This window comes from Arvicola amphibius, chromosome 6 (genome assembly GCF_903992535.2).
Source record: "Arvicola amphibius chromosome 6, mArvAmp1.2, whole genome shotgun sequence".
NCBI classification, from domain to species: Eukaryota; Metazoa; Chordata; class Mammalia; order Rodentia; family Cricetidae; genus Arvicola; species Arvicola amphibius.
This window is the reverse complement of record NC_052052.2, coordinates 8,435,445-8,502,779: the sequence shown is the minus strand read 5'-3', so window position 1 is coordinate 8,502,779 and position 67,335 is coordinate 8,435,445. Positions and strand designations below refer to the sequence as shown.

General features: G+C 49.5%; 2 protein-coding genes across 6 annotated transcripts; both read right to left on the bottom strand.

Annotated features, from left to right (window-relative positions):
- Window positions 1–21,709: 21,709 nt before the first annotated feature.
- Window positions 21,710–30,699, bottom strand: LOC119816823 (migration and invasion inhibitory protein). Of its 4 annotated transcripts, none has more exons than XM_038333798.1 (10): window positions 30,583–30,699; window positions 28,630–28,829; window positions 28,033–28,371; window positions 27,578–27,662; window positions 25,375–25,483; window positions 25,231–25,283; window positions 24,827–24,956; window positions 24,620–24,716; window positions 23,778–23,956; window positions 21,710–23,582 (listed from the first exon to the last, which is right to left on the bottom strand). In XM_038333798.1, the coding sequence occupies exons 2-9, from the start codon at window positions 28,750–28,752 to the stop codon at window positions 23,789–23,791; spliced, it is 1,104 nt and encodes a 367-aa protein (XP_038189726.1). In that variant the 5' UTR covers window positions 28,753–28,829; window positions 30,583–30,699; the 3' UTR covers window positions 21,710–23,582; window positions 23,778–23,788. The 4 variants fall into 4 exon arrangements, with proteins under 4 accessions (XP_038189726.1, XP_038189725.1, XP_038189727.1 ...); XM_038333797.1 differs by having other exon boundaries at window positions 23,822–23,956; XM_038333799.1 differs by having other exon boundaries at window positions 23,822–23,956; window positions 24,827–24,911.
- Window positions 30,700–36,797: 6,098 nt separating this feature from the next.
- Window positions 36,798–66,004, bottom strand: Mfn2 (mitofusin 2). Of its 2 annotated transcripts, none has more exons than XM_038333631.1 (19): window positions 65,854–66,004; window positions 64,416–64,553; window positions 59,612–59,790; window positions 54,935–55,070; window positions 51,218–51,380; window positions 50,139–50,263; window positions 48,821–48,929; window positions 48,612–48,719; window positions 47,658–47,811; window positions 46,884–46,951; window positions 46,501–46,622; window positions 45,574–45,700; window positions 45,159–45,263; window positions 44,911–45,013; window positions 44,111–44,331; window positions 42,842–42,997; window positions 41,563–41,759; window positions 40,026–40,160; window positions 36,798–38,655 (listed from the first exon to the last, which is right to left on the bottom strand). In XM_038333631.1, exons 3-19 carry the CDS (start codon window positions 59,784–59,786, stop codon window positions 38,586–38,588), a joined length of 2,274 nt encoding a protein of 757 aa, XP_038189559.1. In that variant the 5' UTR covers window positions 59,787–59,790; window positions 64,416–64,553; window positions 65,854–66,004; the 3' UTR covers window positions 36,798–38,585. The 2 variants fall into 2 exon arrangements, with proteins under 2 accessions (XP_038189559.1, XP_038189558.1); XM_038333630.1 differs by having other exon boundaries at window positions 65,752–65,905.
- Between the last annotated feature and the right edge of the window lie 1,331 nt (window positions 66,005–67,335).

Below are 67,335 nucleotides of genomic sequence, written 5' to 3'. Positions count from 1 at the left end.
CAAACTTCCTATTCCACACTCAGGCCTCTCTGAGGTCCACATCCTACCTGGAAGATTCATCCATTCTCCCTGTGAGTCTTCCACAGGGCCACTCCAAACCCTCCCCTCGCCTGATGATAGAAATGCCCCACCTGGGTCTAATAATCACAGGGTCAGGGAGAAGCAGTTTCCCAGAATGCAGCTGGTGCTTGTTAGACACTCGCAGAAAAGAAAAGTAGCATCCAAATAGCTTGCATCAAGTGAGAACCAAATAAAAGTCACACCTTGTGAAAGTCCAACCTTCCTAATAACCAAAGGCAGGCAAATGAGACCAGTCTTCATTAGTCTCCTGGGCCCATGACGTCATGGTAACAGCTAGGGGAAAAGAGAACTTTATTCCTCTGTGCTGATCCGTGGTACAGCTTCTCTCCACACCACGACGGTTCTTAGCAAAAGCAAAAAACAGTTTTTCAGAAGTTTACAACTTATGGCTCTATGACTTCACCAGCAAAACATTGAAAATCAATAGTGCAACTCGGAAGTGCAAAAAGAAAACCCTAAACTCGCCAGTGTCTACTTAAGTGGTACTTATAAACGTGGGGACCCCGCTGAGTCACAGCGGGTAATGAGTATGGCCCCAGTTTAAGGGACCCTACACAACCAAGTAAGATGATGATTCTAAGGATGAGGTTTGTCTCTCTCCTGTCCTCCACACACAGACAACTTCTGCTACACACAAGTCCCTAGGCTTTGTTCAGCATGGACCCTAACAGAGATGCACTGTGACTGGGGAAGGGCCTTACCCCTGGAGATGCTTATTCTTTAAAAAAAAAAAAAAAAACTGAGTATTTTAGTGTGAGCACATGTGCATGTGACACACGTCTGTGGAAGTCTGGATGTACAGGTACCACAGGGAATAGGGGAAGCTCAGAGGACAGCTTTCTGGATTGTTTCTGCAGGAGTCCTGGACACTCCAGGCTAGCTGGCCCGAGACATCCCATCTTGCACTGAGATCATGAATGTCTGCCACCTCATCTGGCTTTCGACATGGTTCAGAGGTTCGAATCAGGTGGTCAGGGCTAGGTCTCAGACAGTTCATGTGGGAGAACTTGATCTGGACCACACAAGGATTTCTGGCCATCAGACGAAAGCCAGCATTCCTCAGGGACCTTGTGAAATACTCCCAAAGAGAGCCGTTTCCTTGTCTCTGGCAGAAGGGACCTGGGCTCCATGGATGTGGCTGCATAACAAAGACCATGCAGGCCTCCAGGCTCACGAGTACATGTTATATATTTCCAAGTCCACACCAGCCTCCTGGCCCTTCCCATCCCCCAGCTACTGTCCTCCTCATGATCCATGTGATTTGTTCACACCCACATCCACCCTCACCCCATCCCCACTCCCTCTCACTTCTCTGGCAGATAGATAGCCCTGGCCATGTTCAGTCTACTTCTCTTTCTCTCTGCTGTAGATTCTTCCAGAAGCCTCTGGATATTTTCTCTCTCCGATTCACAATAAAAGTCTTTCCCTTAACTATTCCATGGAGCAGCCGTTTCCTTGATTTCTTTACTGTCCCTCCCCCCTTGCTTTCATGCAAGGGCTTTTAACCAATAAGCCACCTCCCCAGCTCTGTATTCATAATTGGACGGTACAAACTGGGGCTCATTTTGCCTGTTTACTCTTTGCTAAGCGTTTGGAGGCATCAGAAACTTAAATCCCCTCAGAAATCTCATTCCTTCTCGATCCTTACCCCTGCCCCCGCAACATTTGACCAGGCAGCTCCCCATTTGTAGCTCACCCTGCACAGTCCCCCCACTTTCCGACCAAATGGTCATCACCGCTGTTCTGTGTTTCAGTTCTAGAGCTGATCTAACCATGTCATAACCATGTCATAACATGATGTCTGTGCTGACTGGTTTTGTGTCAACTCGACACAAGCTAGAGTCATCTGAGAGGAAGGCGCCTCAGTTGAGAAAAAGCCTCCCTGAGATCCTGCTGTAAGGCATTTTCTCAGTTTGTGATCAATGAGGAAGGGCCCAGCCCCTTATGGGTTCTGCCACACCTGGGTTCTACAAGAAAGCAGGCTGAGCAAGCCAGGGGAAGCAAACTAGTAAGCAGCTCCCCTCCATGGCTTCTGCATCAGCTCCTGCCTCCAGGTGCCAGCCCTGCTTGAGTTCCTGTCCTGCCTTCTTCCAAGATGGAGCCCAGTGATGGAAGTGGAAGCCAAACAAACCCTTTCCTCCCAGCTTGCTTTTCCAGTCCTGGTGTTTCATCGCAGCCATAGAACCCCTAACTAAATGTTCCTCTACCCTAGGACACTGTGGGGTCTTAGAGAAACAGTGCTCAGGAGCACGGAGGACAGACAGTGTCTGGCTGGCATGCAGCTGCAACAGCGACTTAGCTGGAAAGAAAGCTACCTCCCACAGTCAAGGAGTTAGCGGGTTAGCTCTCAAGCAAAGGGTGAGGGGCTAGCATCCTAGGGAAGTGGCTGCTCCTGAGACTCGGACCAGAGGCCCTGGTGCCATCAGCAGGTACAGGTACCAGGCAGTTCATGAACCCCTAAGCAGGCGTGAAAGTGCTTTGAAGATCGGGAGGGGAAGTCCCTAGGTTGAGAGCAGCAGCCCCCATGTGACAGCAGGGGCCTAGACCTGCGGTGAAGGCCAAGTCCCCACGCCTGCCCGAGGCTGGAATCTGGTGGTATGAACAAACTAGCCCTGTAGCCTTGTCTTAGCCAGGTCCCCAGAGCAAGGAGGAGGCAATGCGCAAAGCCTTCAAAGAGAACAGGAGTCGCATTAGCTAAAGGATGCTGAGCAAGATGCCAGTCCTGACTTGGCTCAGGAAATTCAGGGACTTCCCCAGCGGCTGGGAACCCCAGCCTCAAATGGCCCCAAAATACCCTCAAGCAGACAGAGATTGCTTCTGCCTCAAGCAGCTGTAGGCAGGTAGGCGGCTGAAAGTTGGAGAGAAAGGCACGGACTTTTCTCCTCGCTTCGACACAGGGCTTCTCTCTTTTTCTTTCTTCCTTCCTTTTGAGATAGAGTCTTATGTGCCTCAAGATGGCCTTAAACTCACTAGGTAGCCAAGGATGACCTTGAACCTCTGCTCCTCTTGCCTCCACCTCCAACCTGCTGGGACTACAGCTCATGCACCGCTGTACCCAGTTTGTGCTCCGTGTGCGTTAGGCAATCAGCCTACAATGAGCTACAGCACCCCACACGGGGCTTTCCTTGATAAAGCCTCCATTGGGTGGCTTCACGGAGTTAGCTCTAGTCTGACTCACGGCTGAATCCCAGGCAGCTGTACAGCATGTCAGGCTACATCCAACACAAGCTCTGACATCATTTGGTGCCCCAAAGGTCTATGTGTCAGGAGCTTGGTCTCCACTGTGGTAGCATGGAAGTGGCTGGTAGACTCTTGAAGGAACAGGACCAAGTCAGAGGTCCCTAGTCTTTGGGGCTTTACACTCAGAAGGGATTCAAGGTCTTTAGTCTGTGGATTCCTGTTCTGAGATTTTTTTTTCTTTTTAGAGACAGGGTCTCATATAGTACAGGCTGGTCTTGAACTTGCTCTATAACCAAGAATGATCTGCCATTCCCCTTTGTAGACTCAGAGTTGGCTGTGTGACTTCCCTGAGGTCACATGTGAGACAGCTAGAAGCCTTGTCTAGCTCTCAGGCCTTCTGCTTCGTCTTCCTTCCCTTAACCCCTCTAGCCCTGGCTTTCGCTCAGAAGAAAGAACACTTGGGGAGAGTCTTGCTCAGGCCCCATGGCTGTGGGCATGTTACTTCTCTCTGAATGTATCACATGTGTGCTACCCTCGCCTCCATTCTACATGCCAAAACCTAAGGGAAGCATTGCCTGGCACTTTCTGCCAGGCAGCAGTGTAGGAGGGCTAAGTAAGGGGTGGATGAGGGGCCAAGGAGAGGAGGTGGCATCGTGAGCTCTGGCTTGGGATTCCCCATGAGACTGCAGTGAAGGGGTGAACAAGGGGCTGGAGAATGGAGTCCCTGAGCCACACCCATGGCTGTGGGCAGGTCACAGGACCTTCGAGTGGTAGAGCCCTGATTGTCTCCCAAGGAAATAACTGCAAGTAAACAAGACAGAGACCACCATGTCTTTGATGACATAGCTTCAGAAGTCTCCAAGTGCAGGTTCCAGAACATTCTGTTGTTACACATGCCACTCTTCTTGGTGTAGAGGGGGCTGTACACCTGAGTCAGTACCAGAGCCAGGGAATCTGGGGCTCAGATTCCAGTTTCTTCCCTGCCTGGCATGGACTGTAATTCTCTGGGCAGCCCACTCACAGCTATTATAAGATATGGGATCAGTAGACCTTTAGTGGGTCTGTGTGTGGTTCCTTTTAAGACAGTCTTGAAGCCACGCATGGTGACACGTGCCTTTAGTTTGAGCAATTAGGAAGCAGAGGCAGGCAGATCTCTGAGTCTGAGGCCAGCCCAGTCTACAGAGTAGGTTTCAGGACAGCCAGGTTTACAGACAGAAACCTTGTCTGGGGGAGGGGGAGCAGTCTTGAGTCTGGTGTGGTGGCGCACACCTTAATCCCAGCACTTGGGAGGCAGAGGCAGGTGGATCAATGTGAGTTCCAAGTCATTTAGGGCTACACAGTGAGACCCTATCTTTAAACAATTACGAATAAAAAATCAAATAAGAATGGGCTGGAGAGATGGTTCAGTGGTTAAGAGAACTGACTGCTCTTCTAGAGGACCGGGGCTCAATTTCCAACTCCTACAATGAGAGAGAGTTCACAATTATTTGTAACTCCAGTTCCACGGAATCTGACACCGTCATACAGGCAGACACTCGGGCAAAAGCAGCAAAGCACATAAAAAATATAATAATAGAATAAGAGTCTCAAATAGCCCAGGCTGGTCTTAACACACTGTGTAGCCAAGGATAACCTTATACTCCTAGTCCTCTGACATCTACTTCCCAAGGGCTGAGTTACAGATACATGCCACCACACTTATCTGGTTCGTGACACTTTTGGAAACTCCAGGGAAGAAATGGAGAGGACTCTGGTTTCTTTTGTCCCCCAACCCTGGGTCCTCAGGCCCCTGCACAAACAAGCCACAGGCTCAGGTTTCACTGACTCGGGAGCAGAGCTCTATGCTCAAACCTGGGCTTCCCCTTCTTGCAGGATGTGTGATCCAAGACCCTCGCTTGTACATCAGGGTGTGACTCACACAGGGTTTTGGGCACTGTGGTGGATCCATGAAAGAAAACCAGGTCTCATGTTCTTTCCTGAACCCTCAGGCAGAGTCAGGTGGGTGACCACTTCCTACTCCTCTGAACAGGTGAGCCTGCTGGTCACATGTTTGCTAAGGGGGATGTTTCCTTTGGCCTCCAGCCCCAAGTTAGGGCTTGGTCTAAGCTTCACTCTGAGAAGTGTAGGAGATCCCAGAGGTGATCTGGAGACTTAGTGGAGCCCAGGTTAGCACCAACCAGTCTCATGACTTCCCACCTCGGGTCTCGGCACCCTAGCTGCTCAGTGGTCCTAAAGTCCCTTAGAGAGTCCTGGGAAGGACAGGCAAGATTGCTGTGGTTAATGGTGCTTATGACCAAGCCTAAAAACTTGAATTGGGGTCAAGTGGTGGCACACCTTTAATCCCAGCGCTTGGGAGGCAGAGGCAGGAAGGATCTCTGTGAGTTCGAGGCCAGCCTGGTCTACAGAGCAAGTTCCAGGACAGGCTCTAAACCTACAGATAAACCCTGTCTCTAGCAAACCCCAAAACAAACAAACAAATAAACTTGAATTGATGCCCAGAACATGCATGTTAGAAAGAGAGAATTCTGCCACATGTGCACGGTGACATATGCATATATATATATATATATATATATATATATGCATATGCACACAGTAAGTAAATGTGTTAAAATTTTTAACGTTAAGTAAAAAGAGATGTCTTGGGAGAATAAAGAGATGGGAGACTAAACTCTCCCTCAAGGCATCTCTGTCACACTGAAGCCACTGTGAATGGAAGTGAGTCATTTAGACTCGCAGGAAACCCAGCCTGGTCCGGTTTTAATCACGGGCTCAGAGACACTGAGCACAAGAAGGAAACAACCAACGGTCAGTAGCGGCTGCTTAATTGCAAGGTACCCACAGAAGTGTTTCCATGGGTGTGGCCCTGGGGGCAATGAGGACCCTGTGCATCTACTCCAAAAGATTCATGGCATGAGCTCAGCTTCAAAGAGAGGATCACCGTGTACAGGACCTTTCTTCTCCCCTCTGGGAAGTTCTGTCACTCCTTAGACATGGAACATACAAGGTCTGAGTCCGCTGGTTCCTGGAGAGAGAAAGAAACTACCAGGACACAGATTTTACCCATCTTATTCCATGCCTGGGAAAGGTGGGTGTTTAGGACAGTGTATGGACCATGAGCCTGAGAGTCACTCAGTAGCAGAGCATGGGTTTCACATGCTTGACATCCTGGATTCAACACATGGACAACACAGACGTGAAGATACACACACACACACACACACACACACATACATGCATATACATGAAGACACATACACACGCATACACACACATGCATAAACACATAAGCAGACAGAACAAGCAAATACTGCATGCTTACAACGTAGGACAGTAGGCTTACAAAGAGATCATTGTTTCCATCTCTGGGAAAATGGATGCTCTACAAAGTGAATTGGCCAGCCTGTCCACTGTCCAATGTCACAGTGCACACCCAATACTGTGACTCCAGGGTGAGACTTACCCTATTTAGGTTGGTTGTTGTAACACACACACACACACACACACACACACACACACACACACACACACACACTGTCAAACATACAGTTCCTGGTTGCCATGGAATCAGCTCTGGACTCCCCAAGACACTCTGTTGTTAAGGAATTTCTCTAAGGAAATTCATCTCACCTAATGAATAGCTCAGCACTTGTTGCTATTGCAGAGGACCTAGGTTGGTCCCAAGCACTCACACACTGGCTCACAACCATCTATAACTCCAGTCCCAGGGGATCTGACACCTCTTCTGAGCTCTGTGGGCACCAGACACACCCATGGTACACATTCTTGCAAGTAGGCAAAACACTCATACTCACAAAACAAAATAAATCTTAAAAAAAAAGTTGGGTTTTTTTGTTTTGTTTTGTTTTTTGTTTTGCTTTGTTTTAATTTTGAGGCCATCCCAGACTGTAAAGACTCTGTCTCAAGTCAGGCAGTGGTAGTGCATGCCTTTAATCCCAGTACTCGGGAGGCAGAGGCAGGCGGATCCCTGTGAGTTCATTGCCAGCCTTGTCTACAAGACAGGCTACAGGACAGCTAGGGTTACACAGACAAAAATCCTGTCTCAACAAAACAACAACAAACAAACGAAAAAAAAAAAAGACCCTGTCTCAAAAGAACAAAATTAGTAAATAAATATAAAATAAATAGGCTAGGTTTACTGCACCCTATTGTATCTCAGTAAAGCTGAATAATTTTTCTTGTTTTCATCTATTTATTTATTTATCTGGATGTAGGAACAGCAAACATGTGAGAAGGTCAAGGAAAAAAAGTCATTCATCCTTCTTCCCTAGGTGAGTGCCTGAAAGTCTCCCAAGAGGCAGGCTCAAGGATCTAAGAGACCCTAAGGCATACTGTTATCAGATCACAGTTTACAACACTGAATTTTCCAGAATCCAGTACTCCAGACTCTCCTGAAGGTCAACATTCCAGAAGCTGGAGGTAGAATTGGTAAATCAAGGCTCCACGGCCTACTCCTCAACCCTGAAAGGCACCCGTTAGTCACAGCTTCTAGTCAGGGTCCTAAATCCTGCTATATGTAAATCATTTCTGGAGAAACCACTTGCTAAGTCATTGGCAAGTGTCACGCCTCACATGGGCTGTTTTCTCAGAAGAACTCTGGAGAATGGGGCAGAAGATTCTGAGTCAAGCAGAGCCAGGCTGCTGCTACTGGCTCGGGGCAGTGATAACAAAGACCTGAGCTGCCCAGCTCAGCCAAACAAGGCCCCTAGGTGGGACACTGAAATTGAGCCTCTATTACCTTCTCCAACTGGCCTCCTTTCCATCAAACTTGTCACTGCCACAGGGCCTTTGCACCTGCTGGTCCTTCTGCCTGGAACCCTAATTCCTCAGATCTTCAAAAGGCCACCACGCCAGGTGATAGACATACCCATCACCTTCTTCGTGGGGACAGATGTAGACATGTCATGACTCATCAACTTTTGTACTCTTGTTATGCTTTATATTTATTTAGTGTGTGTGTGTGTGTGTGTGTGTGTGTGTGAGAGAGAGAGAGAGAGAGAGAGAGAGAGAGAGAGAGAGAGAGAGAGCATCAGACAACAACCTGTGGGGAGAGGTTCTGTTGGTGGAGGCCACTCAGACTCGAAATAATCAATCACACACAAACTATATTATTTAAGTAACTGCTTGGCTAATCACTTAAGCATGTTGCTAACTATCTCTTATATCTTTGGTTAACCCATTTCTATTAATCTGTGCATAGCCACATGAATGTGACTTATTGGCAAGCTTCCGGCATGTCTGTCTCCGGCAGCTACATGGCATCTCACTGACTCTGACTACTCTCTCTCTCTCTCTCTCTCTATATATATATATATATATATATATATATATATATATATATATATATCTTTCAACCTCGCTATATTAAACTATTGGCCAAAAGCAGTTTCTTTATTAATGAATAAAAGCAACACATATACAGAAGGACTTCCCACAGCATTTTCCTTTTCTTTTTAAATAAAAAGGAAGGCTTTAACTTTAATATAGTAAGATTACATATAACAAAACAGGTATCAAACAAGGATGACAGTTACAATATTTATATCTACTTTATCTTTTATCATAACTAAGGAAAACTATAACTATCTATTCTTTAATTCCATCAAAGACTCCAGAATGATATATTACCTAAGTAAATAGGAAGTGCATTGTAAGAAACTTCTAAAACTCAAGAATTGACAGAGAGTCACCCAAAGTTTTTCTGTAACATTGTGGGCACCCATCTTCAGCCTACAGGCCATAGTATCTGGCAGACTTTTCCACAGGTTCTCATCCTCTGTGGAAACAAAAGAAGAATCTCTTTTCCAAAGCAACAAATTCTTAGACCCAAATTTTGAAGTCAAGATATCTTTAAAATATATATATATATGTAGGTTTAGCTTAGCAGCCCATACAATTAAATGTCTCTCTGTACTTAGCTCATTCACAGTCAAAAATTCAAAGAAAACACAATAATATACACAATCCAGACTCTCTGTTTATATTCCATCTTTACATGGCTTATTTTTCTTTACTCCTTTTATCTATGACTGCACTCTGTCTTTTAAAGACTTTGTTTTATTTTAAAAAACCATTTATTTCTTTTTATAACTCTCTGTATTCTTCTTCTTCTCTCTCCGAAGCCTATGTACATTTTTTAAACACATGTGACCCATTTAGAGGTCTTTTTTTCTTTAAATCTAAATCTGCCTTTACTGCTTATCTGTAACCCTTTTCTGACCAGGACTGCTTCTTAAAATGCAAAGCGGCATGGCTAGGACTAAGGCTGCTTTGCCTTTTGACTCTGCCCAGACCAATATGGCAGTGGCATGTTCACCACCTCTGCGAGCTGTGCATATCACCCCAGTTCCAGGTATACAGTGGGTCTATGTCGTGCCATTAAGTAGTTTGTAACATGCTGCTCACAAACCCCATCTAAATGTTCCATATTCGGACCTCCTGAAAGAGTCAGAGCCAACTCCTAAAGAAGCTGTGCAGTCTTCCTTGCCAAAGCTGAGTCAGGAAGATCTGTCTTAAAGGAGCTGTGGCAAGCCAGCAGACAGAGCAAGAAGCTGCATTAAACTCTGTTTTTGTGTGTGTGTCTAGAATTCCTTTTCAAAGTCTCTCAGGTTTTTAAGTGGATTTAGTCAACCATGCTGGAGCCAATTTGTTGGCAGAGACCACTCAGACTCGTAATAATCAAACAGAAACTATATTATTTAAATCACTGCTTGGCCAATCACTTAAGCATATTGCTAGCTAGCTCTTATATCTTTGGTTAACCCATTTCTATCAATCTGTGGATCACCACATGTCTGTGACTTACTGGCAAGGTTCCGGCATGTCTGTCTCCAGCAGCAGCTACATGGCTTCTCGTTGACTCTGCCTACTCTCTCTCTATATATACATCTTTTCCAGCCTGGCTACATTCTGTTAAGCCATTAGCCAAAAGCAGCTTCTTTATTAACCAATAAATGTAACACATATACAGAAGGACTTCCCACACCAAGGTTCTCTTGAGGGTTTCAGGAACTGACTCAAGTCATCAGGATTCGTGACAAGTGCCTTCACCTGGTGAGCCATCTATGTGTCCCTCAAACTTGTTTACTCTAAGTAGGTCAATAATGGATGTGATGTAGCAAGTCTGTAATCCTTGTATTTAGAAGGCTCAGGCAGGAGGATTGCTTTGAGTTTAAAGCCAACTTGAGCTACATAATATATTCTAGCCTAACCTGGCCACAATGTGAGACCCTCTCTCAAAAATACAAGCAAGCAAGCAAACAAACAAAACCAGACGTAGCAGTGTACTACCTTTAATCACAGCACTGGGAGGCAGAGGCAGACAGATCTCTGGGTTCAAGCCCAACCTGGTCTACAGAGCAAGTTCCAGGACAGCAGAGAAATTCTGTCTCTAAAAAAAACAAGAAGAAAGATCACCCTCGCTGTTCCTGCCCCAGGTGGGAGGTACTCAGAGAGGAAAGACGGCATCCACCCATGAGTGATTCATGAGAAAATTCCTTGGAGATTTCCCCACTCAATGCCAATAAGCAGCCAAGTAAGACCAGTGCCAACCAAGCTGCCTCCTTTACAAACAGAAGGACCACTCTAGCCTGAGGCTCCCAGCCACAAAATCCTGGAGATTGGAGGTGTTAATCCACTCAGGCGTCCACTGGACTGAAGCTCGTGACGTCACCTCTAGGGTCAAGAACAACTGAGAAAAAAAACCATCTGTCAGTCATAACTCCCAACAACTCATTGTGTTTTGGGTTCTCATCAGAAGGCATCTCAGCGCCCCCCTCCCCCCGGGCAGCAGGGATGGGAGGCTTCACTCGATAATCTTTCCCCTACCTGACTGACCCAGATCCTGAGGGACAGCAGCAGCAGCCCCTCGGCTACCAGCAGCCTCTCCCGCAGACCACCATCAGGGAGCAAGAACTTGAGGCCAGGTATTCAGACTCTCCTAAGGAAAGAGGCGCCAGCAGCCCTAGGGCACACCGGCGTAGGTTTCAACCTACTGGGGTCCCACATCTCTCAGCACTCACCATCCAGATACCAGAGGCAGAGACTAGGGATGTGGCCCAGTTGATAAAGGCGGGAAGTCCCGGGTTGCCCCTAGGTGGGTCATCACAGCTTTGGGGAGGAAGAGCTGGAGGTAGGAGGATGGGAAGTTCAAGGCCCTCTGTAACTACAAAGGAAGTTCAAGACTGGACAAGAATACATGAGGTCCAGTGTCAAAGCAAAACCAAAAGCCTGGTGCAGCTTCTCTGCCCTTGACAGGGACACAGTGGTCCAAGGAGCCACGGTAAAAAGAAGAAAGAAATGGTGGCATGTGCCAGAGCAAAGGGGCACACGGGTATGTGGTGGTCAGAACACTAGGGGAGCAAACGAGGTGGGGCATATCCTGGTGTGGGTGAAGTCCAGGGGTTGATGGCTTTAATCACATCACGTGATCAGAAAGACCTCCCTGAGAAAGTAGGAGAGAGAAGGAGCCAGGCAGACAGAGAAGGCCAGTTGCAGCCAGTGCAAAGGCCCTGAGGTAGGAGGGGGCTACCCCTGAGGTTGGCAGGGTGAGGGATGGGAGAAGAGGAGAGGTCTGGTAAGGGGCAGAGGGTGGATGGGATCCTATACTTGCTGAGAGGCCACTATGGGGTGTGTCTCTCCCCAGGCAGGCACTTGAGGTCTGCTAGGTTGAAAACAGGTGTGGGGGAAGGGCACATAGGAGCTCTCTACTTCATCAGGATAAAGGAAATGGAGGCTCCCACTAGGCAGGGGCAGTGAGGAGAGAAGGAACCAAATTCTAGACCAAGTTTGGGGTAAAACTGAGGCAGTTTGCTGATGACTGGATATGAGCAAGGAACAAGAAGGAGGGCAGTGAGCACAGGTTGGACCACACTTCCTTAGAGCTGGGGGAAGGTGACAGTCCTGACAGAAGAACAGCCAATTCTGACTGTGGGGTCTGTGATCAGGGACAGCTTCTCCTAAGAGAGAACTCTTCCTGAGACCTAAATAAAGGAAGAGGAAGAAAGGGATGCTGGGCAGACCTTAAGAAGGCTTTAGGGGGACTTCCAACAGCCCCAGGAGACCCCAGTGTTGAAGACAAAGGGAGTGAGCCCCAGAGGAGGTCAGAAGTGGGCAAAGCCAGTCCAGGCTGCTGACTCAGCTCAGAGAAGGGAAGGGGCTCGGACTGCGAGCAACGCAATCAGATCGAGAATTTGCTGGGTGAGAAATAGCACTGGCTGAGTCATCTCAAGCTGCTGCTTCAAGCCTGCCTCGCAGTTCACTGGGCCTTCATGCTACTACCTAGGAGAGGGCCCCTCATCTCCAAATGACCAGGTCAGCCCCTTGGGGCCCCTTGTGTGGGGAGTGCCCCACTGCACGGGTTCAGGTTGTGGGACAGCTTTTCTTTGCCTCAGCTGGTCCTCACAGCCTTCCCCAGGACTCAGATGAAAACAAACAGCACACAGAGACTCAATTTGTGTCATAAAAGTCTATATGTGATTGGAAGCATCCAGGCGTGTGAAAGAGAAAAGAGAGAACAGCTCTTGTGGTCCAGGCTGCTGAAGGAGCTCTTTGTGATGCTTCTCTAATGTGCTGGAAGACCTGCGTTCAAACTCCTGCATTGTATAAAACCCAGGGTGGCAGCATAAACCTATAATCCTAACATTTACGGAAGTAGAGGCAGGAAGATCAGATGTTCAAGGTTATCCTCAGTTAGACAGCAAGTGTGAAGTCAGCCTGGGCTACTTGAGAAGTCATAGCAAAAGTGGGAGTAGGAAGGTATGGTTGGTGTGCATCTTTAATCCCAGCTCTGGGAAGTAGAGGCAGGTAGACCCCTGTGAGTTCAAGGTCAGCCTGGTACATATAAGGAGTTCCAGGTCAGCCAGGGTGACATACTGAGACCCTGGTTTATATAGAGAGTTCCAGGATAGCCAAGGCTATACAATGAGACTCTGTTTCAAAATAAAAATAAAAATAAATAAATAAATAAATAAATAAATAAATGCCTGCAACCCCAGGTCTGGGGTAGAAGAGGGACATTATCCCAGAACCTCCTTTGTAGACCAGGCTGGCCTTGAATTTACAGAAATCCCCTCTCCTCTGCCTCTGCTGGGTTAGAGGCGTGCATTACTGTGCCATTTGCTCTCCCCAGTGATTTTCTATGAGAGCTCTTTGGGCCTGTAGGATGCTCTATGCATGGAACTTAAGCCTGGGGATGCTGGGCACCCAAGGCTGGAGTCCCCCAGTCACACGGGGGTCTATGGACACACAGGAGTCTACGGGCACACAGGGGTCTATGGGCAAGCCTACCCAGCCAATGCTCATCGCCCCCTGACTGACCTCCAACATGCTATACCGGTCGAGGAGAACCTTGAACTTCTGACTGCTACCTCCTAAAAGCTGAGATCACGGTTTAGATTACGCAATGCCAAGGCCGGAATGTGCTAGGCAAGCACTCTGCCAACTGAGCCACATCTCCGACCCTGAAAACATCGTCTCACTGCCTTGGGACAGCAACCCTTCGAGGCAAGGAAGATCTTCCTGTGCTGGGCAGTGTATAGATGAAGACGAATCTCAGGGTCCCAGGCAACCCTCAGAGGCAAGGAAGGTCTTCCTGTGCTGGGCAGTGTATAGATGAAGATGAATCTCAGGGTCCCAGGGCCTTTTCCTGGACAGACCATAATAATAAGGAATTTACTTGTTAATTTCCTGAGCAGTTGTTATGCGTGTGTCAGCCACCGTGGCGAAAGCTGACCAACCACTCCCAATCTGAAAGTTCAAACCCCGAAACATCCTCAAATTCAAAATTCTTCAAGTGCTGAAATTATGCCACAAGTGGAAAATTCTATCCCTGGCCTTATGTAATGCTTGGTCCTCACTGTCATCTTGACTGGGTTCAGAGTCACCTGGAAAATATGCCGCTGGATGTTTCTATGAGGACATTTCCTCAGAACCTTCGCCGAGGAAGGAAGACACACCCTGAATGTGGACGACACCATCCCCATGGGCTGGGATCCTTGGCTCCATCAAAAGAAGTGTCCATCTCTCTCTGCTTCTGCACTGCAGACACATTGTGACCGGCCACTTCATGTTCCTGTCACCAGGCCTTCCTCGTCGTGTGGAGCTGTGTCCTTCTGAAGCCAGAAGCCCAAACAAAGCCTTCCTTCCTTAAGCTGCTTTGGTCAGGTTTGTTCTCATTTATAGGGGTGTGTGAGTGTATGGGCCCAAGTGTGGAGGTGAGTGACTTCAGTACTCGCTCCTTCCTTCCCTGGTGCGGGACCATGGGCCAGAACTCAAGTCATCGGACTCGCGGCAAGCGCATTCACCCAAAGAGCCATCTTGCTGGGCCTTGTGTCAGGCTTTCTTGTCTTTTCGTAGCTGCATGCATGAATTGTGTGTTTGGATTTGAGCCTCACACCCGAGATGTTTCAATATGTATGCAAATATTTAAAAATCCTGAAATCTAAACTAGTTCTAGCTTTAAGCATTCCTGACCGGGGGACAGTGGACCTGAAACAGCTTCCATTGGTTTACCAGGGCTGGGACAAAACACCAGAGACCAGAACACTCACTCAACAGAACGCTAACTGCTCCTAGTCCTGGAGGCTGAAGGCCAAGGTCAGGCGTTGGTGGTCTGGCTTTCCTGAGGGTTTCTGTCCTTGACTTGTGGACAGCTACTCTCTCACAGGTTCCTCCACAGCCTCTTTGTGCAAGCCCCTTGCTCAAGTCCCTGTTAAAAGGGCAGCCATCCTCCTGGAGTGGGGCCCCACCTTACCTTGCTCACCTTCCTAAAGGCTTTCCCTCCAGAGAAAGTCATGTGATGAGGTGTCTAGAGCTTGAACACACAAGTTGGGGTTTCAGGACACACTTTAGTCCATGCTCACGTCTCTGCTCCACACCACACAAAGCGGCCATTATAGAAGGTGGATTTTTTTTTAAAATTTATTTAACTTTATTTTATGTGGATTGGTGTGAAGGTATCAGATCCCCAGAAACTGGAGTTACAGACAGTTGTTAGCTGTCATGTGGGTGCTGGGAATTGAACCCAGGTCCTCTGGAAGAGCAGCCCCTAGAAGATGTTTTGTAGATCAGGTGCTAAGTTAAGGAGGCTGGAGAGATGGCTTCATGGTAAAGAACACTTGTTGCTCTCCAAAGGACCCGAATTCCATTCTCAGGCACTCACACTGGGCAGTTCACAACTGCCTGTGAGTCCAACTAGCCATAGAGGGAACCTATGCACACACATCACACACACTACATATACCTTCATAAATAAAAAATTTTAAAAAAATGTTTTAAAAAAGATACTGAGCTGAGGCAGGCATGACGATGTACATTTTTAATCCCAGCCCTCAGGAGATGGAGGCATGAAGATCTCTGTGAGTTTGAGGCCAGCCAGAACTACACAACTAGAACCTATCTCAAAAGAAAAAAAAAATACCGAGTTTAGAGGTGACTTGCTCAAAGTCATATCAGAAAAAAAAAAGAAAACCTAGGGGTGTAATCCAGTGGTAGAGTGCTTGCCTAGCACGTATGAGGCCCTGAGTTCAATTCCCAGCAATGAAAAGAGGAGAGAGAGGGAAACAGAAGAACAAAGAGGAAGAAAAGAAGGACGGGGAAGGAAGTAGAGCAGCTGGTTCCAAACATCCCACGCAGCTGCAGGAAGAGTGTGTAAGCACCAACAGGAAGACCCCCAAATCTGATGGTGGGTGATGGAGTGTGCATGTGGCAATAGCCCTGGGGAAACTCTGCCAGCGGCCGGTGACCCCCAAACAACCCACCAGTGTCCCCAGCTAGCTCATACCATAACTCTCTGAACCAGCTCTTCTCGGATGTCCCTCAGCAGGCCAAGATGAGGAAATTTGAATGACATACTTAACGGGGTCTGTCCCCACACCCCTCCCCCATGACATCATTTCTGGTTCTTCCTGTCTCCTTCTTCCTCTCTACCTTCCAACTCTCAAACTGCTGGGCTGGCCAGCAGGGAAGTCCTGGGCCTCTCCCAGCCCTAATGGACTCAGCGAAGAAGCAGGTGGTGGCCTGACGGCTTGGGGTTTGAGCACCAGCCACGGATCTGTCAAAACCACATCAGAGAGACTGAAAACGGCCCCCTGCAGTCAGAATGAAAAGTGAGACCAAGAGAAACTGAGTTCGAGGCCTCAGCTACGGAGAAGCCCAACGATGGCTTCTGTGAAAGACACTCAGCCCCAAGGCTGTTAAATGACTCAGCTCTGGGGCCGTGGTGATGAATGTGGTGCCTCCTGCAGCACGTGTGTGTGCGCCCCTGCTTGTGTACGTGTGCTGGGGCATGTGTGGATACGGGAATAGGAGGGAGGGTGCATGTAATTGAAAAAAAAAAAAAAAAACCATGGCATTCTTGGGAATTAGAGAAACACGGCTTGGGAACACAGACTTAGGTGACCCTAATTCCACGCTCCAAAGTGAAAGCAGTTTCATGAAGCTTTTATAGCTTTACAGAACAAAGAAAGTCCTAAATCAAGGCAAGTCTAAAATACACTGGTCAGTATGTCAGAGAGGGGGCTCAGTGAGAGGGGGGAAGCTTTCCCATAGGCCCAAGAGACTAGTTGAGCTTTTGGGTTGGGGGAAGCTAGTTGTCTGCTAAATTAACGGATTCTAAAAGACGTTTATCTTCCAGGCACAGATGCTGCGTGGGCAAGGAATGACTGTACCCGAGGGCTAGAACTAGTCCAAGATAAACTAGCCTTTGGACTTGCATTAGTCCCCAGAATTGCAGTTCTAATCAATGGGTCTCTGCAGACACGGCTTCTTCCCAGTTTTTACCCACATAAGTGTTTTGTGGGAAGCCGAGATTACAGGTATATATATGCCACCATTTGTAGTGCCTGTCACTCAAAGGGACATCCAGGGTTAGAGGTGAGCCCTCCCTAATAGGACTAGTTTGTCTTCTGTTTGTTTTGTTTTGTTTTTTGAGACAGGGTTTCTCTGTGTCGCTTTGGTGCCTTTCTTGGAACTAGCTCTTGTAGACCAGATTGTTCTCGAACTCACAGAGATCACCTGCCTCTGCTTCCCGAGTGCTGGGATTAAAGGCTTGCACCACCACCACCTGACCAGGATTATTTTAAGACACCTGCAATAGACCCAGGAAGATTTGTCTTCCACACAGGGTCACATTCTGAGGTCCCAGGTGGACATACATTTTGGGGGCCACTACTGAGCCTCCTTCAGAGACTCAGAATGTGGTGAACTCTCCCTGTGTCAATGACCATGCAACCTTTGAGAAGTAGAGGCTGGGAACAGTCCGCACCCGGAGACCCCACCCTTAGGAGTCCTAGCCCAGCAGGGCAGGAAGACCTAGTGAGCCCACCCAGCCTGGGTCAGGAGACCGTGGAAAAAAGACCAATGTGGTGACCCAAAGGCTATCAGGAGTCCATATGGTCAGGCAGGGACCTTAAGCTCCTGTGTCTCACCAGCCACATCCTCCATCCTCCAAACATCCCATGCAGGTAGCACTGGAACCCCACTGGGCAGACAAGGAAGCAAGCTTACTAAGTAAGTCTTGACTTACCCAATGGTAAGGGTGGACACTGAGCCCCAGACAGAACCCCACCACCCATAGCTACCACTGAGCCCATGAGAACAGAAGGCTTGGGACCTGCTGCCTCTCTCTCTGTGGTGGACTGAAACCTCCCAGGAGGTGGAGGAGTTGGCAAGTGTCGCCAATAATACTGATGGCACAGACACATGGATAAACACAGGAAAAGAAACGACTCATCGAAAGAGAAACATGAGCTGGGAACTACCCCAGGGCTAGCCTGCAGTCCTCCTCCAGAGGTTGAACCGGGATCCCTGAGTCTTTTTTATGGAACATTTGCACAGTATGCATAGGCATATGTGCAAGCTCTATTGACACTTAGCCAGCAGCAGGAAGGCTCCCAAACCTGCAGGCCAATAGCCTCTTAGATGTCAATCTTCAGACTTTTCCTCGGCTAGCCTAGTCCCTGTTCACCTACCTCAACCATGAGGACCCCACAGACACACCAGATCTTAGACCTGGAAAACCCTTCAGGTCTTCGCTTATCTTCCTCCCCAGGCTGAGACTCTGATAGCTCCCCAACGCGGCCCAGCAGACACATGGATTCTCAACATGGGAGCAGGTGCCTGTTCCAAGCCGTTTCTGCGTGCAGTCTCAGGGACTACTGGGTCTGGGAAAACGAGCCTGTCGCTGACAGTACCAGAGCAGAAGGGGCCTGAAACACTCTGTGGTGGGGAAGGACCTAGATCTGTGCCACGACGGGATGCTTATATCTGACTGCCGATCAGAAGGTCTCAGGTTCAGTTCTCGGCTGGCTCACCAACATTTTTACAGGAGTTAACGGGATCAAAGCCTGGACCGGGCAGCCCTAATAAGTCAGATTTGGCCACCTTTACTCAGTAGTCAATTTTAAAACATAGTGAAAAGCAGAAAAAGGGAAATTTATTCAATGTGGTCACACTGGGAAGAACAAAGAAATTTAGTGACACCACACCTCCCCCCTTGACCCCAAGTTCATCTTCTAGGTCCTGACATGAGGTTTAGATCAAAGTAGGAGGCAAGAGCTGTGCAGGGCTAAGCAGTCCTAGTCACGATGTAGTCCCACCAGCACTGGCCCGTCTCCTTTCTTCCTTCCTCCTCTCTCTTCTTCCTCCTTCTTCCTCTTTTTTGTTTGTTTGTTTGTTCTGTTTTGAAGAAGGGGGTTTCTCTACGTAGTCCTGGCTGTCCTGGAACTAGCTCTGTAGACCAGGCTGGCCTCGAACTCAGTGGTCTGCCTGCCTCTGCCTCCCAGAGCTGGAATGAAAGGTGTGCGCCACCACGCCCTGCTAAACTGGCCCATCCTTTCGAATCCAGTCTTTCCTGCAGGGTGGTCTGACAAGTCAGAACTGTGTGATTAGGCTTTCTGCTCTCAGGAACAGCAGCCTTTTCCTTCTCCCTGCATGAGATTCCTGGGCAATTCCAGTTTCTTGGGCTTTTTGCTTCAGTGGTTTGAAAGTCAAAGAATAGCCTTGTTCCTGCCAGGCTGGCTCCATCTCAACCTAAACCACCACAGAAACCCTGCCGCTGTGGACCCAACCTCAAGCCACTCTCATTGGCCACATCGGTCTGGATTTCACCTTTTGGTTTTCTGTGCACCTCAGCTGTCCTAGACAGTCACCCTCAGGCCTCAGGTGCTAGTCACAGGGAAAGCCCTGGCCACCCACAGCCCTTCTTCCTCTCTATGGAGAGAACTCTGAGTCTAAAAGTGGTAAGGAATGAAAAAAAATATCGATGGGTTGTGATGGCGCACGCCTTAATCCCAGCACTCAGGAAGCAGAGGCAGGAGGATCTCTGTGAGTTCGAGGCCAGCCTGGTCTACAAAGCAAGTTCCAGGACAGCTAGGTCTGTTACAGAGAAACCCTGTCTCAAAAACAAAACAAAACTGTTAAAGAAGAGAGAAAGCAAAGGCCACGGCTGCTCCAGGTGTGGTGGAGGAGGACGTTTCCTGTAGATAAAAGCAAGAGCACAGCCAGAGGTAGGGACATCTGGGAGACTCCAGAGTGGGCATGACCAGGCTGAGCTGGGCCATGTGAAGAGATGGGGGTGGGGGGAAGCAGGTGCAGCAGCCAGGAGGCCTAAGGTACAAAAGGAACGGTCACCAAAATGTCAGGGTACAGGCAGGTGTGCCAGCCATACCCTGTAACAGGTAGGGACTGAGGGATGCTGGGAGAACCTGGCAGCCAGATCGGCTTTGATGAGTTAAATAGACACCTCGGCCACTTGTCCTGGGTTTGAGACTAACAGGTAAGAAGGTGCATCCCTATGTGTTCCCAGTCAGGCAAAGGCAAAAGCCTAAGGAAGGCTGATGGAGAGTGGATTCGGATGATACTGAGGCTCGACAGGCTAGAGCGGGGAGCAGCAAGAGCTGAGGAGAGTCTTAATGTCTTCCTAGGTGCAAACACCCGCTACCTACCACAGTCTAACTTCCAACCTTCCACGTGACCACAGTGTTTCCACAGGAATCCCGCAGACGCCGTCCACACCTCGACCGTGTCTGGACTCTTCCATGCGCTGGTGCTACACGGCCAGGTCCTCTTTCTTGACGCTGGAGGGAGACTCCAGCTCAGATCCCAGCCACGAAACCATGAGGGTGAACCATCTAGACACTACATGGGGTAATATCTGCAGCACCCTGGGTGGCTGTATTGTCCCGTTCGCCTCTTATTGGCATTGTCACACTTTTATAAGCGATGAAAACCAGCTCAAGAGGTCAAACAATATACCTAAGGTCACAATATTGGGAGGCAGTGCTTCTGAAGCCATACTCCAGTCTCCCCATTTGGGCTGAAATGCTCACAGCAAGCCAAGAACAAGCCCGAGGAGGACCTTGGGCTGGACCAAAATGTGAATTCCACAATCAGAACAGCATAGAATACTTGTTTTAGAAGTAAATAATCTTGTATTTCACACTACATACACACTCAGAAGGGACAGGGGGTGAAAACTGAAGAAATCTGGTGAAATCTGCTGTAATCCCAGCACTGGAGAGGTAGAGGAAGGAGGATTGGGACTTCAAGGCCAATGCTGGGGATTGAGAGATGGCTCAGAGGTTAAGAGCATTGGATGCTCTTTTCAGAGGACTCTGGTTCAATTCCCAGCACCCACATGGCAGTTCACAGCTGCCTGTAACTTCAGTTCCAAGGAATCGGATACTCTCACACAGACATACACACTGGCAAAATACTAATGCACATAAAAAATAAAGAAGAATCAAGGCCAGTGCTGGGTTCATTAAAAAAAGAAAAAAAAATGGTTAAACAAAACATGGATTGGCCACACAGGGAATAGAAGTCAATCTTCAAAAATGAAAGAAATTCTGAAGGAAAAAGAAAAGCATGCTATATGCTTACTATTACTCAGCCTACCACCCATGGCAGTACACTTAATAAATGACTAAGGCAATTCTGACACATTACAACATGGAAGAAACTTAAAGACATTATACACAGTGACATAAGCCAGCCAACAAAGGACAGTTGGTTGATTAGAGTTATCTGAAGTCTCTAGGCTAGTCAAATTCAAAGATACAGAAAGAATGGCGCCACCAGCAGCAAGAGGAGACAGACATTAGGAGACATCTGGAGGGGAGCTTCTCCAGAGGAGGTGAGGGAAGTTGAACAAGGATTCTCATGCGGACAAGATGGCCAGACCAAGCCTGGTGACCTGAGCTTCATCCCCAGGGCTGAGGATCAAGAGAGCTGACTCCCCAGAGTCGTCTCTGGGCCTCCACCCAGGCACTTTAGCGTGTGCACCCCTCACAATAACCGACAGATGCCTCCAGGGACAGCTTGTCCTTTCAGAGTCTAAACGGACCATCCCCCGAGGGGTTTTACCTGTCCTAAATAATCTGCCCACAATGTAAGTCATCATTTATTTTCTACTGTGGAAGTTAATAATGAGAAGACATATTATGCGAAAAAAACATGTTAATATCCATTTATCTTTATTTCACATGTTTGAGGGTTTTGCCTCCACGTATGTGTGCTCACTGGGCGAGTAGGCCAGAAGAGGGCGCTGGATTCCCCAGCACCAGAATTAGGAGTGGTTGTGAGTCACAGGTCAGTGCCCGGGCTGAACTTGGGCCGTCTGCGAGAGCTGCAAGAGCTCTTAACCACTGAGCTCTCCCCAGGCCCAAGCAAGGGAAAACTGTGTCTTAACTAACAGGTATGGCATTGTATACAAATAAATAAAGAGAAAATTAAAAAATAAATGAAATAAACCTTTCTGTTAAACCAGGGAGTTGGGGCATTTAAATTATTACTGCAGCATGACCTGACTCACCCTGACTAACACCTGCATTCTTAGACCCAGGAGCTAAGGCCTGAAGGTTGCTTAACTTTGAATGTAGTGATATTTCATTTGTATTTTAATAAATAAAGCTTACCTGAAGATCTGAGAGTAAAACAGCCACACTAATCAGTCACATAGACCAGACAGTGGTGACACTCACCTTTAATCCCCGTAGCCACACTAGTTAGCCATAGAAACCAGGCAACCCAAAGCACACAAGGGATGGGAGAGACAGGATCCTACTCCCTAACACCTCCCAGCTCTGTTCTGATGTGCTGCTTGATAAGCTATCAGTTTCTCAACTTATCCTTCTTAGGGTTGTGAGCCACCCTGTTTCTAGAACTGGGCCCAGAAAAGGGCATGGAGATGCCAGGGACCTCAAGGACAGAGCTCACTTATTCGATATGAGACACACTTTTAGTGAGTCTCTGTGTGTGTATGTGTGTGTGTGTTTGTGTCTTTCTGTGTGTGTGAATGCAGGTGCACACATGCCATGGTGTGCATAAGTCAGAAGACCACACTGGGTGTTGATCTACACTTTCCATCGTGAGGTGGGGAGTTTCTTTGTTGTTTTTCCAATGTGTATGCCAGGCTAGCTGGCCCATGAGCCTCAGGAATTCCTCTATCTTCACCTCTCATCCCCCCCCCTAGGATTACAGACACTCAGTACATGTCTGGATTTTACATGGGTCCTAGGGATTTGAACTCAGGTCCTCAAACTTACATAACAAGAATTCTTACCCACTGAGCCATCTCCCCAGGCCTGAGGTACTGTAACACTGACCTTGGTTCTAGCCTGCCTTGGGGAACCACCCCATTTATCTGGTAGACAACCTTTATCTAGATCTGAGAGCTACAGAAAAAGCTAGAAGCCCAAGTAGGGCCCAGTGGATATGCCTGTAATCCTAATACTCAGGAGGTGGAGGCAGGAGGATTGGAGCAGTTCAAGGTCATCCTTGGACTGTGAGTTCCAGGCCAGCCTAGGCCACGTGAGACTCTATGGTAAAAAGTATACAAAAAAGAAGCCACACTCCAAGTAATGGGTGCTCACTGGGTGCTCGCCTCCAGGTAGCCAGTGTCTCCTTTAGGCAAAGTGAAGCCAGTTGTGACCAGGACACCTGGACATCAAGGGGACCAGCAGGAAAGACAAGCTATGTGGGGACGGGAAGTATAGGGCCCTGAGTTTTATTTGCATACTGACAGAGTCTCCGCCCCCTCCAGGAGGAGGGAGGATGGGCCAGCGCCAGGCCTGGGTCCTCCCATCTCAACAGCACAACCACTTCCATCTTGTCAGGGTTCAGCCTCATTATAGGGGCATCCATCCCTCCCTCAGGTGCTGCCTCCTCAGGGGAGGTTGACGGCACCGGCAGAATACTGTTCTCTTCTGAGTGGTCAGTCTTCAGGGCTTCTAGTGGGTGGGACGGAGCTGGGAAACCTGAGGCTCTGACCAGATTGGTGGTGGGACCTGCACTGGCAAGGCCTGGAAGGTGAACGGGGAGGTGTTAGCAGGGGTCACCCGGGGATAGGTCGCGCCCAGTATTAGCCTCAATTCCTCCTGCACCTTGGAGTGAGGGCCACCTTCCTGAGTAGACTTGGGCAGGTGGGAAGGAGTGCCAAGGCCAGGGGAGCAAAGTTTTCAGGGCCCGAGCCCCCATCGTGATAGGATCTGTCCTACCTGGACCCCTCTCACCCCAGGTCGGGACACACCCTGGACCCTACCAGGCGGGATGGGCTGGTGGCTGACAGATGTCGGCGCTGCGTTCCACAGGAGACAGAGGACCAGAGGTCAAGACTCTTGGGGACACAGCTTTTCTCAGGCTTTGGAGGGAGGATATCCCAGCCCAGCAGACAGTGCTGTGGAGAGAAAAGGTTAGCGGCATCTGCTATCCACAACCACAAGAAAGACCCCTGAGGAGCCACGAGCCTCTCCCTGGGGATCCAGGTATATCTACCCATTGGTTACCAGTCCCTACTGACCTGGCCACTGGCTACCCAACCCTCCCCAAGATGGATGAGAGGATGTGGGTATTAATGGGGTCCTTTCCACACCGGACTTGGCCCTGAACATCTAAGTTGCGTGACTTCACTAAACCATCCTCAAGACCCCAACATCAAAGATGTTCTCACTCTACCAGTTTGTAGGGAAGCCGAAGGGTCTTTCCCCTCTGCTTTTCTCCCAATTACAGCTACCCTGTCCTTCGCCCAGTGTGGAAATGGGATGCATGATAGAAACACAAAGGTCTGGGATCAAACCCATCTCTCCAGCTAGCTCCATTCTGTGACCTGCGTGGGGGTGGGGTAAGACAGTGTCTGCGTGGCTCTGGGAAACAGCCCTCCTAAGAGCCATGCATGTAGACACCCATCTTAGACACCATGTGGGGGACAGGTGACACACCAGCCCAGGTGAAGCCAGAGGCCTGCTAGCATGCTAGAGCCTAGGAGCAAGCTCTCTTCAGGGCTAGTTTAGGATCCCTCCCACACAGGCCTGCCTCTAGCATCTTCAGGCAAGCGGCTTACCCGAGGCAGAGCCAGGGTGTCAGAGGCATCAAAGCTTTTCCGTCTATGAATTCGATAGCGGTGTGGGGGATCCAGGATGGACAAGGGGATGCTCACCCTGTGCAAGAGGCACAGCATCAATATTACCAGGGGCCACGTTTGGTACCCAACTCTAGTTGCAACTGTCCAGTGGGACCTCCAGGGAATTCCAATGCTCTCAACACTCACCTGACCTGCGCGGGCTCCGCCAGAGTCTCAGGTCCCTGCTGGTCCCGGGGTATCCCACATAGGCGGCAAGGGGTACCTGGGTCCACTGGCACAGGAAACAGACGCCGGTTGACACGGTAACAGTACACACCTGTGAGACCCATGATAAACCACAGTTGCCCCTAAGCCGGGGAATTTGCTGCCAGGGCCTCTGGCTGCCCCTCGACACACAAACCATACCATCCATTGAGGAGTCGCTCTGGGCCACTTTTCCCCCAGCCCCTTTCCTCCCAAAGTCTTGGGTCCACACTCAGGGGCCCCGAGAGCTGTACTCTGCTATCTCTGAAAGCAGCCTGAGAGAGGTGGTTACAAAGAGCAGGACCTAAGCCAGCCAGGCCCCAGGCCTGGTAGAAGTGTTCACTCACACTGGTGGCTCTCTTCCACACCACTGCTCTCCTGCAGGCCTGGGAACACAGCTCTGGGGGGAGGGGGGGGAGAGAAGATGAGCAGGATGAGTGACAGAGTCCCCTAACCACCCTCCACCCTCCTCGCGCACACCCCCCCCTTACTCAGGGGAGTCACAGACACAATCCTCTCTGTTGGCTTCTCGGAACCTCTGAAGCACGGAGAAGAAGGCCTCGGGTTCGCTGGTGACGGGGGAACTAGTGTCCAGGGACCCTGGGGTGGACAAAGCACCGGTGAGGGAGGCAGGGCTAATGGGCTGGGGCCCCACCTCACCCCAGGACTCTCCACTCGCTGTGAGGGCCAGCTCTGAGCACCCGTCTGCCCTGACATAGTCAGCCACCCACAGACAACTCTCTCACAGAGCTCTTAACAGAGGCCACACACCCATTTATTCCAGAGACAGGAACTGTGGAGCCCTGGCTGGCCTGGAACTTCATATATAGACCAGGCTGGTCTTGAACTCACAGAGACTGGACTGCCTCTGCCTCTTAAGTGTTGGGATTAAAAATATACTGTATACTGTTACTTCAGAGACAATATCTCGTAGCCCAGGCTGGCCTCCAACTCAACATTTTTGCCTCCACCACCCAGTACAGAGATTATAGGCATATACCTGGCTTACATTCTTTTTTCTTATTTTAAGATTTATTTATTATGTATACAGTGTTCTGCCTGCATGTGTGTCTGCACAACAGAGGAAGACACCAGATCTCGTTATAGAAGGTTGTGAACCACCATGTGATTGTTGGGAATTGGACTCAGGACCTCTGGAAGAACAGCCAGTGTTTTTAACCTCTGAACCATCTCTCCAGCCCCTGCTTACATTCTTACTAGCTGGGAAGAGCAGGAAGCCAGTCAAGGTTCCCACTCTGAGGAGGTGATATTCTAAAGGGAAGAAAGACTAATTAGTCAGGCCAGGGTCAGGGGGCTGAGCGCCCCAGGGCAGGAGGCTGCAAGTGAGGTCTGAGAAGGTGACCAGAGCAAAGACCAAGGAAGTCACATGGGCCAATAGCCCAGTCGGTGAAGAACTCAGGTGCTTGGAGTGTGAGGAACTCAGGAGGGACAGGACAATGGAGGGTGAGGGTGGAGGGGTGAAGCCAGGAACTGAGACGATTTGGGGACAAGGAGTGTCAAAATCAAGTCAGCCATGTTTTTACAGGACACATCCTTGAGGTGAGGGAAAGCAGGGGCAGTTAAAAGGAGGCCATGGATTTGAGAAATGTCCTGAGGAAGAGAATGTATTAATGCTCAGGACGTGAAACACGTAACTAACGGGAGGCAGGTCGAGGCTGGGCCCGAGGTCACAGTCTGACTTCTTAAGTTCACCGAGCTGCCACTTACAGAGATGGGAGGGAGAGCCGCTGTGCAAAGGAGGAGATGGAAACCAGGACCTCGGTTGCAGAAGTCAGATTACTTTTTAAACTACATTTTATCTTTATTTATTTGTGTGTCTAAAAAAATTCTTTTAGTGGGGTGTGGTGGCATACACCTTTAATCTTTGGGATCTCTGTGAGTTCAAGGACAACCTGTTCAATATAGGTAGTTAGTTCCAGGACTACCAGGGCTACATAGAGACCCTATATCCAAATACAAATGTATATGTGTGTATATGTGTGGGTGTATGTATGTATATGTGTGTGTGTGCACTTAAGGTAGGGCTGGAGAGGTGATTCAATGGTGAAGAGCACTGGTTGTACCAGGCAGTGGTGGCACATTTCTTTAATTAATCCCAGCACTCGGGAGGCAGAGGCAGGTGGACCTCAGAGGTCCAGGCCAGCCTGGTCTACAGAGTTTTAGGATGGCCAAGACTACACAGAGAAATGCTGTCTCGGAAAACAAACAAAACACAGCAAACAAATGAGCACTGGCTGCTCTTGCAGGGATTCAATGCCCACCTCCCACAGTGGCTCACAACCATCTATAACTCCAGTTCCTGGCTCTTATGTCCGCTTCTGGCCTCTACAGGTACCAGGCATGCACATGATACACATACATACATACAGGCAAACATCATCACACACACACACACACAAATTAATAGTTAAAACTAAAAACAAAAAGCTAAAATGGCAAAATTTCTGTGGCATGCGTTTTAGCGCTCAGTTGACAGCAATGAGGTGGAAGAGGCTGGAGGGAGGACAGGAGCCCGGAGGTGCCAGGAGAGGAGCAATAGTGTGGAGATGATCCCACAAGGGTTGGGCAGGAGCCTGGCCTCTATAAATGCTCAAATATCGAGCAGCCCTGATTCACTCATTCATTCAGCTTCATGGGTATCCGGGCTATAATAAGCCCAACCCTGCCCCTCACCTGCAATCCAATCATAGCCCAGGTATGGCCGGAAGTGCCACTTGCTCTCAGGCACTGTAGACTCTTGGGAGAAGGTCACTTTGGGCTGAAGAAGTAGACAAGGCAGGCACGGGCTGGATCGGCAGGCCTGGCCCAGAGGAGGCCCCGTTTGGGGAACAATGCACTGGGTATTAACTTAGACTCCAGGTTGGCGCCAACCTCAGCTGGGGAGCTCAGAAATGGGAAGGTAAGTTTTGTCCCACTTTGGGTGTGGCTTTGAACAAGCCTGGGCTCCAAGCCTCAGTCCTCCCACCTGACCAATAGGGTTGTCTCCTTCTTCCAAAAGGGCAAAGATGTACTAGCAATAACTGGACACACCTTACTGGATCTCCTAGAGGCCTCACCGCTTACTGGGGAAGCTTGTCCAGGAACAATCTGTCAGAGCTCCCCAGGATTTCCAGGTGCTCCTGAGTTACCTTAGATGGCTTGCTTGGTCGTGACAGCATGGACTTTGGAACCTGTGTCTCGTGAGGTTTTGGTGGCCCCTTCAGACCTTCAGTGGCTAGCAAGGGTTCTGAGGGGGGCTGCCGTTCATCTTGGGGCTCCCAGTGTTGGCACGTGGCAGATGGTAAAGAGTCCACCCTGTAGCTGTCGTTGCCACACCAGGACATATCTGATGTGTCTCCTCGATGACTGTCCAGTGGGTCCCACTCCTGTCTTTTGTCCTGTGAGCTTGGGGCCACCGAGGAGCTGGAGGAACTCTCTTGGGACATGGGCATCTCTAAGTTGCCGCTGCTGCTATAGTCCAGGTTTGACTGCAAGAAACAGGCCAGGTTACCCAAGCAGCAGTCTGGCCAGTGCCCAGCCACTCAGGTTCACTCTGGACTCATAGGGCTTCATTCTGCTGTGGCCTCTGGGTGTCCCAGCCCAGTCCCTTCCTCCCAAGGCCTCAGTTTTGCAACGTCGGTGAAATGGGTGCATTGGGTAAGGTTGACCCTGGAAGCTTGGACATAGTCACGGGGGGTAGGCAGTCTTTTCCTCACCGCCCGGGCATTACCAAGGGGGTCACCCACCTCTGACGCTGCCCTGGCCACTGACCGACACATGGCATCGTGCCCAGCCCACAGCTGCTTCAACAGCTCCAGGCTGAGCAGCCGAAGCTGAATGGCGTCTTTAGTCTCTGCCATCTGGGGCATGGGTCTCAGCTTTTCACAGCTTGTCACTGGCTCTGGGCTGGAGGATACTCACAGGAGATGCTCAGGCTCAGTTCTACCTGAAGTCAAAGGATCAATGACAAAAGATGAGGGAGAGAACCTGCCACAGAGGCCTGAATTCAAATCATCACCGGGACTCTCCTGTACTCTGCAGCCTCACCCTGGTTACTTAACCTCTCTGTGCCTCTTGTCCTAACCTGATAAACATGGCAGCATAGAGTTACCCTACCATGCCGTCACTAGGGCAACACAGGAGTGCATGTCAGTAAATGTCCATCAGTACTAAGCCAGCCAGGATGTCTGGCAGGTCTCCAACATTCTTAATTCCCATCTGCTTTGTGTGCCAACTGTGCTATTTCTTCCCCCCAAAGACCACATCTCAGAGTACTGTGGAGGGCTGTTTTTGAACAATTATGGACTACAGGAAAATGCCTGCCTGCCAAGAGACTAAAACTCCCATTGCGCCTTCCTTAGTTATCTGACTCCTGGGCCCGTGAGATGGCTCAGTGGGGAAGGGTTGCTTAAGGCCAGGCTTGACAACCTGGGTTCAGTTTTCAGGGTCTACACGGTGGAAGGAGAGAGCTGACTCCATACATGTGTCATGGCATGCGCCTGCCCATACAGACAAAAAAATGTCTTGAAAATTAATCTCATTCCTAGCCGGGCAGTGGTGGTGCACGCCTTTAATCCCAGCACTCGGGAGGCAGAGGCAGGCGGATCTCTGTGAGTTCGAGACCAGCCTGGTCTACAAGAGCTAGTTCCAGGACAGGCTCCAAAGCTACAGAGAAACCCTGTCTCGAAAAACAAACAAACAAAAAATTAATCTCATTCCTTTGCCATACAGAAAGAGACTGGTACAGAGTGCTAATTCAAAGCTTAAGAATTTACGTTATCTGGGGCTGGCATTGAGCCCAGGACCTGCAGCATTAAGCTTCTTCTCTGACACAAAGCTGCCCCCAGCCATTTTTTTTTTTTTTTTTTTTTTTTGCTCATGTACCCCAAGGTCACACAGCTAGTGTCAAAGCAGGGTTTGAACTAACCTGTAGGTTCCTAGTTGTTGTGTAGCAGCTACCCCCCCACCCAATCCCCACCACCACCACCCCCACATCCAAGCATCTCCCTCTTGGTGGGAGGTGAGAGTCTCCTCAGAAAGTTGCAAGATTTTAAGGTCACTTTAAACAATGGCTAGGGACAGAAATCTGGACTGGAGCCACCTGCAAGCTGTACAGGGGTGAATCAGAATCCACACTAGGTGTGTGTGTAGCCGGTGCAGCTGCCTGCCTTTGGGTCACATAAGTTCCCGAAGTGACACCAACACACTCATTGGTTCGCCCATGAGCGAACCAGCTACACCTGGATGGAATCATTTCTTTGCTCTCTTGACTGTGCTCTGGAGCAAACAGACCTTTGTTGACATATGACTCCCGACTAAGGGTCTGCGCTTAGGGAAGCCTGGCCCTGACAGGGCTGGTAGGTTCCTGGGAAACCTTCCCCTTTCTCCAACCAGCTTTGGTCCTTCAGAGGTCCAGCTCAGGAACACCTCCTTTGCTTCTGGAAGGGATGCCTGCAGTGTAGGGAAGGGCTTCCCACTTTTAGAACCACAGTCCAGACTCCTCCACCAGCACCAGAGCTCTTACTCCGGGATGGGTCAGAACCCCTGCTCTGTCACAGCCCTGCCGCCCCATACGCTCCTGGGGACTTGGGTTTCCATGCAGTCTGCAGTGGGGAGCAGAGCAGACCCCAGCCTCTCACTCACGCGCACCCACGCAGGGTGCATATCGGACCTGGAAAAGGCGCTTGCCCCTTCTCTACCTGGTCTGGCCGGGTGTAGGCACATCTCTCTGGTCCCAAGATCAGGGGCCGCTTTGGATAAAAGGACTCGGACGCCCTCGACAGGGAAGCCGAGGTCCCCAGCAGCCCGGGGTTCCGCCTCCTCTGGGTGGAGCCTCGGATGGTTGTCCTAATTGGGTAAAGCTGGAGCGGGGCCTCCACCAGCTGTCCTGATTGGCCAATTGGCAGGGCAGGACGTCAGACAAACGTTAGTACGCATCCGGAAGCGGCAGTTTCAATTTGGGGGTGGGGCTAATAGCCCTCATTGCTGATTTGTTGACTGAAAATGTCAAGTCTGCCAACTTAAATTTTATTGAATGGAAATTACCGGAACTACAGGTTCCGATTGGTCTGTATGGCCCGGCTACGTGATTTCCGGATGATTGTGGAGCTGCAAGTGACTGCGGATGGGCGGGACAAGTGGCTAGGGCAACGCATTCCATCTTTCAAGCTTTTTTTTTTTTCTTAAGAGAAAGTCTTTTGAAGCCTAGGCTTGTTTTGGACTAAGGGCTCCTCTCGGTTGGTGGGGGAGGGTGGATTTACAGGCGTGTCCTATTAGGCTTGCTTTCTTCACACTTCAAGTCTCTGTGAGGTGTCTACTTTGTGTCTGAGGCCCTGGAAGGCAAAGATTTAAGAGTGGGGACAGAGGGAGAGAAGTCACTGGCAAAATTACAATATAGATACCATAAATCTGGTCCTGTAAAATATAAACCAAATTTAGCTGGGCATGGTGGTGCACTCCTTTAATCCCGGAACTCAGAAGGCAGAGGCAGGCAGATCTCTGAGTTTGAGGTGAAGCAAGTTCCAGGACAGCCAGATACCCAGAGAAACCCTATCTCAAAAGAAAAGAAAGACTTAAGACAAAATTTAATGAAGCTCAGACTAGCCTCGAACTTGCTATGTCATGAGGATGGCCTTAGATTGACTCCTTCTTCAGCCTCTACCTCCTCGAATACTGGAATTACAGCCTATTCCAACAAACAGAGTGTGGGACTGAACCCAGAGCTCTAAGCACGGAAGTGTGCTACCTTAGTGTTTTTAATGGCACTGTGTCTTAAACGCCCCTGGCTGCTAGCCATTCTCCTTTCTCCCTGCCACAGAGTCAGAAGGCCAGCCACCCCAGGAAAAGGTCTAGACTGGAGGACACTTGAAATAAGCGTCCTGGAGCCAGGCAATGGTGGCGCGCATGCCACCCTTAATCCCAGCACTTGGGAGGCAGAGGCAGGAGGATCTCTGTGAGTTCAAGGCCAGCCTGGTCTACAGAGCGAGTTCCAGGACAGTACAGGCTCGAAAACTACATAGAGAAAGTCTGTCTCGAAAAACCAAAATAAATAAATAAACAAATAAATAAATAGAAAATAAAAGAAAGGAAGCATCCTGGAATTCATTGTAAGGGGCCTGCTTTGCTCTCACTATCTTCATTCAATAAGCACAATTTACTGATATTGCAAGTGCCTGACAATTCTGTGCCAGCTCTTGGCGGGGATAGAGATGATGTGCCCTGCAGGAGCATTACAACCAATATGATGTCACGGCTGGTGCACACCTTCAATCCCAGCACTCAGCAGGCAAGGACTCAAGACCAACCTGGTCTACCTAATGAGCTCCAGGGCTGCATAGTGAGATCCTGTCTCAAAACAAGACAGAATTTGTCATGTTAAAGGCCAACCTGATCTACAGAGTGAGTTCCAGGACAGCCAGGGCTACACAGAGAGACCCTGTCTTGAAAAATAAAAAAATAAAGAAGGCTCTCTCTTTCGACCATGTGGGATCTGGGGTTCAAACGCAGTTCATTAGGCTTGGAGGCAAATGCCTTCACCTGCCAAGCTATCTCTAGCCCCTACAACCCGAATTTTTAAGTGTTCTGACACTTAAAAACAGATAAAACAACAGATATTTCATTTAAAAAAAAAAGATGAACTCATAAAAAGAAAGGTAGGGGAAAGGAGAGAAAAATCAGAAGAGAAAGCTTGAAGTCCAAAGAAAGCTTTGGAGTCCGCTAGGCTGCGTCACTCTCTGGGGATCAGTGAACAGAGGACTGACAGGTGGGGCAGTGGCTGGTCTGAGGGAGAGCCGCCCTCGATGTGGGCGGTTCCTTTTCAGCTGGCGGCCAAGAAAGTCAAGTCAGAGGGAAAAGCTGTTTTGCCACCAGCGCCCGTCTTCTCCGATCTCTCTGACCTTTCAATGTGGACGTCACACCGACAATTCCCTAGGGTGCTTTTAGGACACACACACACACACACCTTCTCTGCGTACAGAATCTAACACTGGGAGCCACGGCTGCTCAGTTGCATGACATAGCAGAAACAGAGTTAGGTAGAAATTAAGCAGCAGCCAGTGCTGATGGTTTGACTCCTGTGGTCCCTACAGCAGTCACCTCTACCTGTGAATGGCAAGACTCCGGTTAAGGAGTTTAAACTCAGGATTCCCTGCATGCCTGGGGACCTAGAACACAGAAATGGTTTTTGCTTTCTCTCTCTTTCTCTCTTCCTTTTAACCAAAATTCTAGACCAGGGATGGGTTACCTTCCTGTGAGGTAACAGGGTTATCTTCCTGTGAGTTTATGAGGTCCCTGAAGTCCCACAAACTATAAAGATTATTGCCCCTGGTCAGTTGCAAGCTGGAACTAGGTTATAAGATCCTATTACTGAAGACATCACATGCTTTACACTAGGACATAAAAGAATCAAGCTGAGACTAAGCTGAAAACCCCTCCCTGCTGCCTACTGTGGGAAGGAAAATTGCCCATGCTTCTACTCAGCCATGGACCCTATGCTCCTGTCATCGGCACTGCAGGCAGCCAGCCGTGTCTGAGTGTGTAACAGTGGCCTGAGAGGTGACTGCGCAACCAGCTGTTTTCCAATTGGACTTAAGGCCTGCTCCACGGGAGAGGGACCCATATTTGGCACTGGAAGCCGGCAGGGAAAAACAAAACAAACCAACCAACCAACCCTGTGGCTGGGAAGGTCATAGATCCTAGCGGGGAAGTACTGCTCTTAAATGGCATGATGTGCCTATCCAATTGCCTTCTTAATGTTCATATTTACATACATAGATTATTGCTGCTGTCAGCCTTGGTGAGGGGAGCTTCCTTTTCGCTACTGAGGAAACCAGTAACTGATCAAAATGCTGAGAATTCAGTGACTGTTGCTGTGTTGTAGTGGCCCAATGTTCAGCCTTAAATGGAAGAACATCAGACATCTTATCACCCCCTCCAACGCTCAGGGAACAATGCAGAAGGGGGAGCTGAAGGAACGTAAGAGCTGGAAGAAGGGTAAAGGGTTACTGAATTTGGTATGACATGGCTGATTGCTTGTGTGGCGCCTTTACGAGAGGTGGAGCCCACTAATATCCCTCATGGAAGGGGAAGGCATGTGAGGCAGCGGAACTGCAGGGGACCGGGAGACCCCAGTGGCATAGTTATTCATGTTCCTGTAAGCCCAGCTAACTCACTGCTTCACCAAGCTGGACTCAAATCTGAGACCAGTGCTTTCTCCTGTCTGAAAACGACTTCCCGGGAAATGTCGTGCAATTGTTATTGGCTTTTTCTGGATGGTGGGGCCTGGGAGATGGCTCGGCAGGTAAATCTCTTTGGCTGTGAAACATGAGGACTCTGGGCCCAATCAGTAGAAGCCATATAAATGCCAGATGTGGCACACCTCTGAAACCCTAGCACCCTTATGGTAAGATTGGGGGACGGGTGGTAGGTGGAGACAGAATGGCCTGTAAGCTCTCTGACCAGCCTGCATGTTTGGAAGCAAACAAGAGACACCCTGTCTCAAGGTGGGAGGGTTAAGAACAGACTCGGAACGCTGTCCTGTGACCTCCATATGCATGGCATGGCACATTGATGTGTGGGCACGCAGTTTCAAGAGAGGCATGCGTGCTGTGGGTGTAGATGGCTGAGTGCTTGTCTAGAGTGCAGGGCCCCTAGCATACGCAAACCAAGCCCGGCAAGGTACACCTTTAATCCTAGCACTCAGAAGGCAGAGGCAGGAGGATCTCTGTGGGTTCATGGGTAGCTCGTCTTCATGAACCCCAGGCTGGTAAGGCTTTATGAGAAAGAAAGCAAAACAAAAGGGGTAGAGAGATGGCTCAGTGTTGACGGCCTTTGCTGCAAATCATGACAGCTGGTTTTGTATCCCAGAATCTACACAGCAACCCTAACACACACACACCAGCTTTAAAAGTAAATTTAAAAAATACACATGTACACATTGTTGTGTTTCAAAATCTGACCCTTTTTGCCACTCCTGTTGTAAGCACCCAGCTGAGGGTACTTTCATGCCCTCCTAGAATGCTACTGTCATTGCCTGGCCGGTCTCTTTGCTTCCATCCTCAGTCATGTCTGACTCCACAGAGTTCATCGAAGGCCCCTGCTGAGATGTAGTCGGCTCTGACTAGCCCTTTCTTGCCTCAGGAAAACAAAGCACCCCATTCTCCCACAGATCCTGCCTGCTTTCTTTCCTCTCTCCCTTATACCCTACCCAGGTCTCCCAGGACTCATTCCCCAGGCTGCACTCAGGTGTTAGCTCAGTTACGTCTCCTCCAGCCACGCCATCCTTGTACCCTTGCACACCTTCCTCACACACTTACCTACTGACCTCTTGTCTTCTCCTAAGTGACCTTGGCTCTTATCCAGACAAGCTCTGTAAAGGCAGGAGTTCTGGGAATCAAACCTAGAGCCTCCTGCATGCTGGGCAAGTCAATGGCAGGGTTCACCCCTACACACCCCCAGGATTTCTCTGTGTAGCCCTAGTTACAAGCTGTCTTGGAACTTGCTCTGTAGACCAAGCTGGACTAGAACTCGCAGAGATCCACCTGACCGAGTACTGGGATTAAAGGCGTGCGCCATCACTGCCCAGCTTTCTTTGTTTTTTAAGACAGAGTCTCTATGCAGCGTGGCTGGCCTGAAACTTTGCTGTCTGAGAGAGGGGTTAGTCTCTCCAGTACCCTGTCACTGGGCAGATGAAGCAGGGATGAGTCTGGCCTTACCTGAGAATAACTGAGTCAGGTCTAGAAAACCGTTCCTTGTGAGCTACCACCCAACGGGTCAGCAGCAGCAGCAGCAGCTTGCTAATGACAGAAGCCCCCCTCCCCTGCCCCTCCAGACTCACACAGGCACACTTGGTCAACGTTTTGCTTCACACATATGTGTACTAGATCGTGGTGTTTCTAGAGGGAGGGGAGAGTAAAGAGCACACTGAAAAGCTGATAGGCTTGGGGAAAATAAGTTTTGGGCTCAAAAGTCGGCTTCACCCTCCCTTCCCTTCCCTCCCCGATCAGTCCAAGACACTAGGACATCAGCAGCTAGTCTTATTTCTCTGAACTTCAGTTTCCACAAAGGGGCTGAACAAGCCGGATTCTTAGCACTCACATTATGTCCTAGAACTGCGGCCGCCCACAGGCTTCCAGGAGCTCTTGAGCTCCCCAGAGTCCTGGACGGCAAATGTGCAAACACTAGAGCAGCCCTCGCAGAGCCCAAACACAGCAGCTCCTGAGATGACTATTCTGGAACACATGCATATCCTGTGATACACACCAGGTAAACTGCCAGCTCAGGAAGAACGGCAGCGCGTGTACACAAGAGGGGAGAGGGGGCTGAATCTGAAGAACCAGGCAAGAACTTGGGCCTCCATCCTGGAGGAGTTCTGGATGCCTGGGGTGTGGTACATGCTCAACTCCAAGTGCAAAGGTCATAAGAGGTAAGGGTAGGAGAGGGGCTGGGGGCATTAATCTGTCACTGTGGTGAGGAGGTCAGGGTCTCGGAGAGTCAGAAAGAAAGTGACGGATTGGTTACATGGACTCGATGACCCCTTGAGTTTGTGGTCTGAGAATCTGGAAAGATGTAGTTACCATCAGCTGAGCTCAAGAGTTTTTGAGACAGACAAGTGGGTGGGTAGGGGTGGGACCTTAGTCAAGAGGACACATGTAGAAGGGCAAGGAGAAGCCACTAATGGCCTTTTCCACTCCCAAGGGCCCTTCTAACAAGAAAGGTCACAGCCAAGTTCTCAGAAGGTGGAGTGGGGTGGCCCGCTGAGTCACTGATGTTTTACATGAAGCCTGAGTGTGTGGTGTTACAAAGAACTGGGTACAGGAATCGCTCTGGATCTGCTGGCCCTCAGAGGCTGGCGTGTCCCTTCCTCTCAGACCAGCCCACAGACTGTGCGGGGCCACTGCCAGGCAGAGAGTTCACACAGGGTCACAACTGGGGCTTTATTTTAGTTTCCAATACATCAGCAGAGATACAGGTAACTCAGGCAGGTGCATCACCTCAAATATACCAGAAGCAAACTCACTGTGTCAGGAGCCTGTCGCGCCCCAGCAAAGATCACACAACAGTTAGCAGCAAGAAATTAAAGTGCTCCGCTAAACGTCTCAGGTGCAGTCTCTCCCTGGTGGTTTAAGTGGAATTTTTACTTACGTAAGTTCAAAATTTCATTCAGTACTCAGGGGCTATACTGAAAAAGAGTTTATTCTGTTTTTCCCCCCAAAAAAGAATACAACATTTGTTGGGATCATGTGACTCTGATTTGTCCTGACCCACTGTGAGGTGACCCCATCTGTCCAGCCTGGTAATACACTCACAACTTCTTCCCATTACATGCTGACCTGGATCAAGACCATCACTATCCCAGTAAACAGGGTAGGCTGAGGGGCAAGTGAGCACAGGGCCATGGGCAGCCAATCAGCAGGACCTTGTCCCCTGGGGAGCTCCTGGCTGTGGGCTTCTGGGAGGGGATGCAGCCCAATGGTTTGTCTCTAAGACACTCTCTACCCCTGGTCTACAAGGCTTCATTAACCCAAAACTGTTTTTTTTTTTTTCAGACAATCCACCTGGGTGACTGAAATCTTCCCCACTTTGACCAGTAACAGTTTCAACCCTCAACAATGGGAAGCTCAGAGTCAACAGGAGGCTAAGCAAGCAGCAGGAGGTTCAGGAGTAGAATGGGAGGAGACTTGAGGGTCAGGGCAGTAGGAAAATGGCAGCCTGGCTTCTCATGCTGTTTTGTGGCCAGCTACAGGCATCGGCACAGGGTACAGTCTAGAGAATGGTGGCCACGGGGAGCTCGCAGCAAGGCAGAGATGAGCTGAAGTTAGGGAGGTGGGCTCACAGGCTTGTGTGCCCCTCAGTGCTAGGTCAGGTCGAGAGAGGGATCTCTCCTGTACCTACCTTCTCTAGCCACCCCAGGCAGCCCCATCTTCCACCATTCCTCCTGCTACATCCTTTAACCACCTGGACCACACAAGCTCTCACTAATAAACCAGGACCATCAGGCCAAGAGCTGAAATCAGAGCAAGGGCCTCAATGGCAAGAAGGGAGGCAAGCCCCATCTCATCCTGTCAGACGTCAGCGCCACCACATCTGATACCCTAATCCACACACCTTCTCCCGAGCTCTCCCTCTGCTCTGCCTGGCAGAGGTCCCCAGCCTCCCGTACGAGCTGCTTGAGTCTAAAGCCCAGGGTGTGCTAAGCCTGGCCACCAAGCACAACTGAGAGACTGCAAGTGGGGAAAAGCGCTAGAGCTGAGGCCAAACACAAGCTACAAGTCTTTCTGGGACAAACGAGGCCCTTCCAGAACTATCCTGAATTCTTCCGGGGAGTCCAGTCACCCCCACATTGTCTTTCTCTAGGTGTGCCTGCTTGGGCTGGAGAAGGTGGGAGTGTCTGCCTGATGCCTGTGAGGGCTCCCCTCAGTATTCTGCAGGGTGCTACCCCGAGGAAGACCTTTTCAAATGCAGCGAACTTCAACCAGGTGAACATGCTGAGCAGACACGGACGTGCATGACTCCTCATGCCAAGCTGTCCCGTCCTTGTCAGTCTCCGTTAGGGTGTGCACCGGGGTCTCCTGCAGGGGTCGGGTAACTGGTGTGGAGGCTCAAACAGTACAGGACAGAGGCCTTCTCTCCGCAGTGGCCAAGGACTGGAGCCCATGGGAGGTGCGGCCCTGCCTCTCTCTGCGCAGGCCGCCCCAGCTGCCCACTATCTGCTCGGCTGCAGGTACTGGTGTGTGAACATGTTGAGTTCACTGTCCAACCAGCCAGCTTTATTCCTGCGAAGACAAGACTGCTTTGTACAGGCGGCAGACTGAACAGGTCACACTAGCCTGTCTGAACTGTCACTTAATCCTTCAATAGCACAGTTTCCCACTTTGTAGATGAGGAAAAGGACAGAGTCTGGCTTTTAAGAAAAGAGGTGAACTGAGACATAATCTCATTAAGCTGCCCAGGCTGGCCTGAACTCAGTCTCAGCTGTGAACTCCTCCTGCCTCGGCCTCCCATGTGCTCTGATTATAAAGTCAATCACCACGACTGGTTTGGGTTTTGCTGCAACCCAGATTCCCCAAACCTCTGGAGGACAGCTTTCTTGATTGACAGTTGAAGGTTTGGGTGCTAGCTCGGCCTATCTTTGTGGCTACCAGCAGCAGCAGACATTGTCCCGAGAGCCAGAGCCGGTGAGCGGTGTGTCCCTGGTGGTGGGCAGGAGGGGCACCTCTGCACAGGCCAGACACTGTTGGGGCTAGTGCTGAAACTTCTGAGTACCTCTCTGTCCTCTTTGGGCCTGACATCAGAGGTGGGGGCAGGATATGCAAGTCCCCATGTGCCAATGTTATCACAGCCTGAGCAGGGTGAGGACTACAGTACTTCTACCTTTAGCTGTGGCTGTTATGAAATTATAGTCTCATCTCACAGATGAAAGCCACAAGACACAGGAAAGCTGAGGAGGGAGTGCAGGGCCAGCACCCAGAACCTGGCTCCTCCAACTGATCCTCCTCCCAGCAAATGTCACAGTTCTACAGAGGCCACCAGTCCTGTTCCTGTGCAGAGACCTGGTGCTAAGCACTCCTGCTCCTGGGCTCAGAGAGGACTAAGTAGGACAGACATGGCGGCAGCTCTCACTGGGAAAGAGGAGTCAAAGTGCAGCCCACCTGCACCCCAACTGTGGAGCTCCAGACAAGGGGCTCAGCTTCCATGGGCACCAATTTTCCCATTAGAAAGTGGAGCTGAGGTGGGCATGGTGGCACACATCTTTAATCCCAGCACTAGGGAGGCAGAGGTAGGTGGATCCCAGTGAATTTGAGACCCGTCTCATTCACTGTCAAGTTCCAGGCCAGCCAGGGCTACAAAAACTGGGTGAGCTAGCCTGTGCCAAGTGCTGAGACCCTGCAGTTCAAAGGAGGGCGACCCATGACCTGCAACATCACAGCACTGCCTTGTTTCCTGGGTCACTACGCCCCATCTGCAAACACCCCGAGGACAGTGACACTGTATGTTAAGCCTCGAGCACCAGTGCCATCTTGTACTCAGAGCCTGGCAAACATCTCATGAGAGCTAAATCCCTGAGGAGCACCTGGGGTCCACACTGGAGACAGCAGAAGCAGACAAGCCCCAACTCCCCCAGCGTGGCCACTAGGCCACTCACCTGAGCAATTTGGCTTTGCTCTGAAGTGATTCCAGAGCCTCGACCTTTTTGTTCATGGCAGCAATTTCCTGCTCCAGATTATCCCGGGTGATGTCAACTTGCTGGCACAGATGAGCAAATGTCCCAGACAGTTCCCTAAGGGGACAGAGATGGGATCAACTGGGAAGATGGTGGTTTAGACAGGATTCTACTGGTGGCCAAATCCACCCAGAACAGAGCAGTAGCTGAGTCCATCCACATCTGCTCTGACCTGAAGTCCTGCTTTTGGGATTCTTCCCAGCTCTGCTGTAACAGCTCCCGATACCCACATCAAAAACAATGGGCATGCCGGGCGGTGGTGGCGCACGCCTTTAATCCCAGCACTCGGGAGGCAGAGGCAGGCGGATCTCTGTGAGTTCGAGACCAGCCTGGTCTACAAGAGCTAGTTCCAGGACAGGCTCCAAAGCCACAGAGAAACCCTGTCTCGAAAAACCAAAAAAAAAAAAAAAAACAAAAACAAACAAACAAAAAAAAAAAAAAAACAATGGGCATCACCACAGGAGACACATCAGTCCAGGGGTGAAGCTAACTGGACACAAGAGGCCAGGGTTCTGACTCTCATGCTCATCAGCTAGGCAGCGAGGAAAGGTCTTATCTCCTTCATCTCCAAGTCTCAGCATCCTCTCGTGCACGCATGTGTGTGTGTGATAGGGATGAAAGCCAGGCTTTCATGCATGCAAGGCAAACTCTCTGCCAACAGTTATATCCCTAGCCCTATCAGTACAACCAATAAAACATCTAGCTCACAGCTACAAAGCCAGTGCAAAAGGAGTCTGCCACGCCACAGTTCGAGGGCAATCAAAGCATGGTGGCTCAAGTCTGCAATCCCAGGACTCAGGAGGTTGAAGCCAAAAGACTGCCCTGAGTTTGGGATTAGGCAGTGCAGGGTAGTAAAACTGCCCTCTCCATGTTCCAGACCTACTGAGGCACTATAATCAGGCTTTGATTTAGGATCCCACAGCTCATGCCCTTTAATAAGGCAACCTTTAATATTTATTTACTTAAGAGAAAGGGTCTTATGTAGTCCAAGATGGCCCCAAACTCTCCCCATATAGCCAAGTGTTGGGGCAGCTGGCCCAATCCCTGCGTTCAGGGGCGTGGCTGTCCCAGGGGAGAGAGGTACCTTTAAAAAGAACCGGGTTGGGGATAGACGCCCTGTTTTTTTCCCGCTTGACCCTCTGCTTCGCTGGAGCCTTGGCTTTGTAAGTGTCCCTCTTTCTCCTTTTATTAAAACTGATTTATTCCAAAGGACTATTTTTGGTTATTTCAAATCTCCCGCATCATTTTGCCTGCCGCTCCATCTACAGCCAAGGATGACCCTCCTGCCTCCAGCTCCTCAGCCTTGGACCCCTCTGTCATCCCTGGACACAAAGCTGGCACTACACAAAGTCCTGGGGCCCATGATGCTGAGACCCAGGGGCTCTTGGGTCAAGCTCAAAGAGAGGTGGGGAGAGCCCACCAATTAGTGTGTCCTTCCTCAGGTCCCTGGGTTACTCACTGCTGGACTTGGTGGCTGCAGTTAGAGCCAGTATAACTGATAATGAGCTGCAGCTTTTCACTGGCGTATTCCACAAACTGGCGCTTGAAGGCCCTCTCCTTAGCCTTGGTGGTCCAGGTTAGCCGCTCATAGACGTAGAGGAGGCCGTACAGTCCAAAGGAGAGGGCGATGAGCCTCCAGCCCACCGCCTTCCACACCTGTAGGGATGCATGGGCAATCTGGAGCAAGGTCTCTGCGGCTCCACTGGGGCTAAGAAAGCAGGCACTGTCTCCAGCTGAAGCCAGGGGACTGGTGTGGCCATGGGTGATAACTTAGGGTTAGAGCCACTGTCCTGATCTAGTGAGGAATTGCTTTAAGTTCTGGGGATGGATTGCAGAGCCTAGCACACACCGGACAAGCTCTCTCCTATTGCACTTCAGCCCCAAACCTGAGAAACAGGCTTTGTAGGAGAAACACAGGTGATCCAGAGCAACAGCTTGTTCTGGGGGCAACAAGAGGCAAATCTGGAGTCACTCCTCACAGCCCACTGAAGAGAGTGGACTTTCATGTCATGCTTCATCCTGGCTACATGAACTTGGGCCAGTTTACTGACAAGCTTCTTCATTGACAAAGGAGGTATGTGATGTAAATTTAACCCACAGATTGTATAGCTAGGCAAACAAAATGCTGTAAGATCTATAAAAGGTCTGTCAAGGGTCAGAGCTGTAGGTCATGACCCTCTTCTAGGCCACTATCTATGGAAAGAGCCACAGAATGCAACTCTTAGTCTGAGGGGAGGGGCCTCAGCTGATCTGCCTTGTACTACGTGTTGGAAAAACAACTCCTGACAGTGTTTGTGACAGTCACCCTTTGCCAACACCACACCCCCAGGGAGATCTCAGATGTGAGGGACAGTGGCTGCAAAGAGTCCTGAGTCAGAACAAGGTGAGCCCCACAGAAACAGAGGGGCTGCCCTCAGGGCTTCAGTCAGACAGAGTCACATATCCAGAAGCAAGAGATGAAGTTCAAGGGCCAGGTAGGCCTCCTGCTTAACCTTTAATTGTTCCCTATTCTCTACTTGTTATAGAAGAAGAGGCCTATGTCAGAAGGGGAGGCTTCAAACTAGCAGTGGGTTTCTGTAAGTTACATCCAGGAAGTGGGAACATCCTGTTAGCTGTGTGATGTCTCAGAAGAACAACTGTATGTGAAAGGCCCTGGCCACACAGCTCCCCCAGGGTAGAAAACACTCACTGAGCCCCCAGGTGTCCCCCCCCTCCGCCCCCAAGCAAGTGTCACTGACCACTCCTCCAACCACGAGAATGCCCATGGAGGTCCTGGATGTCAGAGAGGCCAGGCCGGTAACCATGGAAACCATAAGCTCCTCCTGCGAGAGAGAGCCCTGCGGCAAGGGGGGCATACTGGGGTTGGCAGGTGTGAGAGGGATAGGCCGCTGAACCTGATGAGAGACGACAAAGGATGAGAAGGATGTTGCAAATCTGTCATTCAAGCACAACCTCAATGACTCTCAAGACTAGACAAGGTAGGGTAGGGACTGAGCAGCTCTTCGCTCCCAAGAGGCAGAAGAGGGAAAATGGGCTTTGTATGCACAACAGTGGGATATCTGCTTCCTGAGAGCCCCGCTAGCCCAAGGCGAGCACTGTGGCATGCCACAGGATGTAAGCCCTGGCCACTGGGCTGCTGCCAGCACAGAACCTTTACTAAAAGTCATAATTAAAGCATTTGTGTGAGTGTGTGAGTGCGTGTGTGTGCGCGCATGTGTACACACACGCACGTGCATCTGAGTGTGTGGGTTTGTGTCAGACGTCCTCCTCCAGTGCTTTCTGCCTTTAGATTGTTCTCTCAATGACTGGACACTTTCTGTTTCAGCCAAGCTGAGATGCCAGCTTTGTAGGAAGAGTAAGTGCTTGCATCCACTGAGCCTTCTCCTCAGTCCCTAATGTACTTTTTATTCTAAAATTTAAAGTCGTGAACTGTATTTTTTATTATAAACTTTAACTGCATATGTATGAATGTTTTGTTTGCATGTATGTCTGTGCACTACATGTGTGTCTGGTATGCGTGGAGGTCAAGGGCACTAGATGCCTTGGAACTAGAGGTAGAGGTGGTGTGAACCATCATTAGGTGCAGGGAAGAGAACCTGCGTCCTCTGCAAGAACAGCCAGCACTCTAAACTGCTGAGCCATCTCTCTAGTTCCTAATGTATTTTTATTCTAAAGTATTTCTAATTACTCTATTATAAATTTTAAAGCGGTGGTTTCTAGGTAAGAATTTAAAATTCCCTCCCCTCTGTGGTGTCAAGGATCCAATGCAAAGCCTCCTGTATGCGCACAAGGCACACATTTCCCCACTGAGCTATGTCCCCAGCCTCCAAGTGGTCTGTTTGGAAGAGCACACACTGAGACAAGCACTAGAAACCAGGACAAGACCAAGTTGACAACAGTAGCAATGCTGACCAGTGACTGAGTGGCACATTGTCATGGCTGTCTGCCTTAGGGACCCCTGGTGGCAGGTGATCTCCCATGATGCCCTGAGGAAAGCAGCTTCTTGCCTGATCACTGTAGCCCATCAAGGCCCGGCGGCTGTTCTTGGGGCCCAGGAACCTGTTCACCAGCATTGTCCATCCAAGGGAGAAGTGGAACTCGATGTCCTCCTGAAAGTCAGCGCACAGCTTGTCACAGTTCAGGTCATAGCTGAGGGAGAAGCACTGGCGAGGGACCAGCATGTCTATCTGATTTCGTGCAGACACAGGCAGAAGGGGCTTCAAGCCATCTGTCAGGGGTGCAAGCAGAGAGAGTGTGCATCAGTGCAGGCCTGAGCCACACCAGGGCCCAACCTCAGGCACAGAGTCCATACCAGCTGCTAGGGTTGCTGCAGCTCTGCAGAAACCACACCCAGGTGGTCAGCTGGTGGGACTGGCTGACAGGTCACCTTCCCGAACCTGCCAGCAGTCATGCCAAAGTCTCAGCTTGTATATTGTCCTATATGGCAACCCAAGTTCACAGAGAATGAATTCAGGACACCACACCGGAAGGTAGTGGGTTAAATCACTACCAAAGGTAACAGATAAGGAAAGGCCATCCTAGTTGACTGATTCTTTTGATTATGTGTATGTATTTGCGTGTCTGTGGGACTATGTGCTCATGGGTGCAGGTGTATATGGAGGTCAGGGGCACAGGATCTTCTGAAAAGATCTAAGTTCAGGCAGTTGTGGTCCTCCTGACATGGGTTCTGGAAAACACTCAGGTCCTCTGCCAGAGCTGTACACACTTTTAACACATCGAGCTATTTTTCCAGCCTCATCTTGGATACGGCAGCTCCACTGGCCCCAAGGTCCCCTGTGACACTAACCTATCATGTCTTGCTGCATGGTCTGCAGGGAGCTGGTGATGGCCGTGGAGCAGCGGTCAGACATGTTCCGGCCCAGGCCTTCCTCTATATGGCGGTGTAGTTCCTGCCTCCAGAAAAGAGAGGGTGAAAAGAAGCACGACCACCAGGAGTCTCTCAGGGTTCAAAAAGACCGCCAGTGACCAAAGAGGCCTCATGTCCCTGCCTGGCACTTCCACTCAGGGACCCTCAGACAGCCCCGCTTCACTCACATTCTTATAAACCTTGAGGACAACTGGGGACGGGTGGAAGTCCATTTGGTACTCATCAACCAGCACAGAGAGGCGTCTGATCTCTTCAGCCATGGCTGTGGACACCTGCAGCCAAGGGAGGGTGCTGTTAGCATCAAGAGGACTGTGCTTTGCTTTGGCGGGAGGGGCTGCACGCCCGTCCCCATACCAAGCAGCCTCCTCAGTTCCTCTTCATTTGAAGCTTCAGAGGTGGAAGAAAATGGGCAATCAAAATGGCCCTGGACGGAGGCCCAGAGGAAACTGTTCTTCAGTCAGGGCCACAGAAAGCTGAGGAAGCCCCTGGGATGAGATGCCTTGCCCTCGGCATTTGCTGCCATGGAACTTGACTTTGACTCGGAGCCCCAATCTCCCCACAGAACTTTCTCTTCCTTCTCACCTGCCTTTCCACTTCCTCTGTAATCTGCTTAATTCTCAGTTTATAGTCTTGAGCCAGGAGCTCCAGCTGCTTGTCGATGAATCTTAGCCTGTCTTGCCTCTCTTCCCGCATCTCCAGACAGTAAACTCTGAAAGCAAAGAGCAATGCTCAGAAACCTATGTCCCCACATGACAAAGCAGGGATGCCAAGGGAAGCTTACGGTAGCCACATTTCTCCTGCCTGGCCAGGGTATCTGAGGCAGACAGAAGACAGTCCCTCATCCCTCAGGCTTCCTTTAGGGGGAGGGGTGGTGACAGAGAGAGGTAGCTAAAGAGGTGAGGGTTAGATACAGTTCTGCTAACTAATAAGGGAGGGGGTAATGTGTGGCAAGCCAGCAAAATAGCTTAGCGGATTAAATGTTTGCTATGCAAGCCAGACGACTTGAATTCAGCCCCTAGAATCCAGATAAGGTGCAAGGAGAGATATGATTCCACAAAGTTGTCCTCTGACTTCTACATGTGAGCTGTAACATAGAGACACACTCTATAACAACATGTGAAAAAAAATTTTTTTGAGACAGCCCTGGCTGTCATGGAACTCACTTTTGGCCTCAAACTCACAGAGATTGGCTTGCCTCTGCCTTTTGAGCACTGGGATTAAAGGCGTGCAACACCATTGCCCAGCTCTATTTAACTTTTTTTTTCTTTTTTCTTTCTTTTTTTTTTTTGATTTTTCAAGACAGGGTTTCTCTGTAGCTTTGGGAGTCTGTTCTGGAACTAGCTCCTGTAGACCAGTCTATTTAACTTTTAATGTGGTCTGGGTGTGAGCCCATGGAACTCAGCTCAACATTAACAATCTGATCTTAGATGTATCTTTTAGCTGCCCAAAGCAAAATACACAGAACCGTAATTTCCCAGCACTCCCTCTGCCTTAGACTTGGGCTCTCACCGCTGCTCCTGGGCGGCAATGTGCAGGGAATCCATGATGAGACGAACGGCTTCTGCAATCTGCTTAGCCCGGACTGTGTGTTGCTCAAATTTGGTCTTTACTGCAGACTGGGAAATGCATTCCTGGAACAGACAGAGGCACTGAGGGAGGTGGGGCCAACACCTCCAAGGACTAGACTGTGGCTTTCATAGCTAGGGATCCTGGAACAGATAGAAGTGCTGAGTGAGGTGGTCGCCAATGCCTCCAAGGGCTAACAGAAAGAGGTTTTGAGGAAGGCGGGAGCCAATGTCTCCAAGGGCTAGGCTGTGACTTTCACACCCAGGGACAGGGTTAGAGAGAACCTGGAAGGACAGAATCACTATATACCAGAATCAAAGACATACCTCAAATCGCCTCTCAAAATTCTGAAATTCAAACATCCTCACTTGAAACCCTTCTGCAAGAGCGCCCCCTAGGAGAATGGCAGTGTTAGTGAGGAAACAGCTGTACAGAGAGGAAAATGGGGAAATCCCTTCTCTAGGTTACTTTCTTTTTAAAATTTTAACTTTATTTTACGTGCACTGATATAAAGGTGTCAGATCTCCTAGAACTGGGGTTACAGACAATTGTGAGCTGCCATGTGGGCGCTGAGAATTGAACCCATCCTCTGGAAGAGCAGCCAGTGCCTCTTAACCATCAAGCCATCTCTCCAGCCCCCTAGGTTACTTTTCTAATCCTGTGGCCAAAATCATCTGACAAAAAACAACTTAAGGGAGGAAAGCAAGCTTTGCCTGGCTCCCAGTTTGTGGGGAAACAGTTGGTCATGGCAGCAAAGGAACAGCAGCAGCAACCTGAGGTTGCCTGCCCAGACTTTACAGGACAAAGAAACAAGGAATGCTGGTGCTCACTGCTTTCTCCTTTACACTCAGTCTGGGACCCAGCCCGTGGGATGCTGCAACTCACATTCAGGGTGAGTAATCCCTCTCAGGGAATCCTCTTTGGAAATGCCTTCAAAGACAGGCCCAGAGGTGTCTCCTAGTTGATTTTAAGGAACAAGAACCTCCCTCCAGGCTCTGAGCACCACCTCGCTGCCAGACCAAGTGCCACCAACAGACCCAGTAAGAGACTCAACATTTCAAATATCCATAAAAAAGGAGGCCGTCGGTTCTCATGGTTACCTCCTTCTGGCATGCCCTGGGCTTTCTGGACCCTGGCACTGAGCACCTCCTTGGCAGATACGAAGAAGATCCTGTCCCCAGCCTGAGCTCGATCCACCACGCCCAGCTCGTCCACCAGAAAGCTGGTGCAGCGTTCCATGTGCTGCCGCCGCACCTGGGCCACAAAGACAGCTGTGTGTGAGCAGGGCAGGAGTGGGGAACTACCTCTGCTCTCGAGCCACCAGCCTCCCTAGTTCCTCTCTGCGTGCTTGAGACACAGAACAGGCCCCAGACTATCTCAGGTCAAAGTCTGCCTAATACTGTTCTTTGGTGTCCCAGAAAGAAAAGAGACTAAACCTGGCTCTACACGGACAAGCCAAGTGACCTTGACTTATCAAACAATAGGTACCCCTAGAGAGTCTCAGTTCCCAGGTAGAACTTAAAAGGGTTAAGAGTCTCCACAGACCCCCCCAACAAGCGTCAGGCGTTGTGAGCAGGTCCCATTCCCTCAGGTGTGGAGACAGGGTCACAACGGAAGCTCCATGACGAGCCTAACCAGCATTTGGACTCAAAAACCCCTTTTCTTTTATTTCACACAAAATCAGAGTTGGGAGTTGTCCTAGAAAACACCTATTTTTCATTCTCTTTAAACTTCTTCCCCAAATGCCTTCCTAAAGTCTCTTTCTACATATACTGAGCTTTCGTGAACCAAAGAGGTACTGGCCCAAATGAAAAGAAAAACAAAGATAAAAATAATCATGGCAGGGATGTTCTTTCAACCCAAGAGAAATCAAGGAAAAGAGAGAAAGTAAAGGGAAGGGGAAGGGAATGACTACCGCCATCAGTGACTACATCCAGTAGTCAAGGCAGTGACTTGATCCACTAGATCTGAGGCTGCCTGGGGGACATAAGCAGATTGGAGCGGTTAGTGCTCATGGCTCAGGGCAGTCTCCAAACTGCCAGAGAGACACCCACCTCCTCCATGTACTCAGGCTCTGAGGCAGAGGCATCCCAGCGGTTGTTCAGGATGAAGATGTTGGGCCGGGAGAGACGCTCGCTCACTTTGTGGAAGAACTGTTTCTCCTAAACAAGGGCAGGACCTTGGTGGAGGAGGGGTCCTGCCACTCAAGGCCCCACTAGCTGTCCTGCCCAGCGGGCCCAGGGACAAGGAGGAGGAGAGTTACCGTCTGCATCAGTGTGGACTCTGAGTTGGCCACCAGCACAAACACATCAGCATCCAGGCAAAACTTATCAATCCAGCTGTCCAGCTCCGTAGTGACATCGATCCCAGGGCTGATGGGGGCAGGTGTAAATCAGCATGGTCAGGTGCAGGGCCTGAGCCCCAGTATGAACGGCCCTGGGACTTACAAGGCAGTCGGGCGAAGGGAGGGAGGCAAGTCTACCCTCTCCGGGGAGCTTTATTTCCTTTTCCCTGACCTTCCAGATCACTGAGGAATTTGCAGTTCGTGTTTTAGCACCTATCCTCCCCCCTTTTATTATTATATTATTTTTTTTTTTTTTGGTTTTTTGAGACAGGGTTTCTCTGTGTACCCTGGCTGTCCTGGAATTTGCTCTGCAGAGTGCTGGGATTAAAGGCATGTGCTACTACCACCAGACAGCACCTGTTACTTTTATAAAAACATAGTAACTTGTAGTTTTCAGTTCTCTAACTGAAACCAAATTCAAGTTTTGAATTTTCCTTTTTTAAATTGAGATAGGCCTCATGTAGCAGAGACTGACCTTGAACTCCTGGTCCTCCTGCCTCATCTCTCTAGAGATGTGATTAAAGGCATGCACTACCATGCCCAACTTCCAAGTTTGTATTTCAGTCCAGGTCAAGGCCACCATATAAAGTATTGTATTTTTCGGTGTAGGAGTAACGTGTCCAATACACAGGGCATTCCTTCAAAAGGAATAAAATGACCATCTATGCTACCCAACACACATACTAACTGTTGTGGAATCACCAGCCTTCCCAGAGCCAGTGTCCTGAGGATTGCTGAAGACTTAGTCTGCCGATGGCATTTCAGACACAGGTTAAGTGAAATGATTAAACAGGTCCTAAGTTGTCCCAGGCTACGGTCTAGATAATTGTGTTTTGGTGTTCCAGAAGGAAAGGAAATAAGGGAGCAAATGTGTTGCTCCTAAATCTGTTGGACAAGTCTTCCAAGGGCTGTTTAATAAAGCAAGAGCCTCTGAAGCCAGAACCAGCTTGGACTGGCAGAACCCAAACACAGTGACTGGCATGTAGAGCCTCCCCCATTTTTCAGTGCCCCTATCTCTCGAACAGCCCACTCCTGGGACATCTGCAGGGCACTGATGCCAGTGAGCATGATAACCAACCAGGCCCTGGAAGAAATCCAAGGGGCAGAAGGATTTGGTTGCGCTCTCCGAAAGGCTCCAGTCCTTAAATAGAGCACACAGGGACCTTCAATATGAATCACCCAGAAATGGAGAGTTGGTACCCTCAGACTGGGCTTTTAGGAGTCTCTCCCCTCTCACCTGTCCATCAGCACGAGGTCATCCTTCAGAAGTGGACACTTGGAGTTGGGCCACATCACACTCACCAGGCTGCCTGCATGCAGCTGCTCGTCCTGATGGAGGGCATGTGCCAGCTGGTTCACAGTCTGACGATGGAGGAAGGAAATAAATATCAGGCCAAGAAGTATCATCAGCTGGGAGATCTCCTGTGCCACCTATACAACACAGCAGCCTGGGATGGGTGACCAACTAACTGGCTAGCCCCTTTCCTTAAAAAAAAAAAAAAAAAAAAAAAAAAAAAGATTCAAGATTCAAGCGCACTGGCTGCTCTTCCAGAAAACCTGGGTTCATTTCTTAGCACCTACACGGCAGTTTACAACTGTACCCAGTTTCAGGGGATCTGAAGCCCTCTTGGATAGACTGTGTGCACCAGACACCTCTGTGCTACAGACATACAAGTAGGCAGACACTTATACACATAAAATAAGAAAATGTTTAAAAGAATTGTTAATTTTTATCTACGTGCATGTATATAGGTGTCCACAAAGGCCAGAAAAGGGTGTTGGATCTGCTGGAGCTGGAGTTACAGGAGGATGTGTGAGGCACCCGACAGTGCTGGGAACTGAACTCATGTTCTCTGAACGAGCAGCAAGCACTCTTCACAGAGGGACCATCTCCCCAGCTCCCGTTCTTTCATCGCACTCCCCTTTAAGCCTCTCTCTCAAATATCACCCTGAGGCGCAATTTATTCTGCAATGATTAATCCCCTATTAATCAAAATGCACACCCGGCTCCAAGTAGAGCACAGATGCGTCTCAGGAAGATGAGAATCCCAGAGCCACACCCTGCTGGCAAGCCCAGGAGGAACATATGTGCTCTCCTCCCTGCTCAGTGCACAGCCAGCAGGCTCAGCCTCTCAGCCTCAACAAGCTGGGCCTTGTTCCTGACCCACTTTCCCAACCCTCCCAAACACTCTCACAATCCCCCACAAAGCTCATGAGCATGGAGGTGGGTGAGCCCTGTGACACTGATGTGCCAGCTGCTCCGTGTCCACGCTGCACCCACAGCACCCACAGCAGAGTTGGCTGGACGAAACCCACCTTGACACTCTTCTTCTCTTCCGAGCCCTCAGTGAGGAGGAAGGCCTCGTGGCCGTCTGTGCCCCCCACCCGCAGGAAGCAATTGGTGGTGTGGCCAATCCCAGATGGCAGAACTTTGTCCCAGAGCATGGCATTGATCACAGTGCTCTTCCCATTGCTTGTCCTAGGAGAAACAACAGTGAGGCCATGAACAATACAGCCTGGGCTATCACACTGTAGTGCCCGGCCTGGGCTGAAGTCAACGGCGCCCAGGCAGCACTGAAAGGAGGGCTCTGTGTTTGTTAAAATGGCAGGCAAACATCCCTCGGCCTGGACCTGTTACGTGCTCAGCACTTCAGAGCAGCTTGCAGGCAGCTGGTGCAGCAAGGGCTGGTACAGACGTGACCTGTCTCAGAGTTCAGCACCACTTAGTAAGTAAGCACTGGTGGAAACTGACTGTCTTCAAAGTAAACCATGCTCTTCCCTAAACCATGGGCCCTGTCCCCTGGGTTGTCATCCTGTCCAAATCATCCCATGCCCTTGCTTCCCAACACTGGTCCTGCTGTGTGGCTATTTTCCCATCATGCTTCTCCTCACACATGAAGCTCCACTTCTCAGGCCCACCAGTGCCAGGCAAAAGGGAAGTATCTTTTAGTGCTCTATTTAACACACCCCTTTCTACATTCTGCTTCTTGTAAACAGCTCCATTTGCCTACTCCAGGCTTTAATGGGGAACACTCCCTCTCATTCTGCATGGCAATCCCCAGCAGCACACAGTTTCCAAGGCCACTGATCTCCATGTGCCCACTGACATGGACAGACACTTAGCACCTGGGTGAGAGCCAGGCCACACCTTCCAGAAAAGGATGAAGAAGCAACAGGCCAGAGAAGCTGAGGGCACACTTGAGATCACAAGTCATCAGGAACAGGACTTGAGACACAGTGTTCACTCTATACTACCACTGTGTGCCAAGCACCAGTTAGTTTATCTAGGACCTTTATCCTAAGTAGAATTGTAGTTTTGTTTTTGGCAAACTGGCTTCAAACTCCAAATGGAGGATGACCTTGAACCCTCCAACCTACCCTCTCCATCCCCCCTTCTCCACCTCCAGAGTGCTGGTGTTGTAGGTGTGAGTGCCATCATGCTGAGCCCCAAGGCTTCACATACATAGCAGGCATACTTACCAAATGAGACACACCTGTCTCAGGTACTAATTGTTTTTAGTGCCTGATCCTCCTTACTACACTTGAAACTCTTAAAGGGGGAAGCTTCACAGTACAGCACTGACTAGGTATGACCCCGCGGACAGGAAAAAAGTCTACATAGTTGTTTAGACTACACCAAATAAAGGGCTAGACACCAAAGGCTATAACTGTCAGAGTGAAAAGGTAGCCTGCAGAATGGCTAAGATCTACAAATATACAGAATGTATTTAAAGGGCCGAGATGGCTCTGTGCAGTGGCTCTCAACCTTCCTAACTGCAACCCTTTAATGCAATTATTTTCTCATGTTGTGGTCACCCCCAACCATAAAGGTATTTTTGTTGCTACTTCATAACTGTAATTTTCTACTGTTATTAATCATAACATAAATATGAGTTGTCTGACCCTTAAAAGGGTCACAACCCACAGACTGAGAACCACTGGCTCAGTGGTTAAGTGTGTGCACTTCTCTTGCAGAGGACCTGGGGTCAGTTCTCAGCAACTCTCAACCGTCTACTCCAGCTCCAGTGGGATCTAGTGCCACTGGCTGGTACCGAGACTTGTACCAAGTGAACATACTCACGAGCATAACAGAAAATAAACGTGTCTTTAAAGAAGACCCACCAATGTATTTAAAAGCTCCTACAACGCAACAATAACCAAAAGAACAACCTAACTAAGGAATAGATATAGATATATATAAAAGGGCAATCAACACACGAAAAGCAGCTCAGCAACCCTAACATTAAGGAAATACAAATCAAACCACACTGGGAGCCCAACACAAAGGGTCCAGCACTGAGGCTGGGACAGCATCACCTGAGCCCAGGAGTTAAAAACCAGTTTGGACATCACAGTAAGCCCTCTATCTCCAAAAACCAAACCAAACAATAATAAATAAAAACAAAGAACCCCACTTCAGACTGTTACTTCCCATTCAGAGGCATGGCCACTATCAAAACACAGAACACTGTGGACAAGGGTGTGCAGAAACGATCCATGTGCACTGCTGGGAGACTATACAACGTATAGCTGCTGAAGAAAACACAAGTGAGATCTAGTGAGCTTCGGGGCAGAACGACAGGATTCACCGGCAATCCCACTTCTGTGGACAAACCCAAAGAACCAGAAGCAGGGACCAGAAATGACATCTACACACATGTGCACACAATGACATTATCTGTTAGAGTCAAAAAGCCGAAGCAACCCAAACGTTCATAAAGATGAACAAATAAAATGTCACATGAACATGAAATGGAATATTCAGCCTTACATGGGCAGGAGCTGGGGACATTCCCAGAACCCATGTAAAAGCCAGGGAGGTGTGGCAGCCACCTGCAATCCCAGCTCTCCAATCCCTGGGGCAACCTGGTTACCTTGACAAGCTTAGAATTGGTCAACTTCGGTTTTTAGTGAGAACCTGGCTCAATAAAGTAGAGTGATTGAGAAAAACACAATCTCCAACACACACACACACACACACACACACACACGCACGCGCGCACAGAGCATACAGAGCAAGTTCTGACACATGCTACAACAAGGACAACGGTGAGGACGCTGTGCGGAGACAGTCAGTCACTAAATGACAGACACTGCTGCATGTGGTGGTGCCACAGGAGGGCACCACGGACAGACCCCGTCTCAAACAAACAACCTCTGAAAACTCCCATATGATTCCATGTATATGGTGTCTAGAGCAGTAACCTTCTTCATCAATTCCAGGCTTCCTGGCCAGGATTAAGTATAGTCAAATCCCAGCACTGGGAAGCTCAGGCAGGATGAGGCCAGAATAATGGCTGCCAAGGGCTGGGGAGTGTGGGGATCAGGAAGTCACTATTTACTAGGAACGACTTCCGCTCCACCAGATGAAAAGTTCTGGGGACTAGCTGCATAGCATCATCTCCCCAGGGACACACTCTCTGATGGCTCACCCAGGAGCTGGGGCACAGCTCAGCATGTGTGAGGGCCTAGTTCCATCTCCATCCATAAAGATTTTTGTTAAGAATCACAATTTAGCCGGGCAGTGGTGGCGTATACCTTTAATCCCAGCACTCGGGAGGCAGAGGCAGGCAGATCTCTGTGAGTTCGAGACCAGCCTGGTCTACAAGAGCTAGTTCCAGGACAGGCTCCAAAGCTACAGAGAAACCCTGTCTCGAAAAACCAAAAAAAAAAAAAAAAAAAAAAAAAAATCACAATTTAAAAATTAAAAAGGGCTGGTGAGATGGCTCAGTGGGGAAAGATGCTTACTGCTAATCCGGCAGCTTGACTTTGATCCCCAGGATTCATAAGACAGAAGGAGAGAACTGACTCCCATAAGCTATCTTGACCTTCTTCATTTTTGTGCACATCCCCCATCAAATAAATAAAAATGTAATTAAAAAAAATAAAAGCAGTGTTCCCTTAAAAGAAAACAATCAAAAAGAGCATATGAACTCAGGGCACACCACTGCTCCCCAGTGGAGAGAATCTCCCCCTCACCTGTATCCATCCCTACCCCTACCCACCAGCCAGGGAGGGCTTCGAAGTACTCACCGGCCGAAAAAAGCCACCTTCATGTGTCTCCTGGCCAGTACCTCGCTGATACCCCTGACTTTGGACAGATACCCTTTGACATCCAGGACCTGCTCTTCTGTAGTAACTGGGTCCAGTTCTGCATTCCTGTGGGTGTCTGAAGGGAGGATGACAGTGGTCAGTGTTTGGTCAGAACTCCAGAGTGATGGCCTCCTCATTCTGAGGCCTCCCTCTCCAACACAAGATCACCTCTGCTGACTCTCGGCTCTGCCACCAGATGGAGGCTCCAGATCCCTACTGTAGTCCTACTGTGTGGCAGCTATGAACAGACTGGGGAGGAAGACTGAGAGGGCTCCCCCATGCTGTTTGTGCTCCAACAAATAAAGCTTGCCCGAAGATCTGAGTATGGCGCTAGCCACACTAGTTAGCCATAGAGGGCAGGCAGTGGTGGAGCACACCTTTAATGCCAGCACTGGGGAGACAGAGGCAGACAGATCTCTGTGAGTTCAAGACCACTTGGGCAACACAAAATTGATCCTGTCTAAAAGAGAAACAGAACCAAGCAGTGGTGGCGCACACCTTTAATCCCAGTTCTAGGGAGGTGGAATAGGGAAGTGATATGGTTGAGCAGAGAGAGGAATATAAGGCAGGAGGAGACAGGAGCTCAGGAATCAGTCTGACGTTTTGTAGAGAAAGCATTCAGTCTGAGGACTTGTAGAGACAGGACACCCCATTCAATCTGAGGAGTTCATGGAGGTAAGAACTAGTGGTTGGCTGCTCTGATTCTCTGATCTTTCAGCTTTCACCCCCTAATATCTGACTCCGGGTTTTTATTATTAAAGCCAGTTAGAATTCATGCTACAATAAGAACAGCAGTATCTTCTTCCCTAAGTGTCTAAAAATGAAATGAATTCAATGCAAAGTGCTGGGTGAATAGCTGAACACTTGACTCTTTACTTGTACACGATGGAAGGGGTTTTATGTGCCACAGTACATGTGAGGTTAGAGGACAACTTTTCGGAATCAGTTCTCTCCTCCACCTCCACCTGGGTTCCGAGATCCTAATCCTAGGCTTGCTCGGCAAGTGCCTTTACCTGCTGGGCCATCTCAACAGCCCTATTGCTTTCTTCCTTCTTAGAGTCTATTTATTTTCATGTTTATCAGTGTTTTGCCTTCATGTATAAACATGCACTACACCTGTGCCTGATGCTCTTGGAGGTTAGACAGAAGCACCAGAGTTACAGATGTGAACATACACCTGCTAGGAGCAGAACTTGAGTCCAGTGCAAGAGCAGCTGGTGCGCTTGACTGCTGAGCCATCTCTCCAGCTCCTTCAGTCATATTACTCCTTGACAAATGCTTACAAAATTCCCACATGCTAGGCACTGTTAGAGTCACTTTTCTAAAAGTTAATTTTTATTTTTTAGCATGTGTGGCACACATGTGCCACAATGTGCATGTGGAGGTCAGAGGACAACTTGCAGGACTCTTTTCTCTTCCACCACGTTATGTCCCAGGGATAGATTTCAGGTGGTCAGGTGATGGAGGAGGGTCATCTGTATCACTGGTTAATTAATAAAGAAAACTGCTTGGCCTGATAGGTCAGAACATAGGTAGGCGGAGTAGACAGAACAGAATTGTGGGAGAAAGAAAGCAGAGTCAGGCAGATGCTTCAGGGAGTCACCATAGGCAGTCGCCATGCCTCTCCTCTCTGAGTCGGACGCAGGTTAAGATCTCTCCTGGTAAGCCACCACTTCGTGGTGCTACACAGATTACTAAATATGGGTTAGTCAAGATGTGAGAATTAGCCAATAAGAGGCTGAAACTAATGGGCCAAGCAGTGTTAAATGAATACAGTTTCCGTGTAATTATTTTGGGTGTAAAGCTAGCCGGGTGGCAGGACGCAGCCCCCGCCGCTCCATCCACAGTCAGGGAGGAGACAAGCGCCTTTACTCACCAAGCCTTCCCGCCAGCCCTCTAGTCAGTTTTCAAATATGGTCTCATTTAATCTTTGTTATGCACACAATACACCATTTGAAGCAAGCAACATGGCTCTGGAGTATAGGACCTCTCCACTCCATGTCACATTGAGAGGTCCTTCCTGACCTGGGCCTGGCTGGCCGCATAGCTTCTTGTGCTGTCAGTCCCCACTTGTGTGTGTGGTTTTTTTGAGATAGGGTTTCTCTGTGTAACACAGTCCTGACTGTCCTGGCTTCTGCTCTGTAGACCAGACTGGTCTTGAACTCAGAGATCCACCTGCCTCTGCTGGGATTAAAGGCGTGCACCACCACACCTGGCCTTGCCAGTCCTCACATTTAACTCCACCACACTACCTCCCCAAAGTCACCAGCCTTTTCTTCCTCTAGGCTTGGCTTGCTGCTACCCACCCCAATTCACCTGATGCTCTAAAGAACAGCACCCTGTTGTGAAGTAACAAGGCTCATTTTCACTTGGTCTCATGTCTAGCATGGACAGCACAGGCTCAGGAAGCCTTCCCTGGCACACTGCCTCCTGAGCAGATCCCTGTCTATGCATTCACGTACCTGGCTAGCTCAGCTGTCTGCATTATCTACCATGTGATGGCTGGACCAGCAGGTGCACCATCACTCGCTGAGTAAATGAATGCCTAGAGGATTGTGCTGCTTTCCCCCAGTGCCCTTGACAGGCAGATGGATTAAAAAAAAAAAATCACTACAGAAGATGGAACTGAGCAAGATCCAGTCTCACCCATCCACCGCAAAGTGCTTCAGCTATCTGGCAAGCAGACGGGTGTTTGGGCCCTGCAGCAAACTCTTGCAAATTACCAGGCTGGCAGGTTCCAGTCCCAAGAACACTCCCCAAAGCATCTGGAGTATGAAAAGTGGCATTTACCTAGTGAGTTTTCCCTCTGACTAGTGCCATGAAAGGAAGTGACCCAGCCAACATGCCACCCCTGTTCCAGCAGTCACCCCACCCCAGATGCAGCAACATTCCTCCCTTATATGGACACATGGGCATGACCTTTGCAAAGCCTCATAGGAGGAAGCTGGCTCTCAGGCATATGGCTTCACTGAACAAGCGCCTGCAGGCTGACTAGCTGTTTGCCTGGGTGAAGCCTCCTCCCCCTAACCAGAACAATCCCAAACACAGCTCCAGCACTTAGCCTCTTTCCTTCCATGTGATCAACAAACAAGGGCCTCAGAGTTCACTGAAAGGCACATCAAAGAGCTGTGACAGGATACCTTCCCAAAACACCTGCCTGTCCACAACATCACGTGAGAGAATGACTCAGGGCAGAGAGGGCAGTTGGGCCCTGGGAAGGCAGCAGCCTGGCCATCACCTCTGCATACCCAGGCTCAGGGAACACAGAGCAGAGCTACTGATAAAGAAGCAGGTCGTTATCTGCAATCATTCCAGCCTCAATCATACTCTAAGACTCAGGGTCAAACCTGAAGATTCCTTAAGCCCCATGCACAGGGCAGAGCACAGGGAGGTTAACAAAACTAGACATGATCCTTTTCTTGCCCATGTGAGACAATGAGCAGGCTGGAGAGACAGTCTACCTGAACTGGGATGCACCCCTGCACCACTGGACCCGAGCTAGGGGTGCACCCCTGCACCACTGGACCCGAGCTTGGGGTGCACCCCTGCACCACTGGGTCTGCAGGTTCTGCAGATAAACCTGAAGTTTTTAGTCTCACATGAACCCCTCTTTCATACACAGGAAACCAGGGACAGAGAAGGCTCAGGACCTGAGTCTCCACAGACAAGCTCCAGACCTGTGGCTGGGCACCCTTTAGAGGGGGCCTGATAGCTAGTGGCTGGAACTGCCCACACAGAGAGGGGCACAAGGAAGCCGCCCTCCGCTGACAGAGGCTCTGCTCAAATTAGTAACCGGAGAAAAGACGCAGTGACATGAGTTTCCTACTTGCACTTCTATTGCCAATCTAAAAATACCAACTAGGGCACCCTGTCCGGAATAATCAACACACAAGTGTTTGGTGCTATGGCAGCCAGAACCAGGCCAAATAAACACACATTGGTTGTGGCATGAGAGACACCTGGGTAAAGCTAGCTCAGTCACTCTAAGGCATCAGATAATGCTCAAACCTTAGTCTACTTGCCTTTTGGTTTTTCTGTTTGGTGGGTTTAGTAGACAAGGTTTCACAAAGCTCAAGCTGACCTCAAACTCACCAGCAGCTAAGACCTTAAACTCTTGCTCCTCGCACTGCGGTCTTCCAGATTATAGGCACTCACCATACACCACGTGCTGGAGATACCAGCCAGGCTTTACCAACAGAGCAATCACCACACAACACCTCCCACCTGCTTGCCTTTTTGATCGGGATAAGATTCATCTTGGGAGGGTGTAGTGGCACATGCTTTTAATCCTAGCACTTGAGAGGCAGAGGCAGGTGGATTTCTGAGTTTGAGGCCAGACTAGTCTACAGAGCGAGTTCCAAGACAGCCAGGGCTACAAAGAGAAACTCTGTCCCAAAAACAAACAAAAAACTCCTTCAGATGAAACGTGGAATTTCCAACTTAATAGTTCATACCTAACGTTCCTGGTATTCATGATCTATAGGAATCCAAGCAGAGCACAGGTAAGGGCAATGACACACTTGGGCTTAAGTTTCCCTAAAGCAGGCCTGTTTGGAACCCCCAAATCCTGCTACTCAAATTTCTCACAGAGCCTGGCTGAGCAGGCGCCCAGCTCACCTTCAAGGAAGCTGGCACTCTCTTGGATGTAGGCCCCCAGCTGCTCGAAAATGCCATTGATCTTTTTCTTGGCAGTGACAAAGTGCTTGAGCGGGGAAGCATTCACCTCAGCCATGTGTCGTTTATCCTTCTTGACGGTGATGATGGAGTTGCATCGAGAGAAGAGCAGGGACATCTCGCTGAAAGAGAGCCAAGACTGTGTGAGTATAATGTTAGGTCATGCTGCTAGGGAACAGGGGTGGGAGGAGAACTGGGACCACTAAGAATATGGCTGTTCTGTACTCACTCAAGGGAAGCAAGGTCCCAACATCTTAAAGAGGACAGGAATTCTCAGTTCACTTGGGCCCATGTCCCTGTCACACTGTGTAGGTTCACAAATGCCTGGTTGCAGAGCTCTGAGTTCAGGCTTGGTGCAGGCAATCCCTGCCTTGCCTGTTCAACACTGACTAGTACCTCAGAGAGAGGTGAGGGATCTTGGGGTCACACAATCTCACACACAGGAATCCTCAGAAGGAGAAGTGGTAGGAATTGAACCTATCTCCTCAACACCATCAACCTAAAAGTGCATCAGACAGTGAACGCAAAGTGTGGACAAGGTCAGGGTCGGCCACACCCTTCCATGGCCACTTTGCAGTCCAGGAACAGTGGTCCTCACTCCTAATGTGGTTTGTTAGTCTGCTTGCTTACGGAGTAGAGACAAGGACCAGTGAACCTCAAGAGGGAGAGATCTACTTCTAAAACTAAAAAAACAAAAGCAAAAGGGATGTACGGGGCAGGCTGGAAGCACAGGCCTGTGGCTCCAGCGCCTGGGAGTTCAAGACCAGGTATGACCACACACTGAGCTTCAGGTCAGCCTGGCCTACAGGAGACCCTGTCTCAATAAACAAGCAATGACAACAAAAGGCTATCAGCTCCTCCTATGGTCATATATTACAGCGCCTATCTGGAAAAGAAAGGTAAAAACCCTCCACTGTCTTGTGCAAGCACTGGGCATCCTGGTCTCTGCTAGTCTTAGTCTATCTCGTCTTTTCCTCGGTTTCACATATCTTCACAGAAGCCATGACACTTGACGACAAAGTCCTATTGATTTTTGGTTAAAAAAAAAAAAAACCCTCAAAACATATACTAGTGTCTTCCAGGTGTGGCTGGCCCCCAAGTGGAGCCCTGGAAGGTCCTACTTGAAGAGTTCCGACCATGGAGAGCACTATGTCCCCAGCAGAGTCTGCAGATCCCAGGACATGAAAAGGCCCTCTCAGGCTGAGGGGACCATGTGCAGCTGTGTGGGTCTAGTCCCGTCATTCTGGGCATGGTCATCTACCCATGGTGCCTGCCACCAAGCCTCCACCCCGTCAGCACTTGCTCATGAGTGAGTACACAAGATAACCCAACAATGGTGTCCAAAGCTGCAACACAAGGTTCTGAGCAGGAAGAGCAGCCAGAAAAAGCACAAGAGGTCTAAGTGCTAAAACTGGGTCTTTGAGAAAGGCCACCTTGATGGTAGGCAAAAAAGCAGGTACAGAGATGGGGGCAAACCTATGTTGCCCAATCAACAAACCATCTGGCATGTTACAGATTCTGTAGGACACAGGGGAAGTGAGCACACTGCCGTTTCCCCCTTTCCCCTTCTTTCTTCAGGTGGTGGAGTGTGTATGGTGTGTGGTGGGGGTGGGGTGTGTATGGTATGGTGTGTGGTAGGAGTGGGGTGTGTATGGTGTGTGGTGGTGGGGTGTGTATGGTGTGTGGTGGTGGTGGTGGTGGTGAGACAGGGTATCATGGAGGTCTTAAACTTATCCTTCTGTTCTCTCTCAAGTACTACAATCATGGGCATGCACCACCACACCCAGCTTCTGAGACATGCTTTCTCAACTAGGAAAGACAACAGAGCTCAGAGAATGGGCACTGGAAATAAAATAACTCAATAATGTAAAGGAGGAGTGCCCTGAAGTCAGGTGGGGTGGGCAGAAGGAGAACAAGGAAGGGAAAGAGTGTAGGATGGGGTGAGGTTGCCCATGACAGAGATTCTGAAATCAACAACATAAAAGGCCCTGTGTTCTTCTTGCATAGACCCAAGCCAGCCATTTCACTCTGGGTCCCTGGCTTCTTCCCATTCAACAACAGGATATGGTGTGAGTTGTAAAGTGACTAAAGATGGTGGCACAGCAACATGTCCAGCACAGTCAGGGCTCAAAGGTGGTTGTCTCATGGCCTCACACAGCAGTAAACTACAGCCAGGTCACAAGACTCTCCCTGTGGCCACCCAGCAATCCAGCCTAGGACGCTGGGAGCAAAGCTGGTGAGTACCCTACCAGCACATCCTGTAGGCCCCCACCCGTTACCATGGAAATGGAGTAAACAGGTCAGCTGGAAGAGATAAGTAGTGCCCAGCCCACAAGTGACTTGCTTGAAGGAAGAAAGTTGCTTGATAACAGCTGGGCTTTTAAAAGTGAGTGCTTCCAAGATGCTGGTCATTGTCTTTAAGCCCAAAGAATACAAACCAAGAGCTGTTAGTATTCAGTAAATGCAAGACTCAAGGGCATGCACACTAGTAAAGCCAAGCGGCTGGGTGTTCAGCTGGCCAGGAGCTGCTCTGAACTCACACCTGCAGCTATGCATCGTAGCCCTGCAGAAACCTACTGCAGCTGGCACCAAGCTCGAATTTCTCTGGCTCTGCTAATTCCCACATGGAGTGTCTGCATCTGTCTGACCTTGCTTTCTATCTAGAAACCACTCTCCTATTCATTTTGCATACTCTTACTTTCCTCCTAGACATAACTCTAAGTTACACACACGCAGAGGACACAACCTTACCAGATTTTCAGTTTGAATTGTTTTTACAATCACGCTGTGTCTCTACCTAGGTGCTGAGTTTCTAGAAAGCCAGTCTTTGACAGCATAGCGCCCTCCCCATTTCCACCTTCCTCATCCACAACTGCGAGAGGCACAGGCTGCGTTAGTAATAGCACTGAGGGAAACAAGCTAAAACCTTCCATCCCTAAATAGCCAAATACACTTTTCCCTGAAAAGCAGTTTCTAGCTAAGTTTGGAGCTCAGCCCGTCAAGAGAGACAAACGAATTATTTCCGATTCTGAAATTTAATCCAAAGAGCAAACTGCACATATCTATGTGCTCAAAAGGACTGAATTTGTGAAATAAACACACAAAAGCCCCAAAGAACCCTGTTCTCTGGGGCTCTGCCTTCGGCGAGGCGGTGGGAGGAAGCTGAGTTCCTGTCCCTCTTCTGGAAAGCCCTGATAGGCCTCACCTTACCACACACAGGGCTCGCTGTAGGCTGTGGGGCCTGTCCCCTAAGTACAACTGGGCCAGAGGGTCCAGTTCCAATATAAGTTACGCTAAGTTATGCTAAATGGCACACTCTGAGCTTTTGAGACAACCTCAAAGTGATTCCAGTTCTCAACAGCAGCATTTCCAAAGAGAGACCCCCAGAACTCTAGCTGTACCCATGGCCCATGAAAAGAAGTTCCACACGGACACCAATGTGTAAAACACTATCCAGTCAAACCATTTCTGTGCACATGAATGTGGCAAAGACCTGGGAAGGAAGGAAGGCAGACTTCAATATAGTGCCACTGCAATTGATTGGCATCAAGCAATTTAAGCAATTTATTCAATGAACACTTTTTGTTTGTTTGTTTTCTCTGTGTAAAAGTCCTGGCTACCCTGGAACTAACTTTGTAGTTGTAGACCGAGGGCTGGGATTAAGAGTGTGCACCACCACCCAGAAAAACAAAGACATTCCTAGCCCGTGGGAGGTGGAGGCAGGAGAAACAACCAGCATAACACTGGGGTAGAGAGACAGCTCAGCTGTAGATAAAAGTTCTTGCTGCCACACCTAACAACCTAAATCCAATCCTCTGAGCCTACATGGTAGAGAGAACAAATTCCCACAAGTTGTTCTCTGATCTCCACAGTGCACTGAGATGCACAAGCACACAAAATAAATAAATCTGGAAAAAAGAAAAAACAGCTTAAGGTCATCCTCAGTTAATCAGGGTGCTCAAGGCCAGTCTGTTCACGTGAGCCTGACTTTCTCAAAAGAAAGGAGGTGGTGGGGCAAGAAGAAACTTCTAACAGGCTTTAAAATTCAAAGGCTCACACTTCAGGGAAAGGCTCATTCTGACAGATTTATCCCACCCCAGAAGTTGCAAGAACAAAGTAATAACATACTAACTTAAGATCAGAAACAAACCCGATTCTAAACAGAAGTCAGTATTAGCACTTAAAGGCCATCAGAAGCTTTGCCTAGACCCAGGCTATTAATGGAGGAATATTAGGTGTTCACACAGCAGCGTCAAAATTCAGTGCAAGGTGTGTGAATCCGAGGTGTGGTCCTGAATCCACATCACCTCCTTACCCAGTTTTAAGTTCAGCAACTCCTAGCAGAGAAAATAAAATGGTCCAGAGATGGTCTGCTGCCACAACACAGGAGAAGCTGAGAAATTGAAACAAAAGAGTATCCAAGGTAAAAAAGACAGAGCAGACTCCCAGAGCCATGATAAGGAGCCAGCCTCTGCCAAGCAGAGACAGAGAAGAGCCAGCACAAGGGAAAGAGACTAATTCTTCAGGGACCTCAGGAGATAGGTCCTGGCCATGTTTTGAACTGTCAACTAGTGAAATCCCATGGAAGCAGAAAGGAGAAACAGTAGTTTCTTCCAACAGAAGTCAGAAGCCACCAGCTCTGTGCTCCAGGATTCCATCCAAGAGACCTGCCGCCCGAGAGCCAGGGGAACACACTCTTTGATCTCAATCCAGATCCACAGTCCCCAGAACCACATCCTACACTTACTTTTTAGCTGGTAAGACCTTTACAGGGTGGACATCGTGGTCATGGCTGGAGTCAAGAAGATGAAAAGAACTTGCGGTCTCCTCTGTGTTGTTTCAGGTCCAGGTTGGCTACTGATGGTGTTGATTCCACCTGTCCCAGCTTTTTGGAAAGGAAAAAGGAGAGGTCGATAGGCAACCGCGAAGGAAAAAAAAATCCACCTGATATGCAAAACACATCTGATCAGGAGTCAAAGCTAAACTAACTCATCCCTGAGGGAAGCTTACTCACTGAGGTACTTCAGAAGCAGGTGAGGAAGTGTGGAGGGGAAGGGGGAAGATGATGGCAAGAGACACAAAGCATAGGCATACACAAACACATTCCTAGCCACGTGCTAGTGCTACTGCACAAACACATTCTTAGCCATGCTAGTGCGAGGAGCCCATGAAGTCCCTGCAAAGGCACATCCAGAGGAGGGAGGAGGGAGCTGAACAAGGACAAGGCCTGGCCTTGAGGACTTCGAGAAACTGTCAACTAGCAGTGGAAGGGGAGAGGAAAGGAGGAGGAGACCTGACTGAAAGCTAGTGTATCCCAGCTGCTATGTAAAGTAACCCCTTCCATCCTCAAGTCTATGGAATAAACTTGGGCTTAGAGTACTTGGAAGATGTATACAATCAAAGAGTGGTCAAGCTAGAGACCAAGATACACTAGCTGTGACTCCAAAGCTCATTTGTGTTTTCCAACACAAGAAAAGAAGGGGACCATCAAGAGTCCTTTTCTGGAAGGAGGGAAAAATGACTGGAAAAGTAGATTAACAGGGTAGGGAGTATTACAAGAGATGGAGGTCGGCAGCTTTGCCTTTCTGCATCCACACAGCTATCTTTTTCAGTATTCTCTGAGGCCTTCAATGTTCTAGCTGCTAGGGTCAGGGACGGATAAGACTAGCTCCAAGCCTCGAGGGTCTTAATGGGGCAATGAGAAGTCATACAAGTAAAAGAACCTCCGCCATAAATGGCGTAGGCAGTGAACTGGGTCCTAAAAAAAAAATGCTGGCAAAAAAAAAAATAGAAAAGTATTGGATGAAAACTGGAAAAGGGATGTGACCACAGGGCTGGGAAGACCAGGGTGCCGGGAGCTTCGAGGAGCCCACCTCCCAGCCCCGGGTCCTACGGCCCGCCCCCTCCTCAGAGCCGAGGAGGGCTCGACGGTGAGGCCGCAGCAGGGGAACGCCCGTGTGACCCGAGCCTGAGCCTGAACCCGAGCCCGAGTCCCAGGGGCCCCAGCGTCTAAGCTGGGCCGCTCAGGACTCTCCCGGCGGGGGCCTGTCGGTTCTACCACCCCGGCGCGTTCGCCCTCTCACCTTCACCTTCCCGGCCTCGCGGCGGCCATCACACCCACGACGTCACTAGCCGGTGCCACACCGACAGAAGAGGGAGGGGAGGGGGCTGCGCTTGTCACTCACCCCGACGCAGCCCAGATGAGCCGATGGCCTAGGAGCTCAGTCACTTCATCCCTACCACTCCTATGCGACAGCATCCAGAGACTCCGCGCTTCAAAAGAAGCCTCCGCGTGCCCGGTAACCGTCCCGCGTCCTATGCAGATGACGTATATTTGGGGTGGGGCTCCTCGTGCATCATGGGAATTGTAGTTCGGATCGGCGCCAGGCGGGGCGGGGTAGGGCGGAGCCTCGAACTGTCAAGCGTTGGGGTGGGGGTAGCGGGGACGCCGACGATGACAAGGGTGTGTATTAGAGGTTTGTGTGTGTTGTCATTCGTTGCTCCGGAACTTGACCCTGTAACACCTGCCAGCTTTGAAATCCAGACTTGCATTTCACAATCTGAGAGAAGCGTCTTCAAAGGGAACAGACCGTTAGGGTGAAGTAATTGTCCTTCAGTCGCCTTTGAGGCAGTCAAAACAGCAGCCACCACGCAGGCACCTACTAGGTGCCGGTCACTGAGCTGGGTATCTAACATACATTTTTAAAATTTTCACAGTAGTTCTTTGACTCTCAGGGCACGATTATCCAACCTCACTGGCCCAGTATTTTGTGCTAGGAACTAGAATACAGTAGACAACTGACCGCAAGCTGGGAGGGCTCCAAGCCTGGGTTTTGTAACATCACCTACAAGCCACTTGTGGCTACCGAGGCTCTGAAGTGCAACTACTGCAAACTGAGAAATGTCACGATGCTAAATATGAAAAAAAAATGCAAGCTACCTCATTAATATTTTTATACTGATAACATGTTAAGGCTTTGGAGAAACTGGACTAAATGAAATACATTATTCTAATTAAATTCGCTTCTCTTTTTACTTCTAGAAGTACAGCTGATAGTGGAGGTCACAAAATGACTCCATGGGTAAAGATGGCTGCTACCAAGCCTGCCCATCTGTGTTCCACCACCTCGTGGTGAAAGGAAAAATCCCGCTCCTGAAAAGTTGTCCTCTGACCTCCACACAAGCACCACCCACACACGATAATTAAATACGGCTGGAGCCTGGAGAGATAACTCTCACAGAGAGCCAGACCCTCACAACCATCTGTGACTCCAATTCAAGGAATCCACCGTCCTCTTCTGTCCTCCAAGGGCAACAGGCACACGTGTGATATACTTGCATACAGCTTCCTGCAGGCAGGAACTCATACATATTAACTAAAAATAACAAAATCTTTAAAAGAGTGTAAGACAGCTAGTTGAGTATTTTAAGTTACCCAAGTGGCTTGCACTCACAGTGGGTACTTTGCTTGTTTTTTGTTTGTTTTTGAAGCAGGGTTCCCAATATGCGGTCCAAACTAGCCTTGATCTGATGACCTTCCTGCTCCACTTCCCTAGGGCTAAGACTGTAGTCATTCGCCACCACACCTAGCTCTCATGGTATGTTTTCTACTGATTGGCACTGCCCTACAGCTAGGGTAGTCATGCCACAAACAGTTTTTAGAGGTA

Excerpts from the sequence above, each read along its gene's own strand:
- LOC119816823 (XM_038333797.1), bottom strand. The coding sequence starts at position 28,752 with ATGCCCCAGATGGCAGAGACTAAAGACGCCATTCAGCTTCGGCTGCTC. Across the intron at positions 27,663-28,032 it reads GACCAAGCAAGCCATCTAAG|CCCAAAGTGACCTTCTCCCA; the intron begins GTAACTCAGGAG and ends CTACTTCTTCAG. Across the intron at positions 25,484-27,577 it reads GGGCTATGATTGGATTGCAG|GGTCCCTGGACACTAGTTCC; the intron begins GTGAGGGGCAGG and ends TGTCCACCCCAG.
- Mfn2 (XM_038333631.1), bottom strand. The coding sequence starts at position 59,786 with ATGTCCCTGCTCTTCTCTCGATGCAACTCCATCATCACCGTCAAGAAG. Across the intron at positions 41,760-42,841 it reads TTCTCGTGGTTGGAGGAGTG|GTGTGGAAGGCGGTGGGCTG; the intron begins GTCAGTGACACT and ends GCATCCCTACAG. Across the intron at positions 40,161-41,562 it reads TGCAGCCACCAAGTCCAGCA|GGAACTGTCTGGGACATTTG; the intron begins GTGAGTAACCCA and ends CTGTCCCCTTAG.